This window comes from Lipophrys pholis (genome assembly GCF_963383615.2).
Source record: "Lipophrys pholis genome assembly, chromosome: 3".
In the NCBI taxonomy this organism is placed as follows: Eukaryota; Metazoa; Chordata; class Actinopteri; order Blenniiformes; family Blenniidae; genus Lipophrys; species Lipophrys pholis.
This window is the reverse complement of record NC_137627.1, coordinates 3,976,758-4,030,079: the sequence shown is the minus strand read 5'-3', so window position 1 is coordinate 4,030,079 and position 53,322 is coordinate 3,976,758. Positions and strand designations below refer to the sequence as shown.

The 53,322-nt window shown below is 42.7% G+C and overlaps 2 protein-coding genes across 2 annotated transcripts; both read right to left on the bottom strand.

The window, feature by feature from the left end:
• Positions 1-2,826: 2,826 nt before the first annotated feature.
• On the bottom strand, positions 2,827-31,882 carry chrd (chordin). Its single transcript, XM_080459100.1, has 21 exons — positions 31,430-31,882; positions 24,289-24,392; positions 24,087-24,213; positions 20,401-20,553; positions 18,848-18,950; positions 18,503-18,590; positions 17,369-17,510; positions 16,996-17,127; positions 15,547-15,629; positions 12,765-12,912; positions 11,295-11,401; positions 10,441-10,720; positions 10,133-10,374; positions 9,937-10,050; positions 8,020-8,202; positions 7,398-7,491; positions 7,195-7,251; positions 6,926-7,029; positions 6,475-6,738; positions 4,633-4,726; positions 2,827-3,543 (listed from the first exon to the last, which is right to left on the bottom strand). Exons 1-21 carry the CDS (start codon positions 31,578-31,580, stop codon positions 3,479-3,481), a joined length of 2,835 nt encoding a protein of 944 aa, XP_080315226.1. The 5' UTR covers positions 31,581-31,882; the 3' UTR covers positions 2,827-3,478.
• Positions 31,883-47,722: 15,840 nt separating this feature from the next.
• Positions 47,723-52,510, bottom strand: LOC308107014 (fibronectin type III and SPRY domain-containing protein 2). The gene is made up of 5 exons (XM_080459101.1): positions 51,745-52,510; positions 50,783-50,813; positions 50,608-50,691; positions 50,242-50,472; positions 47,723-49,280 (listed from the first exon to the last, which is right to left on the bottom strand). The coding sequence occupies exons 1-5, from the start codon at positions 52,105-52,107 to the stop codon at positions 48,820-48,822; spliced, it is 1,170 nt and encodes a 389-aa protein (XP_080315227.1). The 5' UTR covers positions 52,108-52,510; the 3' UTR covers positions 47,723-48,819.
• Positions 52,511-53,322: the final 812 nt, after the last annotated feature.

The window sequence follows — 53,322 nt, the reverse complement described above, 5'->3', positions numbered from 1 at the left end:
TATCAATGGACGCTTTTCTCAGTACTTCTTCCTCACTACTCCACGTCGGCCCATGAGATTTTTCAAGATCAATTTTTAGATCTGGTTCAGAGTTCGGGGGAGTGTTCGAAGGCACCCAGACAAAAGGGTCTTTCCTAGAAACTCCCTGAAGAGAACTCTGGTCCGGATCAAACAGGGGAAAATGTGAACGCAACCTCAGAGCTGATTCAGGACCATTTTTCCAGTGAAGCTGCAGTAGGTTTAGATTGCTTGAATTAAACTTGAAATTCAAAAAAGAGAAGGATGTAATGGCACTGTGCAAATCCTTTTTTCTCATCGTCAAACTACTTTGTACAAGTATTTTATAGGTAGATGTTTTGTTTTTGCTTTGTGTTTGTGTCTCTGATGTATTTATTTTCTCTCTTTTTACCACTTAAACCCCAACCAGGCCCTCAGAAAATCTTCCTTTCTGAGTCTGGTTCTGCCAGTTGCTTACTGTTAAAAGGGAGTTTTTTCTTTCCTCTGTCTCTTATGCCTACTTATGTGGAATTGTGTGACGTGCAAGGTGAAGCTTCGCAGTTCCTCTTCTTGGTGCGTCTGTTTGTATATGAGCAAAGCTGAAGGAGATCAGATCCAAAGAGTCTAAAATTAGCTTTGCATTTTAGGTAAGAAGAAAATCTGTATTACAAACACATCAGCAGAAATTAAAAACTTAGCGCGGTCACCTAAAAAGGAGAAAGTTGGTTTTGGCGATAATGTGAAATGATAAACCCTCCTTTGTGTATTCGAGTAAGTGGGAGAAGAAATACGGTGGGAATGTGTGTTTGTGACTTCAGCTTCCCCCTTGGTGCATTAAACAGCCACAATCATAAAGTTGTACTTGGTTCTGACAATGAAAACTGTACAAAGCCAGCAGGACATATGTGGTGAATAAAACAGGTCCCGACCATCACATGTGGCTTTGATTCCAGTGGAGTTGCACCGATAAAAAGGATGAATAACTCCTCAGTCATCACCAAATGACGAGTGTTACAATTTCTTCAGCATTTCTTGGATGTTCAACAGAACAGTTCTGTAGGCTGATGTGCACATAAAGCACCAGGGTTCTACCTTATGGGGTGGGGTAGGGGGTGGGGGGGTTTCTGCAGGAAAAGTGTAGATAAAGTTGAATAATTCATGATGGTGGCTGATCATTGACACATGTGCAGGTGCAGGACTCAGGCTTCCTCACAGCTCGCCATGCTTAACCTTTGACCTTGGCCATCCGGCCCTGACAACAAGGCCTCCCCCCGCAGCGACCCCCGAGGGCCTGATGATGACTTTTCAACATGCTTTTACAATGTGTACACACACACACACACACACACACACACACACACACAGACGAGGTCAACAGGTGTCGTCAGGGGCGATGGCTGCCAGCTGGAGCGAGAACGTCTGATGTAATAATGTGTGCCGGCCAGCAGAGTGCAGTGATACTGTTATGCGTGTGTGTGTGTGTGTGTGTGTGTGTGTGTGTGTGTGTGTGTGTGTGTGTGTGTGTGTGTGTGTGTGTGTGTGTGTGTGTGTGTGTGTGTGTGTTGGAAAGAATCCTGCTTGCCCTTTGGCAATGTGTGTGTGTGTGTTCCTGATTCAGGAGTCGGTTCATGTGTACATCTGTTTAGATGTGTTTATGTTTCAGTCTGTCTGCAGTGTGTGTGTGTGTGTGTGTGTGTGTGTGTGTGTGTGTGTGTGTGTGTGTGTGTGTGTGTGTGTGTGTGTGTGTGTGTGTGCGTGTGGACACAGGGGAAGGTATGTAAGGCACCACATATGGTGCCTGTCTGAGGAGGAAAGAAAAAGTCAAGAAGAGCAATGAAGGAAAAGACAGAAACTAAAGGAAAAAAGGGGGATTAAAGAAAGTAAGGGCAGTGGATGACAGAAAAGAATTTAGAGGAAAGAAGGACGAGTAAGAAAAGGAAATAAATGTAAAGGACAGAAAATAATGAATCGAAAGGAAGTGGAAGGACGAAAAGGTAATTAATGAACAGAAAGTTAGAAAAGAAGGGAGAAAGAGGAAAGGCAAGGACAGAAAATATAGGAAATGAGATAAAAGGAAAAAAGCAAAAAAGGGTGAGAGAAACAAAATAAGAATAAAAGAAAATGACATGAAATGACATAAATTTAGAGGATGGATATGGACATGAAGAGAAAGGAGAAAAGAGCAGGAAAAGAAAGGAAATGATGGACAGTAGGAAAACACAAGGAAAGAACAAAAAAGAAAGGAAAAGTTCACTGGAAAAGTAAAGGAAGGAAAGCAAAGCAAAAGAAAGGAAGGGGAAAAGGAAAAGCAGTAAATGAGAAAAAGCAAAGACAATCAATGAGAGAAAAGATAAGAAGGAAATAAGAGCTGGAAAAGAGATGAGAAGGATATGAGAGCGTGGGAAAAAAGAGGACATGAGAGAAAAGAAAGACAAAGAAAGAACAGGAAAACTAAATAAATGAAAATGGGAGCGGAAAATTGAACAGAAAGGCAAATAAATGATAAAAAATAAGGAACAGACAACAGCAGAAAGAACAAGAGGAAAAAGAAAACAAATAAAGTTCAAGACAGTGTAAAAAACCACAGAAAGACTGCAAATGGAATAAGTGGTATGAATAATAGAGGAAAGGTGACGGGAACCAAAAAGAACGGCATTAAATGAGACGTGGGAGAAAGACTGGGATGAGAAAAGGCCATAAATAGAAGAAGCACAGCGAACAATGGAAAACACAATAAAAAATGGAGAGTTAATAAAAGAAGGAGTCAGGTCAGAGTGGCCGGTCACGTCCCTGATCACAGCTTCATGTGGAAAATAAGAATCACGGGAATCTCCTGCTTTCCCAGCAAGTGTCCTCTTTTATTTACTTCCCACACCGTTTAATAAATACAAAATACAAACCAGCTTCATGTTCACAAACGGCCCATCAAGTCAATACAAAACCAGGAAGAACTGACATGGAGGAGATGCTCACACCTCTGCAGACCGAACAGGACGTGAACTCCCCTTTAGGTTTACTGTGTATCTCTGCACTGCTCGTATAAAAAAAACAAAACAAAATACAAATATTCACACACACACACACACACACCTGCACTCGCACACATTCGCACAGCGATGCGTCCCGCAGTAGCTCTGGCTGCGCTTCCGTGGGAAGCCCTGTCGTAAAGGCACGCCAACCCGCGCTACCTCGCCCACACGTGGCGCAGGGAAATCCGCCCGGATTTCAAAATAAGAGTCCCGTCGAGGAGCGGCTCGAAGTCGCGTGACGGCTCCGTCGGGCCCGCGTGGGCCTCCCGGTCTCTGCTCTTCTGTCCTCGGTACAATCCTGAAGCTGATAACAGGGTGGGTGAAGAAGGATGGAGGAGGAGGAGGAGGGGGAGGAGGAGGAGGAGGAGGAAGACCCCAGTGTGCAGCTCTGGGTTCAGGTCCCTCAGGAAGGAGGAAGAGGAGGGAGGGGCAGGAGGAAGGAGGTCTGCGGTTCAGTGCCTCCAGGTTCGCTTTTTGTCCGGAGCCTTCACCGTCAGCTCGTCGGCCTCTGTCACGTCTGCAGAGAAGAAGGAGAGACGTCGTCATTAAAGAGTCGAAGGTTTTATAGATGCTCATAAGCCCTTTTTTTTCATGTCCAGCTGTAAAGGAGCGTATGAATCATTGCAAGCTGGGAAAGGTTCCACTTAAAGGTGTAGCACATGAATTAAAGGTAATACCATTTCTATGCTTTAATCTGACATGATAATGATTCTGAGGGGTTTTAAGTTAAAATGCAAAACATTCGTTTTTTGGGGGGGAAATCTGCTAACATGACAACGGTGCAGGGGAGGCCCAGAAAATGCAACTTTTTGAAAATATTATGCCTCCGTCTGTGGAAACTTGGTAAAACTGTGCATGCGCATCGTGTCCGTAGTACATAGTTTGTCTGCACATGGACGAGTAGATGGACAATAGGTTTCATCACAAAAATAAACAACAGCACCTACTCGTGGCCCAACTTGAAAACGACATAATTTTCAGCATTTCAGCCATGCAAACATCGTTTTTACAACATTGCTGTGGAAACACGTACATTTTCTAGAAAGGAAAAAAAATGATGTTTTCACTTCAGCAGACACACCGGTTCATAACTTTGGTTTTATCTCTATGAGCTTAATCATAAAATAACAGAAAACTTTGCTGTTTGAATTTAAAAATATAAATAAATTTTTTGTAGGACAATATTACCAGGATTTGAAAGCTTTTTGAGGACTTCCAGCGAGAATTTTTGCCATATTTAGTTGTTTTTTTTCACTATAACTTGTGAAATACCATGTGATTTTGGTCAGTTTAAGTAAAAAAAAAAGAAAGATTTTTGAATACACACATACATCTCTGCTCTCTATACTGCCACCGCGACCCCAAACGGAATAAGCGGGAAAGAAGATGGATGGATGGATGGATGGATGGATGGATGGATGGATGGATGGATGGATGGATGGATGGATGGACGGACAAATAGCATTTATTTGTGTTTACTGACACCAAGAAGGGTCACCCTGCAGCTTTTTGAAACATCAATCTCATGAAGGATATTTACTGATTGCGATCGCACATTTGTGCAGACTGCTGTATGTGTGCAGTGTGTGTGTGTTTGACAGCTTACCGATACATTCAGGACAGCAGGAGCCGTCTGCTCGCGTCATGTTGGAGCACGTCAGTGCGGGACACTGCTTCCTCTGACACTTGGTGACGCCGTGCTGCAGAGACAAAGACGGTAAAATTCAGAAAGAGTGAAACAAAATTATGCAAACTATGACACTTTGAGTTCCAGGTCCTGCATCAAAGAAAACCAGAATAAGACACTTTCTAACATCGAGAGCAGCCTTTCTTTTGGCGCTTTCCCACTTGTGCCTACTCGTCATCATGAGTTTTCTCTGTCGTGCACAAGTAATCATATGATGTGGCGCACACATGCATTGGATATCAGCTCAAATAATAATATTTATCAATAATATTACAAAATGTGGATCGTTATGATCGTGCTTCACTGTCCGGTGTTTCGGTTCCACTGGTGCCCCAGTTATCTGGTGACTTCTGCCACAGCAGCAGCTGATGGTAGAATAAGACTGTGGCAGAGAGGTGATGAAGCCCCTGATGGGAATCAGGTGTGCTGCCTCACCTCTCTGCCCATAAAAGGAGGAGCCGCCGGACACACAGGGTGACAGGCGGGTGCAGACGTGGTGTGTGAGATTTTGCAAACGTTTTGATTTCTGTTAATAAAAGTAAAGGTCTCCGGAACTACTGACTTCATGCCTCTGTGGAGGAACCCGGCGGTGGCGTGCTCTACTGCCACAAAGACAAACAAACAGTGTGATACCTAAGACTTTAATAAAAATGCAGGTATGGATTAATCCGGAACACCAGTGGTGTCCGTGGCTCGACCTCCCAATGGTGGTAGTGGGTCGCTCCCCCCTGAATCCTCTGAATCCTCTGGTCGGCCACCAGACATAAAACACCTGCACGTCCTCGCTGCTCCACGGGGTTTATTTCTGTACGTCTATCTCCGTTTGTGAGCGTCCTTGTTGTGATTTTATTTTTTTTAAATGGCGGGGTGAACGAGCCGCCCTGTGACCCATCTGTATCGAGACGAGCCGGCCAATCAGCGGCCTGCTGTCTGCCGACGGTACATTGTCTACTCGCTGTAGCTCACTTGGAAATAAAAGTACCTGGTAGCGGGCACTAACACGTAGTGGAAAAGCACCAATAGCGAGTAGAGTTAAGTCATAGGGCTGAGTAGGAACTAGTGGAAAAGCACCATTTGTTGCATTTGGGGGTCCGTTTTCTTGAGAACAGTGCTTGGAGTCACTGAAAATATAACTTGTTGAAAAAGACTCCCAAGGTGGAACTTTTCTGAAACGCTGCTTACGGCGTATGGTAAAGTAGTTCCTCTGCACAGGCGTGAGTAGACGGACAATAACAACATTTCTTCTCCAGAGTGTCATGACTGCCCGTCCATGTTCTCCTGAGACTTTGTAGTTTCAAAGTTGAGTGACCTGGAATAGCTTTCCAACTCCGATGTCTGTCCACAGGAACGTCCGCGTGCTCACCGTTGTTAATGTTGATATGATGAAGTTGTGAACATGAAGACCTGAAAAGCTGCTTTTGAGTGACCCTGTTTCTCGTTCGACTGACTGCTGGTTCAAATGTTGGGCTGGTTTGATTTCACATATGAGCGCTGCCTGTCTGCCGGCGTTCTGGCTCTGGGTCAGTCTTATCGAAGCAACTTGCATTGTGTTATCCTGAAAGAATTCAGCTTGAACTCTCTCTGAACCATGAATCATTTCTTCAGTCTTGTAATACAAATATCACATTTCAGGATCTTTTTTTTTTTTTTTTTTAACTTGGCCTCTATTTTTAATGGATTCCTTCAAGTGGACTCATATACAGTACATGTTAGTGGTAGAAACAATAGAAAAAACTTGGGTTGTATTTTATTGGTACTTACGTCACACCAGCAGTTGATGCACCTCATCTCGCCCACCACGGGCACCCAGGGGTGCCAGCTCTCGCTGTTCTGGTAGAAGTTCTTGCCAAATTTGCAGTGCCTGGGGCTGTCGGCCTGCATCATGTCACTATGCTCCAGGCCCGGAGCGCTGCGGTCCTCTTCTGGACACTCCTTACAGCAGTCGGAGGGATTACGTCTCACCGGGTGACTGCAGGTCGACACTGGACACGTCACCTTCTCGCAGTGAACCTCTCCTGTGGATCCCTGTGGGTGAGGTGAAGCGGGTCAGCAGCAAGTCGGCAGCGCCGTGTTTTTCCACATGAAGGGTTAGAAATTTCCCGTGTTTAGGCGTCGAGATTCTCCGGAGTCCAACGTGCGATAAATGATCCATTTAGAGCATTTGGAGAGTGAATCCCACCAGATGTGAGGAGGTTCACTGGCGCGTATTTACCTTGCAAGTGCAGATGGCACATTTAATGTAGCCAAAGGGAGGAACAAAGGGATGCCATGTGGTTCCCGGGGCGTGCATCTTCTGGTCTCCTTCAAAGTAACAACCTGAAAGAGGGGGGGAAGAGGTCACTGAGGACAGGTAGCCACATTATCCATGAAGGATTCTGCTGAATTCCACGTCTGAGCGGAAATTCAATAAAAAGGAGAAGTGGCAGGAGATGACAAAGGCTTTCAAAAGAAAAGAAAGAGAACAGAAGAGCAAGACTCTACCTTCAGGATTCTCCTCCACCTTCTCTGGAGCTTTCATGTCCTTGGGCTCCTTCCTCTCTGCGTAGAAAAAAGGGAAATGCAGTTTTAGCTTCTCGATAGCCGAGAGGCTTTTAGTCCGAGGGGATAATGTGTTCACAGGAGAGGGACTGGAATGAGCAGATCTTGATATTAGACACATGAACAGATGTTAGAAAGTATCTCACCATCACAAACGGGGCAGCACTTATCCTCGGGCTGAATGGTTCGGGAGCAGGTCAACACGGGACAGATGACCGGGTCGCAGATTACTGTTCGCTTCTATAGTGAGACCAGAGTGAGTGAATCCACCGGGGTTCTTTAATGTTACTAACTGATCAGAGAGGCATTGACAGAGGGACTTGTGGACTGACTGACTGACTGACTGACTGACTGACTGACTGACTGCTCCTGGGACTTAGCAGTTTTATTGTTTATCACTTATAAAAACAATACAAATTGGTCGTCTGTCCTTACGAACGTCTGTGAACTCGCCATTACTGATGTTTATAGCGTTTTTTCTGTGCATGTGTGCGTGGTTTCATTATAAAAACAAACAACAGCGCCAACTCGTTTTCAAAATGTTGCCATGAAAACAGGAAACTTCTATGAAATGAAAACACATTTTCACTTGAAACGTTGTGTAAACAGGGGCCTAAAGTCAAAGTTTATCATGGCACTATTTCACCGGTCCGGCCCACCTAACATGAAATCGGGCTGTATGTGGCCCCGGATTTAAAATGTAATTGACATCCCTGATCTAAAGTCTCATGCATGTTTGCTGTCTTTTGTTTTTCTTATTGTCCTCACCTGGCAGCTGCAGGAGAAACATTTGTCATAGTTGGGTGTCCAGCGAGCGCCGTGGGCCTGGTGCTGGTTCTCAAAGAAGCACGTGTTGGGATCTTTCTTCAGTTCCTCGGGGTCCTTGACCAAAAGATCGTCCGGCTCGGCCTCGTCCCTGGTCCCGAGGCCACAGCTGTTGGGGACGTGGACCTACAGGGACATGAGAGGAGATGAGGAAGGCGTGAGCGATGTGTTGGGCCTGCAGGCTGGTGTCAAGTTGACTAGTTAAGTATTCCTAAATGGAGCGTTTCTGCGCTCCCGAGCAGATGGCTGTTTATGTGTTGGACCTGTTTTCTATTAAAACAGCTGGATCCCCCATTCTCTGTTTGTTTTCCTCATTAGTACCTGGCAGCTTAAAAAGCTTGTGAGCAACTACACCTGCGAGGCTCAGTTTGTGTTTGCGAGTCTCCGAAGCCCAGTAAAACTGCCTTTACACCAAAACCCACACCTGCCAGTGAAAGTGTGCGGCTGTGTGGGCAAATGGACCCGAAACTAATCACTGGGATCGAAGACAACGCCGCTGCTGTGCTCTTGCTTCAATGCAATCGGAGACCTGGCCACCAAACAAATTAGAAGTCATATAAAAAGAATACGCCTCAAATTTGTCTCTGCAACATATAAACAGAATTAAATAACACACTTTCTGCAAGTTGTTGCATCTAGTCCAGTGCGATGCACGCATTTTTTTTTCTTCTGAAAAACAAACCACATTAGCTCATAATGGTCTATGATTCATTACAATTAACACCATAACCCAGAATCACCATCATATAATCTCAAAAGCCTGAGAAATAAAAGCAATAGCCAGATTCCCAGAACTTCACTAGATTCTTATACTTTCTCTAACATCTGTAAATCTAGTTTTGACATGGTCAAAGCCTCGGTGCACCCCTGTAATCTCAGGCGGGTTCATAGTGGGTCCCTCACCATATGTTGGGAGCCTTGTAATTTGCTAATTTGTCTGTTATTAGAAGTGCAAAGATTCAGACGTGCGTAGCGATTAAATTGCTCTATTTTAAGAGCTCAAAAACAGACAAATCTGGGAAACACACTTTTATTTCTACTCGTAGTCATTGTTTTTGACCGAACTAATAAAGCTTCTATACATTCTGCTTGCAAATCTGGTTTTGTTATATCAACAATGGAGATGCACCATCGTGTTTTGTTATAATAATGTACATTCTTCATTTTCAGTGAAAGAAAAAAAAGCACAATATTTGTTTGAGATCACTTGACATTGTGAGAGTGCATGACAAAATGTCAATACGAAGTAGCAACACATATCCCTAAACAATGGTTTTCTTTCCAATTATTCGAGTTTTTATTTTATCTATTTACAACAGCTTGTTCAACAGCAAACTGTCTGAGGGGCGTTCAAAGACAGCTCAGAGTGTCGGTTACCTGTGACTTGGATAATTTGGAAGGACAAATATGAGTGTGAGTCACAAAAGAAGACAACAAGGGAAAGAATAAAATAGAAATATCTAGAAAGAAACCGCTCAAAGAGATATTTTATTATTATTTGTAGGACATAACAGCCCTACTCAGGAATGTGAGAAGCTCAAATTAAATATACAGACAGCTTGGGTGCATTTATATCCAAAAAAGGGACAGGTGCTATTTCATTGCAGCAGATTTTCAGTGACTGTTTTTTGACTAGTTAACACATTTCAGAGGTGATTAAAAGCACTCAACTGCCACATAAAACACCACAGCTTTACCGCTGGCCATTATTGTGGATGTTATACAACCCATCACACCAAAGCAGCCAAGCTGTAATCATCTTTTTGACCACAACACAGCTTGAAAATCCAACAATACTTCATACAAAAATTTACTTTCTAAGGCACAACCTGGATGCTGTATTGGATTTTTGTGACATACCCGTCCCCGGATCTCTCCTCGAGGGTTCAGCTTGGTGCTGACCTGGACGTAGGCCGTTCCCTGATCCAGGTGTGTCAGTAAGTCTCCGCTGATGTCCTTCAAGACACCCTGAGCCTGTGGGAGAGGCGAGGAGAACTTAATGGGTTTGTGCTCATGCACGGACTCTCATATTTCCTGTGTGTGGACGCTAAAGTACCTGCGAGCCGTAGAAGCCGGTCAGCAGCCTCTTGTGTGGCGTGCTGCTGTCGTCCAGCTCTACAATCTCCGCCAGCCCGTGGAGGTGTGCGTTCACCGTGACGTCGTCGGTTTTGCTCAGGCCCGAGACGACGATCTCATAATGGAGGTGGCACTGTTTGTCCAGAGACACCCAGGCGTGGCCGGAGGCGCCGGTTCGTACCGGAGGGGACACGAAGTGGCCGGCGAGGGGGGTGGGCAGCTCTGAGGAAGGAAGACAAGCGTCACACAGAGCCTGTTTGGTTGAATTCAGTGCAAATCTTTACATACCGTGTCGGGGCGCCTCCAGGCCGCTGTAGGGCAGAGCCTTGATCTGTCCCCGCAGCTCGCCGTCCAGGCTGTGCATGGTGGCCACGTTGATAAAGAGCTCGTTCTGCAGCAGCATGTGGATATGTCGGGCCTCCAGGCGGCTCCAGCTGCCCACCGCCTGCCCGCTGGTCCTGCTGTACTCTGGAGTCAGGTCGTACAGGACGGAGCGCTTGTTTCGACGCCGCGGCTTCAGCTCGATGGTGACGCCCACGACGTCACTGCTGAGACCGGCCACCTGAATCTGGAGAGGGAGGATTTGCTTTAACCTCAGGATGTATTCGCCTTAAAGGGGGAAGTGTTTTAAGACTAGTTTCAACAGCATATAGACAGAAACATGACATTTCTGTAATTAGGTTCTCTGTGAGAATAATGGAGATAAAAGCTATAAAAACCGAGATTAATCAAATCTACATCACTCAAAAGGAAAAAGTCTCTTAAAGAGATAGACTGGACATGCAAACTTATGCAGCTGAACTCTGCAGGTCCGCCGCTCCACTATGAAATTCAAGGTTCAAGGCTGAAGGTGTTTATAAGCATCAGTCATTGTTCATATGATTTGATGTTCAGGAAGTGACTGTAACGTAATTATTTTTGTTAATGAATACATATCATAAAGCCTCCCAATCTGATTGTAGTAAAGCTCAGGAAACTTGTATTTGGACTTAAACTCCACAAAACAATCTTTCTATGTTCAGTTTAATTAATGAGGTGTGGGAAATGGTGAATATTCCCAGGAAATCATTGATTTTTTTTCTAAAGAGCAATTTAAGTTTGGAGGATTTCTCGATGTTGACTCAGTAAGAGCAGATCCATACCTGGAAGTCCAGAGTCCCATTATCGTGGAGGTTAAAGACGGCGGATCCCACACCTCCCGTCTTCCCCGGAGTCAACGCCTCGCCACTGGACATCACACTCTGGATGGCTGGGCCACACAGAAAAAAGATTCACATCACCGTCATACTCACACGACGTATCTGAAAGGATCGCTTCTCCCCGCGGACGCTCGCGAGAAAAAAACCTGACAGCATGCGAGATTAGGCAATGATTTCATGTCATGTTCGAGTTTTCTGCTCGGCGGGAGGAGGAGGAGGAGGAGGAGGAGAAGGAGGAGGGGAGTCATGTCATCCACTCACTGGGAAAGAGTTGTGGAGGGGATTCAATCGAACTGCTAATCAGGAGGCGCTTGAGGCCTCTGTTAAAGGAAAAAAAAAAGAAGGAGCTAATCCCCGGGGATGAGGTAACCCTCGGTTTAGAAAGCCTGAGCTGAGAAAAGTGCAGGCAGAAATTGCAGAAAATGACACAGAGGAGGAATGAGGCCAGGGCTGCACACAGAGACATGATGGGCTGGAGACATGAGGAGGGACGGAGACGAGGGGAGGGGAGGGAAGAAGGAGAGGAGTGTGTGTTGGGCTTGAATTCTTCACACATAACGTCAAGCTGTTAATCATGGTGCTGGAACACCGGCACGTCGATTCCAGCAGACTGTGACCTTGGCAGGGAAACGAGGCGGGTGTGTAAACATTTTACACAACAAGACACTACTATTTCTTTTTTTTCTTTTTTTTTTCCATATCTTCATGTGTGACAATTCGCTCTGGATTCTAAAGCAGAGAGGCTTTAGACCAGGGGCGTCAAGTATCAGGCCCATGGGCCGAAACTTGTCCGCAAAAGGCTCCAATTTGGCCAAACCACCAAGCAAATGGTAAAAATGTAAAATGAAAAATAAAATACATATATTTAAATAGAATAAATTTCTTAAGAGTAGTTTACCCAACACAGTACTGAGACCTGTAGTTTTGTGAAAATATAGCCATTATTATCATGTACTGTATATTCTGTGCCACAAGAAAGAAAACCTGTAAAATACAAATTTAAAGGTTTTTATGGCACCATTTTACTGGTCCAGCCCACTCAAGATGGGATTGGGCTGTATGTGGCCCCTGAACTAAAATGTGTTTGACACCCCTGCTTTAGACTATTAGGTTGTCTGACATTCCTGAAACCACTTTCGTGTGTGTTTCCTGCTGCGCACACACACACACACACACACACACACACACACACACACACACACACACACACACACACACACACACACACACACACACAGACATGCACACAGTGTTGGTGGGCCAGCGAGTCAAACGGAGGGTCTATAAATGTGCTTTCCCACCAGCGATAAGACTTGAAAGAACAGCGAGCGAGTATTTATAGAAGAGAACGACAAAAACAGTCGCAGATGGAGTGAGGGTGAACCGGCCTCGCCGCGTGCTGCCGTCACTTACTGTCGCAGGACTTTCTGCCGGCGATGGAGCCCGAGATCTTTTTTGGAGGCTGCTCTTCGGTTGCCACGGCGATCTCCAGCTGACCGCGGGACAGCCAGAAGAGCTCGCGGCTGTTCAGGTTGGTCAGCACCTCGGCGAAGTCGGGATTCTGCACAGATCGGAACAGATCCATTGACAAGTGGAAACAAACAGACATTATTATTTTTTTTTTTTTTTTTTTTATTCATCTTTTGCCTGGCGACTTGTGATATGAGCAGGTTTATTCTGTGATTTTTCTCTCATTGAATATCTAATGGCATGCTGGTGAACAAACACCAGAGGGATTTTATACAAAGGCCCCCTTCAACAGCAGGAATGAAATTGTCACATTTAGATCTTGTTGACTTGATGTTGGTACAACAATGACATGTTACTGGAGCAACCCAAACCCCAGCTCATTTAAACCGGGGACAGACTGGTGATTTGTTTCCAGCTAAAAGGGACATTTTTCAATGCCCTGCGCCAAACAGAGACCGACAGAGAGGAAAACAAATCCCGGCAGGACGCTGAAATGTCCTCCAAACAGAACAAATACAGCAGTCGCGGAGACTTCACAGAGTCAGAAATCACAGAGGACGCCGACGCACGAAAACACGTGCTGCTCGAAATGCTCCCCGCCTCCTCTCACGGCCGTGCACTTGAGCTCCGGGCAAGAAATATGGCTTGCATTGCTTTAACACGTTTCATACCGACGAAAAGTTTTTTGTTTCAAGCTGGCCAGCCGGACTCCGGGACGATGTTGAGAAATGTGGGATTAATAGGACAGATGTACGGGAGTGTTGAAGAAATGTTACTTTTATGACCCCGGGGCCGCGGTTCAATATAAATATACATGTACCATAAATCTAGGCAGCGAGGAGCCAAAGCAGAGCAGGAATGGACGAGAGGAGGGGGCTTGGACTGAGGGATGGTGAATTTTAGAATTTAGCAGGATAATGAAGAGGGAGGTAAGGTGCGGAGGGATATACGAGGTCTTCAGTGAACAGAGGAACGACATTGCCGGGGTCGTAAAACACAAAGTTGAGACTCCTCTTCAGTGTCGGAATGCACAGGCGTCACATTTTCTCCTTTCATCCTCCCAAATCTGCCACTTTTTTCAAGGCATAAATAGTTCTACAGTTCTGACAACATCTTGGCAAACGTGCTGCTATTGTGTGTCCTCGGAGAGCGGAGTTGGTTGCAACTTCTGACAGATGTTGAATAAAGACGGGAGTCTGCAGCGACACAGGAGATCTTAGACTCCTGACCCCCTAAAATTAAGATTATAAAAGCTTTAATGCTTTCAATTTCCCCTTTATCCGAGCAAACTGTGACTAAAAATGTGAACATGTGTGAGGACTTTTTTATTAAATCATGTCTGAGTGCTCTCTCTCTCTCTCTCTCTCTCTCTCTCTCTCTCTCTCTCTCTCTCTCTCTCTCTCTCTCTCTCTCTCTCTCTCTCTCTCTCTCTCTCCTGTGACATTGCATCTCCCATATAACACACAGCAGAAGCACAACATTACTTTGGTATGTCAGACACAACACTGTATCACAGTGAGGAAATAGTAAAGTAGGGATTTGTTGATTTGAGGAGGTGACCGTGACTCTTATTTTCTGTCTGTGTCTGCGAGTGGGCCAGACCGGTAAAATAATAACCTTTAGATTGAATGTTTAACTTTTTCTTTGTTGTGGCGCAGAGTATACAAGATGAAAATGTCGGCTCCTTAAAGGTCTTGGTCTTGACTCAGTCTTGGATTCTTAAAGTCTTTGTCTGGTCTTGTGATGCTTTGGTCTAAGTCTTGAATCATTTTCAGCCCCTTAAAGTCTTGGTCTTGTCATGACCTGGTCTCAGATTAGGTGGTCTTGACTACAACGCTACTATTTATTTTATGTTTTTATAACTATAGGTTACACACTAAGATGTTGTTTGACCAATTTTACAAGTTACCACCAATTTCTATTAGTTCTAAATGACATTTATGCTTATACATATATATATCTTTGTTACGTGAAAAAAAATTCGACTTTCCCAAATACCCTGGTACGGGTTAATGCCATGTTGTCTGCATGTTTCTACCACACAGTGGCTTCAAGTGATATCGGGGTGTCTCGCCAGGTGACAGGTTGTGTCACCAAGCTCAAACTGCATTATCCCCTTGTTTTTGTCTCTCTCTCTCTCTCTCTCTCTCTCTCTCTCTCTCTCTCTCTCTCTCTCTCTCTCTCTCTCTCTCTCTCTCATTGGCCCTTCAACACGACTCCTGGCAGAATCAAAAACAGACCTGCCTTTCATCACCCCCCCCCATCCATCTGAGCCCACAGACCACTAACCACTGACATGTGTGAGGAGTGTGTGCATCCTCTCGCCCCCCCCCCCCCCCGTCTCCTCTCGCACCCTCTGTCCTCTGCGTCTCATCCCTCGCCCACATCTGCCTCCCGCGGGACAGCCCTCCGCTCGCACTCTTTCTTTTGCTTTCTGTCGCCTCTCGCCCACCACGTCCACTTTTCTTGTCATGTATGTGGCCAGTTGGCTGTGATCAGAGCGGCGGCGGCGGCAACATGGCGAGGATGTGGTGACGGAACCACATCCGTCTCCCAGAGAAGGAAAAAAGGCGGCGGTGGGACGCACACGTGTGAGTGTGTCGTTACAAGCTGAAAACAACAATGTTCCTCCTCCAGTCACCCGTTAAAGTTCAAGACGACCTTGAATGTCTCTTGACTGCCAGAACCCCCCCCCCCCCTCCAGATGAACTGCACTCTGACTCACGTGAGAAGTGATGTTGGCTCGGATCTCTCGCAGGACGTGGTGTCGGTACATGAGCTGGACTCGGATTGGCACCAGAAGAGGCTCTGAAAGACAGTGAGAGAGTTTGGTTAACATGGACCCTTCACATTCTCCTGTGGGTTTTCTTCATTAGTCTAAACCACCAGTTTTCTTACACCCCTCCCTTAATTACAGAGGCTGTGGTCGCCCACCAGAGTTTAATTTCTCTCACCGGTTTCCTAATGAACCTTAAGTATCCTGACACCTCTCATCACAGGATAAACCTGGCACCAATGCAACAGAGCCATTAATCAATGTAACTGAAAAATACACGGTTTAATGTGTTCATGATGTCGGAATATCTAAAAGAGAGATTAAGGCACACATTTTTGAGAAGGCTTTTAGCAGATTTTAATTGTGTTTAATTATATTTATTAATATACCGGTCCAACTCACTTTTAATACTTACAATTTACAAAATATACAATATATTGTAAAGGCAGTGCAAAATGTGGACATATTTGAAAGCAAATTTAACTTTTTCACTGAGGCCTGGCGCTTCATTCATTCATTTATTCGTTAATTCATATTATTATTAATAATTTCATTTCATTTCATTTATTTGTTCAAATATAGTTCCTAAAATGTCTAATTTTTATATTCTTGCCTTGATATTTTTTTCCTTTTCTTTGTTTTCCCCCCAACTAAAATACAGATTTCCCCGTCTGTACTTTTCCCCCTTAAATGCATTACTTAGGGTTTAGTGAGATGGTTCTCCTCACTCACCTTCAACACAAAGAGGATAAGCTGGTTTTATACAGAACAGTTTTAGTTTCTACCAGTTTTTTTAGGAGTGAAAACATCATCTGGTTATATTGAATTAGAAGAGGATTCATCAGCACAGTTCAGTTGAGACAATTGCAAGAAAATAGCTGCAAGCAATGATTCTGAAATTTGAAATGGCCTTCATGTAAAGAAAACCTTCACAGACTGTATTAATGAGGTGTGGTATTACCAATAAACAACAGACAATTCATCCCTGCAGCCTCTTGGAACCACAAACCTCTAATGACGACACACGATTTGACACAAGCTGAGACACAAGTGGATATTATGTTGGTGATATAAGGCCTGGGTTAAGTCTTTTAAAAGCAATACGTTGTACTTTGTTGTAGTTTGGGCATCTGATTAGGATGCCCCCTGGTCGCACGGGAGACGATGGTGCACTTCACGAACTAATTCCACCACGGGTTTTACTCCTTTTAACAATTTTATGAGTGATCATTAGAGGTCAGGTGGTAAAAATACCATCTCTATAATCCCATGGGTGATCTGAGCCTGATGCAAACCATTCAGGAACATTTCATTAAAGCATCATTCAGTTCAATGTTAAACCACATGAACACAGACTTCCTTTACTTTCAGCCCCTCCCCCGCAGTGTGTTTTCTCACCTTTGCTTTTGATGAGGCCTTGCAGGAGGAGGATGAAGTGGAGGTTGTTCTCTGCGTCGCTCATGGTCAACATGGCGATCCCGCCCATGCCCGACTTCTCCTCCTCCGACGTGAGGATGGAGCTGAACGTCTCTGCACGAACGACACGTTAGTGTCATTAGTCTGCGTTTGCTTACAGGACTTCTGCCACGTAAACAAAGACTGCACGCTTTAGACGCATTAATCTAGACGGAGCCTTTCAAGATTACGCAAGAACGTACACAATTCTGCCTGCTTTTGTAAATATTGAGTTTACTGTGTACTGCGTAAAGACAAAACCACATGTCCAGAGAGGCAAAGAAGAGCCACGCGGATGCTATGAACATGCACACACCAGCAAACAGCGCCCTGTGTTTGATGATCTTCCCCCTGGTTTCTTCTCGCCGGCCCGCCGAAGTGCTCATGCTGACGTGCATCTGCTCGGCCTGCAGCTGCCGCAGGAGAGGCTTGGCCACGTTCTTCCACACCCCGCAGATCTGCACATACGAGGAACACGCACGTAAGTCGCAGCCTACGAAACCTGTTCTTTAAAATGTGGCGAGAACAGGTAAAAAAGAAAAGACTTAAAGACAGACATCTGCTGAAGGCATCACACGACACGACTCCGGGGTAAAAACAAAAAAAAACTCCTCCCTGAGACTAATAATTCAAGAGTTCAGGTCAACCCCTGGTATAATTAGCAATACTCTCAATTCCCGATGCTCGGTGATGTAACGTGGAAAGATTTCTTCTTTTCTAAAGGTTTTTGAAACAACAGATGCCAGATCGTTTCCTCCAAGGTACCCCGACATTTATATAATAATAATAAAAATAATAATAAAAATAATAATAATAATAATAATAATAATAATAATAATAATAATAATGATAATAATAATAATAATAGGGCAATTTCAGGACCCTGCATTTAAGGGGCTCCTGTGTCTCTGCGCAGGAGTTCAGCTCTGATGTGGAATGTGGAAGTGTGTGTGCGTGTGTGTGTGTGTGTGTGTGTGTGTGTGTGTGTGTGTGTGTGTGTGTGTGTGTGTGTGTGTGTGTGTGTGTGTGTGTGTGTGTGTGTGTGTGTGTGTGTGTGTGTGTTGTCAGGAAATGATGTGTAGCAATAGAGTGGGACCTCGGGGAGTATCTGGATGCACACATAACATATCAGCTTGCTGATTTATCTGGATAAAATTGAACGTTTTATTAAACTCCGCGTGGTGCGCCTCCGACCTGCCGGCGAGTCAGCAGCTGATTTTTTTTGGGACGCTCGAAAAGGAAGTGTTGCGCCCCGTGTGTGTTTATCGTTTATTATTGCAGGGTGACTTATGGGAGAGGGAGTCGGGAGTGTGAGCGCAGAGTCAAAGGGTGAGAGCATTCATCATCTCGCTGCTTTAATTCCTCTCTCGGGAAACGCGCAGGCATGCATTCACACGCAGCACCGACGGAAGCGTGAGGAGGTGGTTTTCCTCTCCGTGTAGCCTCTCACCATGTCCGATTGCCCCTTTGGGACTTTTTGCTCGAAAACTGCGTTTCCCTCCGAGTCCAGGAAGACGATCTTGTTGGGCCGGCTCATTCTGGAGAAGACGTAAACACAGCGTTTGAGGAGGTCATCCACTGTATTTCTTCTTGCAGTTATGATTCATTTCAATCCACTTTTCTCCTCTATTATACCAAAAGCCGCAAGTAAATTACAGTCCAACAATGGAAAAATCTCTAAACAAGTCTAAGTGTGTTTGGGATAAACAGGAGAGCGGCGTAAGCAGGGGTGCCGGAGGAAATGCAGCAAACAAAGGAAGAGACGGCTTTTGCTGTGTGGCAATGAGCGTCTCACCTCTTGAACGTGATGGAGAAGGCCAGGCTGGTTCTGGTCAGAGCAAAACGGGCCCTGGCGACGCCGCTGGAGTCCGTCACTCCGGTCAACACAGCAACAAAGTCTGTGGGACGAAAAGAGACAGGAAAAGAAGCAGCATTGTGAGTCCTGGAAGCTTTTGTGACTAGAAATGAATCACTATAAACAAAAATCTCAAGAAAAATTGGAGAGAAAAAACGGGCAAAAATCTGACATGTCTCTGAAATTTAGGCAATCCTGTCCCGTCCTGCGTCCTACTGGCCTGTAATTTCGTTAAACATGTAATTTGAGATAATGTTGAGTATTGAGATCGCGGCGCATGAGCTGTGATACATAAACACTCAAATATGAAGTATTTGACGTTAATGCCTTCGCCCTAAGGGATTTGTACTTGTAAATAACAGGGTTCTCTCTGTTCTTTCACACAATTTTAACCAGACACAACTGTGCATTGTTCTTCTGAGTTGTTGACTCTGGTGTTTTTTAGTTTTTTTCATTTATTTCAGGTAAATACAATTGTTTCACAACACAATCTAGTGCAGAAAGGCTCCATCGGATTGGACTAATATGTTAATATTCAGAGCGTGAAAGCCCACAGTGGGAAAATATCTAAACTATTGCAGGTCAGTCAATCTTTTCCAAATTTGACCTTTATTGTCGCGATGACAATAATCTGTTTAACCTGCTAATATCAAGCTGGTGGTGCAGAGCAACACAATCAAGAATAACGAGCTTTTATCCCACATAAATAACCACACTAAATACAGCTACCGGTAACACATAAGATGTTTCTAATACTTTAAGTTTCAAAATGTAGAATCTAATCTCACTAGCATGATAGCACATTGGCTTTTTATTGCCTGTAGATCCTCACACACCCCAAAAACCACAGCTTCAGAAGAAACAATAAGAAATGAGGAAATTAACAAATACAGTGATTAAAGGGTTAAGTCTGCATAAAGCAGTAATAAATCTGGTTACAACACAGGAAATTGTGTTTTTAACCACCCGGCCAAATGTGAACGATCAAAAGAAATGGGCAAGTATGTAAAATTAGGTCTTAACGGCTCTTTCAAGCCCCGTTTCCATGACAATGTATTCAAGTGAAAATGGAAATTGTCCAACTTTGTGTCCATGGAAACGGGGAAAAATCAGCACATGCACAAGTACATGGACAGTAACAACGATGGGGGGCCTCCACGCATGAGTGTGCGGTTTCTTATAAACACAACCAACAGCACCCACTAGTGGCTCAACATGAAAACTACATCGTTTTCAGCTGTTTCCATGTAAACGGACATTGTTTTCTAAACACCGCCATGTAAACGAAACGAAAACACAAAAACAATGAGATTTTAAACAGTGCCGTTTAAACGAGGCCTCAAACTGAGTCACAATCAAAGATTTAACAAAGAATTCCTGTTTGGCTCAGTAATTGGCCTGAAGGGTGTCATCAACCTGAGAAATTAAGATTAAAAAAAGTCTTGTAACAGAGAAGCTGTACTTGGAGCGGTTTGTTGGTGCTCATCACCTACCAGTGCGGCTCTCCGTGGGGCCCAGGTCCTCAGAACTCAGGTACGATCTGTCATTGTATGACTTGTGGAGGTCGCCCTCCTTCTCTTTACTCTTCTCGTGGAAATAGTCGAAGGTTTCCAGCATGGCGTCGGTCTGCTTTTTCTCAACTGCATCTGCAACAGAAAAGACGTCGTTCAACAAGATGAAATACCTGCCGAGCGCCTGCAGGTTATTATCTGGAAGGAAACCCACGAGCAGTGCTGCTGTTATGGTTTCTAATAAAGACTTTTAGTATCTGTTGCTGAAATCGTGTCAGGACCCAGCAAGATAAACCGCACGAACCCGAACTTTTCAAAACACACACTGCCTCAATGTTTTCCTGGGTCTGGTGCACAGATGGAGCCAAAGCTCAAGCGTTGATCTTCTGAGTGAGGGCGAGGAGAGTTTGTACAGACGTGAAGGATCAGACGAGGTCTGTGACAAATTGATCTGAAAAGGTCGGATTTGTACGATTTCTTAGTTTCAAATACTTGATTTAGCGATGATGAACAGAACGTAAGGAGAAAAACAGTCATGATGTCATCTGAAAAACATCCCTGTATTGTAGTGTGCAGCTGTCCGTGGAGGATACACAAACCAAACACACAAATATACAACCGGATGTCTCCTGTGAGTTCAAGGAAGAAACAGACCCCTGAGAACGTCACTGACCCGTTAATGAAAGTTTAAGCAAGATCATGACCTCTACCTTCAATAAAGAAAAGAAACGTTTTAGCTTCAAGTGGGAGAAAATACAAGTTTTAACTGATTTCCTCTGTTGGTGAGTCCAGAAAGTTACTCTTGTGAAGTTGTTTTCATTGATTGGTGACTAAACAGATGTTGACGCTTACGTACTTCACTGTACTACTTGAATGCTTAAAGACAAAAAGGTTATATAAATCCAGACAGTCTGTTCAAGGAGGTGGGATCTCTTAACTGGATGATCAGCGACTAACAAATACACAGGGGGATTGTTCTTGTTGGAAAAGTTTAAACAGTTTAAATGACAAGGCAGAATGCCCAAAACAGACAGTTTTTCAGATCCAATCTTATGTACTGTTTACACTGGAAACAGAAAACTTCCGTTGCATTTTTTTCGGGGTCGGGTCACACGAAAACGATTCTCAGAGTCAAAAGGTTACTCTTTGAAAACGCTCTGGAACCGACTCTGTCTTCGTGGAAACGGTGGAAAACACAACTTTTCTGAAACGCTGTTGTTATTGTCTGTCAACTCGCACATGAGTAGAACATCTGTTGCACATGGGCAGTAGCAGCATTTCAGAAATACTGCATTTTCTCCCGTTTCCAGTGTTTTCGAAAAGTTCCACCTTGGGTGCCGCTTTTTCAGAAAGCTGTGTTTTCAGTGCCTCTGAGCAAACAGACACCCAAAAAAAAAGTTTTATGTTTTCACTTAAAAACGTTGTGCACTAACCTATTATTTAAATCTGTATTAAAATGAGGTTGGCTATGGAGTCTGTTCTGCAGTTGAAATAAAGAACAATTGGATTAACTTGCAGTACAATGGAAGAGCCAAAGTTTCACTTTTTCTTTTTTTTCTTTCTGCAGAGAGGGGCTCTTAACACGACTTGGACCATCAGCACACAATGTCAGATGCTTGTGAGAGATTTCTCTGATTGCACAAAAGTAAACACTATCCAGTAAGAATTGCAAATAATGTACTGTGTTGTGAAAAGTCTTGCCATTACGCATCAATTCTAACTTTAAAGAGGAAAAAGGAAAAAGGAGGAAACAAAAAGTCTCGGTTACTTCTTTCCACCCCCCCCCCCCCCCCCCCCACCCCCCTCTTTTTCTCGGCCAGGGGTAAACTAACCGAGTCATCCCGCGGCAGCTGAGAAGCTGGAGGAGAATTGAGAGCGACACTGGCGTGCGATCCTAACAATGACCCGCTGTTCCACATAAACTGCAGCATGTCCTGATGTCATGAGCAGGCCTCAAACACACACACACACACATACACATACACACACGCACACACACATACATACACACACACACACACACACACACACACACACACACACACACAGACGCAGGAAGCTACGCAGTGACACATGCAGCGGCGCTCACTCAGCCAAATACAGCCCCTCTGACATGAAAACCACACAGCGCCTCTTAGTCACCCCAACATTATTTCTACAAGGCCGTTTCCTGAGGAGCTCTGCTGGACTGTCTGCTTTCCTTCTTTGTGCCTCACACGCACGCACGCACGCACGCACGCACGCACGCACGCACGCACGCACGCACGCACGCACGCACGCACGCACGCACGCACGCACGCACGCACGCACGCACGCACGCACACACACACGCACGTACATACAGAAATCTCAATTCGCATGGTCCCCGCCTCGCTCCTCTGCTCCACTGGGCACGCTGGAAGGCTTCTGGGTAGTGTCACTCTCACTTCTCCCCACTTGGCAAAGCCGTATCCTCAGGTGCTCCAGTCATTACACACATATAAACACACAAACACACACACCGTTTTCCATCACTTACACAAACATACGAGCTGCAGCTGCGCCAACGCTAAGACAAACACACTCAACCTTTCTCTTAAAACTTGACCACAACACACACGCAAGCATGCACGCACGTACGCACACGCACACACACACACACACGTACACACGTACACACGTACACACGTACACACACAGCATGGTGTTGTCCCTACAGTGCTTTACTTTTACTTTCCATTCCATTACCAGACACACAGTATTTAAAAAAAACAGCCAATGTGCTGAATAACAGTGCAGCAAGAAGACCCGCCCTGTGTGTGTGTGTGTGTGTGTGTGTGTGTGTGTGTGTGTGTGTGTGTGTGTGTGTGTGTGTGTGTGTGTGTGTGTGTGTGTGTGTGTGTGTGTGTGTGTGTGTGTGTGTGTGTGTGTGTGTGTGTGTGTGTGTGTGTGTGTGTGTGTGAGAGAGAGAGTGTGATTGAGCTAGAGCTCCCCAATAAGGAGGAATTGTGCAAGCAACAGTGCATGGACGAGCTAAGTGACGATTTGAGAATGGGGCTAAATGGATCGGAGGCACACAGAGAAAATGTCCATTTGATGCGGATGAATGGAAAATCAATCGACCAGTTCACTGAATCCAACAGCTGCTTTGAAGGCGAACTAGTTGACCCACGGGCAAACAAGAAAGGAAAGACGTGGGAGCAAAGGAGGAAGGAGACAATAGAGGAACGGAGAGGAATAAGAAAGGAGGCATGTTTACGTTACGTTATGTTGCTTTGAAAATGATTTCTGTTTCCACTGAAATGGAAGAAATGCTAAAGACGATGTAGTTAGTATGCCAGGCCACAAGTTGGCGCAGTTGTTTTCTTTTTTTCTTTTTTTTTTTAATGAAAACACACAAATACATGCAGAGAACAATAAGCTATGATTATTAATACATGTCTGGACAGACCACCAAGTTGGATTATGAACTCTGGAGGATGCCATTGTTGTTATCATCCATCTATGTGCACATGTGCAGAAGAGTTTGCAACGTTTCTGAAAGGTTGCGCTTTACCCCGATTTCCTCGCGTTGGAAGGTTTTTTTTTGTTTTCACTTGAAAACATTTGTTGTTGTAAAACCGGGCCTCGAACAGAGGATAAACCAAAAGCTCAAGCTGGGAGAACCAGACGATGAGTGAGACGCTCACCTTTAGGGCAAGTCTTGCAGCAGTTCCCCGGCAGCAGGACGGGATCCTCACAGTCCGGGTCGGGACAGTCCTGCTTGATGTTCCTGCAGTTCACCTTCCCGAGCACCTTCCCGCGACGGCCCCTTTGCTGCCAGTGAAACGCAAACTCAAGACTTGCTCATACCGGAGCTGACGTGCACACGAATGAACGGCCGAGACTTACCGACTCACAGAAGCACTGGACGCAGTGCATGACGCCGAAGGGCTCCCCGAGGTCTGGGTGCCATGTGTCGTCCAGGGAGTAGAAGCGACCTCCGAACGAGCATCCTGCAGAGAGCAAACACAGCTGATTGCACATGGCCGCCCTTCAGGGTCGCACACGGGGGGGGGGGGCATTTATGATTACAGTTCTGCCCTCGCCAAAACCAAGAAACTCAGCTAAAATTGCATAATTATACGTGAGGCCCATTTCGATTTATACCACAATTAATCACGGGGAGCCAAGAAAATCCTCTTGAGACATTTGGAGATATGAAGCCTGACTGTGGTTTTTTTGGTATTCAAGAGGAAGAGAAAGGGAAAAAAAAAAAAGTGTGAGTGACTGCGGTGAGGGATGACAAACGACATGAACCGCATCACATTTAACAACAAGTAAATCCAGCTTGCACGGTCCAGACAAATCTGGGGTGGCGGAGACTGTGCCCCGGGAACGCTGGGATGGTGCATGAAGAGAAACTCAGTTTTCCACTAAGAGATTCCAGAAATGTGCATAATGAAGGCCAAGCCTCATAAAAGAGTGATTATCTTAAGTAATTCTGCAGACGTTTTCAAAAAAATAATAAAAAACGCTGCATGATGGCAAGCAAAAGGAAGGGATACTCTAAATAAAAGGACAGTCTTGTTTTGGCTCGGCACGTTGGAACCTGAAAGCTGCATAACTTCAAAAGAACTCAAATTATTGTCGTCTCCTGCTGAAATATCTCCTTATAAACAAACAAAACATTCTCTTTTTGGTGATTAATACACTTATCAACTAAAGTTATTGCTTTACCTGCGATAAACTTCTTTAGGCTAAACGTTTCAGACAGTTCACAACTGCTCTAGAGATATGAGTAGCGGAAACTAGGGATGCACAAATACCGATACCAGTATGGGGTCGTACTCATAAACAATCCCGACACATGTGCAGCAATGCAGAAGCTTCGGGCATCCTTTGCATACGGAGTGTGAATTAGACATTTAATATCGGTGCTTGGTATCGGCAACGAGCGAAAGATATCAGTGCATCAGTGCGACAAGCGGAAAAATGCTTGTAGACAAATGCAGCTCCCTAAAACCCTGCAGCTGTGTCCCCGCCACACTCCTGATGCATTTCACCTGTTTGAAGGAAACATTATCTTTTGAAATCTGCAGCCGAAGCTTGTTGTGAACTTTCAGTTCAATGGCTCAGCGAAGGAAAGACAATAGGACTCAGTTTACTACTGCAAATATTTGCCAGAAACTGCATTTATTGTGTCTCTTGCTGCACGGTTTGGTGTGAACTCAGACTCTTTAGTAATCGCTTGCTTACTCACTCATGCACATGCAAATCTGCTCCGACTATCTGTGGAAAAGCTGCAAACACCCTTTAAAACAAAGAAATTGTAACCTCTTTGTATGTTTTCCACTATCGACTACAGCTTAGTGAAATAATAATAAATTAAGTAACATATGCACCCAGAGTGCTCGGCTTTTATACTGAAATGTTGCTTCAGTGTGTGACTTCATGTCTCTCTGAGTTTGCCTTTGCCTCTAGTTGTCTGGGATCAGCTCCAGCACCCCTGAACTGGATAAAGTGGTAAAGAAGACGGACGGCTCTCACACGTATTTCAACTACAACAGCAACAAAACGTCCAACTCTATTAAGTCCGGTTCATCAGAAGACATGTACAACCATTCAATATTTACCCAAAGTGGCTGCAAACACCCTAAAACACTCACTTGAATTAGTGTTTCACTTTAAATCCGGCACACTGGAGTCAAGCCACAACTGTAAAAACACACATCCCTGTTTTAATATATAGGCACCGGGCTATGTGCTGATGTTAACAGGAGGTAAAAATAGCTTTTAGTGTTGTTATTATTACTATACTACAATCATAATTGGGTGTTTGTCACACTGAGAGTTCCTGCAGCGGCATTATAGTTATTTTTGGCCGGGAGCGGCAGCAGCAGTGTGTGTGTGTGTGTGTGTGTGTGTGTGTGTGTGTGTGTGTGTGTGTGTGTGTGTGTGTGTGTGTGTGTGTGTGTGTGTGTGTGCCAGCTTACCTCAAGCTGCCTTTGCCAACCTGGTTTGGATTATTCTTTCATTAAAGTGACTACACCACGTTAAAACAGCCCAGTCGGGTTTAACAGGAGCCAGAAAAGCTGCCCCCCCCCACCCCCACCCTACCCCACCCCCACCCTACCCCACCCCCCCACCTCCGAGGCCGCCCGCCACTCGTGTCTCCACTCAAATAAATCATCTCGCAGGAGCCAATGCTTGTAATGGAAAGTCGATTGATTACAGTTTCCAGCGCAGAATTACACGTTAGCAGCGAAGGCGGTGGTTAGACGTGGAGTTCCCACTGTTTTGAACTCCGCAGCAGTTACCTTGTAAAAACCGCTTTTCACACATGAATCAAATGGCATCCAGCGCGGTTATGACTCACATGTTTGCTGCTGGTTTACACATGAAACGACCTGGAGCTCAGGAGAATTTTAAGGAACTGTGTGCCATTACAGAGGGGGAAGTTCACTCTACATTCTTATGTCTTCATAGCTCTTTTTTTTTTTTTTTCTTTAAAGCTTTGCCATCCACCAAAACACCAAGGTGTGCCGTGTGCAGAGGTTGAACTGAGGCCACAGCCTTGGGGACCTTGCGTGGTGGACCCAGAGCTCACAAAACAAGTAAAAATGTTCAATACGTCAATAAAATAGTTGATTTTCTGCAATGCGTAACATCTGCATCGGGGGTGTCAAACACGCAGATAACCCAATTTTACCTCCAGTGGGCCAGACAGATAAAATAGCATCAAAATTACCTTTAAATTCAAACTTTGAAAGTTTTTCTTTGTTGTGTGAACAAATGCAAACACTTACTATAGAAAATGACTTTAATCTCAACATAAATTCACTTTTGATTTATGCAAAAAACGTGGAAATGTCCCAGAAAACTTTTGCATTACGCACTTTTTTACAAACTCACCCTGACAGCACGGCTCTGAGACTGGTTTTAATAGCAGCGAGGGAACAATCTTTCATGCAAGCATCACCGATATCCTCTACAAAATTTGTTTAAAAATGGCTTTTTTTTAATTCCATTTTTACTATTTGTTTGGTGGATCGACGGGCTGCATTGCAGGGCCAATTTTGGCTCACGGGTCTTATGTTTGACACTCCTGATCTAGAGAGTAAAAATAAGACCTTTTTAAGCAAAGATGACATTAAACTACAGGTCTTTGGTTGTATTCGCCTCTAGATTCTGAAATACGAGCAATAATCATATAGCTATAACTATAGCTTTAAGTGAGTTTTACACTTCAAAGGTGATTTTTGTAACATTAATGGCCTCAAATAGCTTCTTGAAATCACAATAGTGAATCAACATTTACATCCTGTTCAGATTTCATGTTTTCAAAACGTTGTGTCACTCATAATAGTCAAATTTCATATTTAGAATGTACACACAGCTGATGTGAAATGAAGGGCTCAATGATTAACAGGAAATAAATGAGTTGAGATTGAGCCTAATAATTTGTCGATATGCTGCAGACCACGGATCTACGGAAGCGGTTGCTTGAGCTCACTCGTTTGCCTTTTGAAAGAGTTAAACTACACGAGCCAGGATGTTTTAATAAATCTTCATAATATATAATCTGAAGACATTCCGGCGGATGTCACAAGTGTGAAATATGGTCAAAATATCTTCTCCCATCGCCAGTCTTCTTTCTCCCATTCTTTATTCTTTATTCTATTTTCCTTTCACATTTAACCCATTCATTGCCGGTAACCGTCACTCCCCCCCCCTCCCCCCCCCCCCCCCCCCCCCCCCCCGGTGCAGTTGTGCATATGCATGAAGGCGAGAGCATGCCAATGATGGGAACAGAATCCAGAGTTACCCGGCATGTTAACTGATGCTGTTTCGCAATATTACCAAGAGAATCAGGAGAAATATGCGACTAATGAAGAAAACAGCTTTATGCAAGCGCGGCGCCATTAAAAAGAAGAAGAAGTTGCCATTAAGACGCCGCCTCACTTTGCGGGTGTGAATGAATCTTTTCTGATTTCCACATGTTGCTGAATTTACCCCTCAGAACTGGTGCCATAAAACTTACCATAAACTTTAAAGTGTTTGTTGTTGTTGTGGTGGTGCAGAGAATACGTTGTGTAAAAAATGTCAATATTACCAAGATTTGGGTGTCAGTGTTGCATTGTTTCATCTGCTCTTTGTCTTGTATTATTGCAAAACAGTCTTACTTGTTGTTCACGTCAGGGCCAAACATGGCTGAGCACTCATGGGAGAAGAGGAAATATCGATGAAAACCAGCAGGAAGTAGAACCTAAACGCCGAAATAACTTTTGAATTTCATTCATAACACCGGTTTTCTGGTTAATAGTCCATCCGATGTAATTCTTCAACATGAAAATCAATCTATAAATGTGTCATTACAAATCTTGATAGTGTGTTATCAATCTGCACTACTCACAACTTGTCAATGACGCTGAAGCCAAAACGATCAAACACATCCATGTACACAAGTACACACATTTGGAAACATAGTGGGTATATATATTACATTTATCAATTAAGTCCATAGACTCAAAAAATTATTTATCCACAAACTAAATACAAACGCATATCACACTATAATGACAACTCACTAAATATTGATGAAATTCAAAATACTACACAAATACACAAATAAATGGAGGCAGACAGGGTGAATCTGACCATTAATATTAATAACTATGGAGACACAGAAGGCAAATTTCTTGTCGACTCCCTGAACAATATTATCGTTTCGGTTAAACTGGCTTTACCTGTTCTGTAGTATTAATCAATTGTAGTATTTTTATTCAAGATATAAATAATTCAGTTGCGCAACATGACAAAGCACACATGATGTAATGATTTATAGAGGATATGGTGTTTGAAAGAAATGCACAGTTTTACCATAAGGTCATCCCGCTGGGTACTACAAATAGGAACACTGTGCACAAAATAGATCACGCAACACTTTTGGTTATTGTCCATCTACTCGTGCATGCGCAGGAGAACTATTTACCAGTTTCCGTCGTCCACAAGGAGACGAGTCCCGAGCGTTTCCCGAAATGCCATTTAGAAAAAACTACTTCCAAAACATTGCGTCTTCAGAGGCACCGGGTTGAGTGGACGCCCAAAACGCAACGGAAGTTTTGCGTTTTCACTTGAAATCATGGCCGTGTAGACGAGACCTAAATACGCTATGATGGGTCTTGGAAGTGAAAGAAAGGATTTTCCCCTCGTTAAAGAGGGTTGAAGAAGAAAAATGTGGCTCACCAGAAGATCATTTGTAAAAATCACAAATAGGAGATTAAAAGTGCAGTTTATAAAGTTCCAGTAATTCCACTTCTGTCCATTAGTTGGCAGCAGTGAGTTACTGCAGTTTGATTTTTTGGGGGGGATTGAAATTTCTCAGAGCTCCAGCTTCTTATATGTTTACGACTGAATTTTATACTTCAGTAAACTTGTGAATACACTTGACTACACTCGAAATACTTTTTTCTTTTCTTTCTGTTTCCTTTAGTTTGTATGTGATAACAATAATAAAAAAGAATAATAAAAAAAAACATACTCTACTTTTAGCTGTAATTTTGAAACTAGCTGTTCATAATTTGTCCACTGGGGGTGGTAGAGGATTCTGAATTGAACTACAGATGGTGACGATGCTTGTCGGTGATAGATAAGAAGCGCTAACTAACTTAGCATCTTCAGCATCAAAACTAGAAAATGTGATAGTACTTCTTTTTACAAAAACTGAAAGTTTTTCCGTATGTATCACTTCTTATATTGTCATTTTACTGGTCCAGGCAATCTGAGATTAAATTGGTCTGCATGTGACCCCTGAGCTAAATTGACAGCACTTAAAAAATGTTAAGCCAACTGGCTCATTACGGAATCTAATCTGGTCCAAGGAATAACTTTAGGATGAATTAGATTTAAAATAAAAAAACACAAAGAAATCATCAACTATTTTAAGTAAAAGGATCAACAGGAATATTGACAAAGTAGCTGTGGCAACAAAGTGACGCGTTGAAGAATATTTGTAAAAACATCCCTGCTGAATTCTGCAAATATGGCTTAGTGTTGAAATTGTGCAAATTTATAAGAACTTTACTTGTCTGGAAATTGTTCATCTTGTTGAGGTTTTGTGAAAGTCAATAAAACTTATTTGTAAACTCTTTTTAAATGTATTTGTACCTCATTGTACACACAAAGAATAAACATGGTCAAATTAGGCATTTTCTGCCCAGAAAAGTCCAACAACAACAACAACAACAACAACAAAAAGCTGAGTCTTTTAGTGAACCGAGTCAAAAGAAACGACTCTCCTAAAAGAACCAGACTTCCCATCACTTCAGCAGAGTATAGAATCTTTCTTGCTCTTTTAAGCACACAGGTGCCCACAAATAAACCAATTTTAAAGTGACTCAAGCAGAAATCTTTTTGCTGCAAAACAAAACCAAAACAAATCTCCACCTTGTTACATTGACGAGTGCATGGAATTCTAAAATATTTTCCTGAGACTGATGATTAAAATAATAGTATGTGTTTAAAAAAAAAGAAAAAAGATCATCAAACCATATTTAGGAACTTGAACCTTTTTTTCCACTTTTCTGAAAAAACTGTAAATTGAAAGGAATAGTGGAATAATAATGGGTAGAAAACACCTTCTGAGCATAACTGCTGGGGTTGTTTGCCTGAACCAAGCATCTCGACAAGGAAAACTGTGCTTGATGATCTGAACTGCAAACAGAAAACTATACTGTAAATAACTTTTAACATAAACAAAAAAAAGTTATATTAAGTGCTCATTAAGACACTGATTAGCAGGGCAGTGGTTACAAATAATGCATAGGTAATCTTTAAAGAGGAAAACGTCATTTTGGAGTATCTTTCAAACTGCAAATGTTGAAATAAATCATTTTCCTAAGTTCACCCACATTTTTATCGCGTGCACTCTAAATGGTTAAAGTTGGAGAGGAGCACACGGGAGAGAGAGAGAGAGAGAGAGAGAGAGAGAGAGAGAGAGAGAGAGAGAGAGAGAGAGAGAGAGAGAGAGAGAGAGAGAGGTGGGAGTTACCTGACAGGCCCTTGGAGGGTTGCGGCTCCCTCTCGGACTGGATGGGCAGAGCGGGGCTCTTGAGGCGCTGCGCCGCGCCGGAGCGCAGCAGCAGCCACGACGCGCAGCTCAGCGCGCACAGCGCGGAGCGCAGCGCGCACGGTCCCAGCATCACTCCAAAACTTCTACCAAAAGTAGTTCCCCTCACCAAAAAAAAAGAAAAGAAAAAGAAAGAAGATTAAATGTCCAGTATCGAGTCCTTTGTCGTGTCTCTTGTGATTTAGTTGCATAAAGTCGAAGTAAAAAAAAATAATAATCAAAGTCCTTTTCTGGTCTTTCTGTTTAAATGTCGGAAAGAAGAGTGTGGAAGAGGTTTCTGGACGGCAGGACACAGACAGCGGTGCCTGTGTGTCTCCTCCTCACGAGCAGCAGCCTCAGAGTCCCGTCCCTCTGCGTTTTATAGTCCGCTTCCCTGACAGCTCCACGCAGAGAGAGAGAGAGAGAGAGAGAGAGAGAGAGAGAGAGAGAGAGAGAGAGAGAGAGAGAGAGAGAGAGAGAGATGGCAGAGGGGGTGGGTGATGGAGGGACAAATCAACGCCCCTATCAATTCACCAGCCCTTAAGATATGGAAACGAGGCTGCCTCTGCGTCGTGTTGGACCCAAACTTTCATTACGCAGCAATAAAAAGAGAATTTCCATGAAGTGAAACCATTAATATCTTGGTTTAAAAAAACAACAAAAAAACACTGAACGACTCCTAATGAGGTCGAGCTCCGCAAATGGTATTTTTAAACTGAGAGTTCACACTCAGATTTTCCTCTTTCATCAACTGCATTTTGTATTTCCAACGAAACTTATGAAAGTTTTGTCATAAAGAAGCTTTATGAGATTTTTTTGACTTAGTTTTCATGGTGTGGTTTGCAGCGTGGTAAAACCAAATGCTAAAAGTGATTAAATGAAAATAAGTAAAATCAATCTTCTCTTTTGGGCTTTTCTTTTTTAAATTAACATGATCTTCTTTTTTGAATTAATTAAACCAGGTTTAAGGGGATTTTGTTTTTACTGCTGTTGGTTTCATATTGTGGTCAGTTATTATTAAACTAATTGACTCAAGTTCTTCAATTCTGATCCAAATCAACACATTTTTACCTGAAAATGTGACCGATGATGATTGATCACCTTCTTTTAACTCATGTTAAGGATTGTAGAGTGTTTAGTTGTTTAATGTGATTAATTTAACTTGGAAACAAAATGGATCAAATGTCCAGATTTGTTTCCGATTAGGTCATCACATTAAACTATCCAGTTGAAAACTTGGAGTCGCTGGTTTCTTGCTGTGGTTTCGATTGTGATTACTTTACATACTTGAAATGTGTAACCTTTGTTTTTATTTACTGACTTGAATAATTTAACATTTCACTTATTTAAGTTCAGTCAGCTGAAGTCAGTGCCACAGACTTGTGTATTCGGTGAACAACACTCAAGTACAATTCCAAACAAAAGTAAATTGTCAGCTGTGTTCAGGAATCTTATACGTTTTGTTGTTTTTAGTCGTTTTACTGAAGGAAATTTCGGCTACTTTTGACTTTTTTTTTAACACGTTTTTAACACAATTCTTATTTTTACTTACAATTTTGGAGTTGAATGACCTAATTATCATCACTGACCTGATTATTTTCAACTTTATTCAAATAAGTAAAGTTGGATTTTTTAAATGTTCATTAATTGGCACAGAAGGAAAACTGAATGGACTTTTTTTTCAGGTATTCCTGATTATTTATTGGTGCCTACAGTGCGGTTGAACGTGTTGTGTAACAATGGATTCCTCATAGACTTACAAGGTTTCTGGTCAAGTCTTCACCGCCTGCAGAATCCTGCAGGATTGAACTACTCGACGCTGGATTTTACCCGTCTGAAGGGGAAATCTCTGGTTTAGGAGAAAGTGTGAATCTCCACATCACGTACAGTCAGGAATGTGAGAGTGTCTGCCGCCGTGGCCACTCGTATTCTTTCCAACTGCGATCGCAGCTCTGACCTGAGTGACTTAACAGAAACAAATGAAAATATTTGGAATACTTCAAGGTGAATTTATGCTGCAGACCTCCGTCCTCTGTCTTTTGTTTCAAGGCCTCGGACTGTTTCCTTTGGCTGATTTCAAGGTCTACCTGGACAAGTCCTACTTAACATCCCATTTCTTGTAGCTTTGTTCAGTCTGTTCTCCCCCCGCCGGGTCCCACCGCGCTCACACGTGCCCAGAAGCTATTTCACTTCCAATCCTTTGAAAAAGAATAAGTCAATGCGGAACGTCGCAAAGTCAACAAAAAAGTCAAATTTATTAGGACGTATTTCGATCTGGGAAACGTTGCCATCAAACAAAAAAGCGTCAGCGCTTGAGTAGGAGTCCAGTTCCTCACAGTGGTCCCACGGGGGAGCCAGAACAAACCGCTCTCTGGCTCCAGTTTACGTTTTTGCTCCAGAGGTGATTTATATCAGAGGGTTCAGGGGAGGTCAGGCCTGTTATATGCCTGACATGTTTGGAGTATGAGAGTGATTGATTGGTGATTCTTCAGAATAATAAGCTGCGATGATTAGTCTGCTGCATGGTTGCCAATGTTGCTGCTAACTTCCTGCAGAGACGACCTCGCTAAGTGGTTCCCAACCTCTTTTCCCTGGACCCCCTGATTTTAGGACGAGGAGAGGCCGCGGACCCCTTTCATGTTGCCTAATTTACCAAAAACACTGCGGTCAAGCCAAATGATAGCCGACACACCCACTGCCACCAACATACGAGAGCAAGAACTTTCATTCTCCATTAAATTCAATTTCATTTCTATCGTGCCGAATACATCATTTGAGGGGGAAGACAGACACCAGAAAATACCTGTGGTGGACACAATAGATGCCCTTGTCATGTTACTGAAGCTTTCTCCTCAAACAAACCAGTTTTCCTTCCAGACGGTTGAAAAAAACGTGGCAAGATCAGTTTTCATTGAATTCTTCCTCAGAAACTCAGTGAAACAATCCTCCTCCTCCTCTGACCAAAGGATTGTAGCTCATGAGGCAGTATTTCTGTAGAAACACAAACTTTCATTTAATTTTTTTTATTAATAATGAACCAGCTGAGACACAATCACTTAACTTTTGATCTGAACTCATTGCACTTGTTTACTGCATAAGAAATAAGCAACAAATAGGTAATGGTATTATTTTACATGTTGACAAATAAGACGTTAGTAGGACTTCTATCAAAGCACAATGAAACAGCCAATTTCAGGATTTCACAAGATTTTGTTCTCACAACGACGAGGACATGAACATTGCAAGGATCAAACAATCGATCGAAGACTTTAGGGGATTAAGGCAGACCGATCACCTCTGTATTCGGTATGAGGACATACCGAGGGGTTTGGAGTCTCTGCTTGCACAACATGTTGCCCGGAGACATTGAAAACGCTGAAAACGTTTTGAGAAAAGATTGTCTGTGTTCTCGCGACTGTTCATCTTAACAGCGATTTGTTCTCTGCGCGTGGCTTCATTACAGAAAACAACTAACCTGTGCCCTGGTGTCAATGGCTTACCACCACTACATCATATTCAGTGTTTCTGCTGTTTTCAACGGTCATCGTTTCCCAAATGTTGTTGTGGAAACAAGAAACGAAAATGCCAAAACAATATACATTCACTTGGAATCTCAGATAATCTCCTCTGGATTTAAAAGAGAGAAAGGAGCAGCAGATTCTGGACTAAATAACCTCTTCATCTTTTGTCACTGGTGATCGATTCCTGTAGAGATGTCCTGATACGTTGGAGAACATTAAGGACCTGCAGCAGGTGGTGAGTTTGGCATCATATTTTCCACTAATCCACTTTAGAGACATTCACACTGACTGGTTACAAAAATCCAGTTGCATTTATCTTCAATGTATAGTGCATTTATACAGAATACTTGAGCTTTAGCCTTTAAGATTTCAATGTGTCCCTGTTCACCCATTCTGATCGACCACTTTTTCAAAAATGATGCAGATTCATGACATTACTGAACTCTTAAAACTGCATGAATGGGATGAACTGTGCATTGAAGCCAAGGATATTAAAGTGGTGCAGAATGTTGTAATTCTAGTGTCATGACTCTAAAAGTTGGACTCCATGACGACCATTTCCAAGAATAAAACACTAAACACCCTGAGGAAAGATTAACACTATAAATATAAATATAGCATGTCTTAAACCAGCTTCATAAACTGCTGATGTTGGATCAATCTGGCCTTCCTCAGCCTGCTTATATTACATTTTAATATAAAACTGTAAAGACATCTATACTGAAACGATAATTTGTAAATAGTTTAGCAACAAACTAAGTCGATATTTCAATGTGGATGTTTATAAGAGACTCACATTGTCAAAAACTGACTTTTAATGGAATAACACAATAATCTGTGACTGAGAAGGGTTACTTCATGATAATTAACCTCCTGGACCTGGTATCCACATAAGTGGGCATCATTGTGGGTTGTCTACATCACAATCTAAAATTAGTTTGGGTCTCATGAGGTTGATTGATGCATATTTTGTGTAATTCAATTTCTTTTGACAAAGCATTAATTCAAATGCCGATGACATTCTCCTTGATTTCATTTAATCACATATGTCCAGTGTTCTGAGATGTTGGGTTTGAAATGTTTGATGATCCACATAAGAGCAACACAAAACGCACCAGCATTCCTCAATATACAAACTTGAAGCTGTTGTCTGGAGTGTGCTTGATTGCATTCAGCTCCACAGCCACTGAAGTGTCGCGTAAAAAGGTGTCAGTATGTGATGGGTTTCGAGTCTGAATTACAATCCCAGGTGAGAGTGTGAGGTGTGTCCCTGTGTTTCCTTCAATGCGTGTGCTGAAGGCACTTCCATTCAGGTGCGAGCGTTCACAGGGGTGTAATGGGGGAGTCACTCCAACAATGGGGCTCGATGATGGGACTGATGGCTGCTCTTTACGGGGTGATAAGCGGAGGGCGCGTATTTACCCAGACCGGATACTGATTTGTTTATTGGAATACACAACTTGCAAAGCTTCATAAGCAGATTCATGTGTATTGTTGGGAATCCGGTGCGTAAAAGGCGAGAGTTTCTCTGGTGTGATAAGCAGTTTATCTCCGAAGGTATATTGTGCGATGAATGCACTCAATTCGCAAAAACAAAACAAAAAACAAATCCACAAGGCTTCAATCATTCATTCAAGTTTGAAATAAAAGCTTTTGAGAAGCCAGGAGAGCAACTGCACCTCAGCATGTAATTATCGATTGTGTAAACCCACGCCGACGGATTGAAGCGCAGCGTTTTAATTCGGCGTCTTCTTCAGCTTAATGAAATAAATCAGCACATTTCCAAATAGAGTTCGTTTATTTGAGCTGAAAAAAAAGAGAGGAAATGACCTGGAATTCAGACAGACTATTAATGAGCGATTTATCAGGAGACTCATTTAGGAAAATAAACACTCACACAGCTGATATATTTATCACAATGATCAGATCATCTGGAACGAGTTTAACTGCGGAGGAATCTCTATTTTTTTTTATTATTATTATTACTTTGAGTGTCTTTTGGCTTGAAATGTTTGCACTTGGCTCAACTAGTAATTGGGGGGTGAGCTGTGATCGTTATCCCGTAATGATTTCAGACGAAAGTCTTTCATTAAAATGTTGAATCGATGCGCGTTCCTGTAAATCTGCTGGTGTTTGCGAGTGTGACGCGGGGCCGCATCTCCAGTGCGCCGTCACACGTTAGAAGAAGCCCAATAAAATCGATTAGTTGTGGACGTGGATGCTGGCAGTTGCGCAAATGTACCGATTTAGATTAGAGCTTGATTAAAAGCAGACCAAACATCCCCCATAGACGCTTGATTTATTTATTTATTTCTCTTATTTTCATACCCCTGAATGCGCAACAGGCCAGAGGTCCCTCCACGGGGAGGCTGATCTGAAACTCAGCTGTCATGAGGAGGAGGGGGATATATTCATGGGTTTGTCAGTTGCAAGGCCGAAACGTGACTTTAAATGCACGTTATCCTAAAGGAGGAGTCCTTGCGTTCCGATATCAGCTGTAAATCATGCGTAATGTCACCAGGGCGCAGCCGGATGGATACAAACTGGGATACTTGGCTCTCCATCAGCGCCCCGCTGCGTGTGTTTGCTCTCTGCTTTTACTGTCAGACGCCGCTGCTGGAGGGTCATAAATGTGTGTCGTATAACTGTATCACTCTCTCCTCCTCCTCCTCCTCTGACTACAGGGGACCGCATCCTGTTTGCTGCCCCACGGACCGGGAGGTGTGAATATTCTGCTGCTTGCAGATATACAGTTGGCACAATGTACTCGCCAGTAAATAAAACTATACCAAATGCCTGAGATAGCCTACTAACATCAACCAGGAGCGGAAAAAGAAGGGTTAAATTTGTGAAGGCACAAAACTAAAGGCAGCCTTGACTTGACTTCTCTCTTAAATAATAAAGTTAAGTCTTTCTCTTTGTAAAGAGAGCGCATATGACTTCTTCATTTTCCACTGTCAACATTGATATCAGTTTGGACATGTCCCCTTGGATGCCTTGTTCGTTTTAAACATCTGGTTCTTCTGCTCAGTTATTGAACAATCCAACATAATCCGAAGCAGCTTCAATTGTGAAAAAAAAAACACAGAACAAACTCAGAACAAATCAATTTATCATGTCAACTATCACATTGAGTAACATTTAGTTTTGTTTTTATAGTAATAAAAATACAACATGCAAGAATAAATCAAGTCCGGTCCAACGCTTCCCGTTGTAGGTTCAGCTTTGAGTTGTAATTCCTTTCCACAGGTGGCAACTTTGCACAAAGTCTGACATCACTTAATTTGAATTTAATCCAATATATCGGCAAATAAAAGATAACAACATGGCAGGGTGTTGAATTTAAAAACACAGATAAACATTTTCTCTTGTTTCCATGTTGCTCCACATAGTTTTCTCTAATGGACACAGCAGTTTGTAGCATCATTGCACGATGGTGAACGGAGTTCAAATATATAGCATTTTTCTCCACTGCTTCATCAGTTTTGCTCAAGGACCCCTCGACATGTGGACAGACTAATTCCAGATTAATCTCGTAACTTTTCAAATTGACAGACATCAAACTCTACCAACTGAGCTCGAGCCACCTCATGTATGTTAACTGGAAGAAAACAATTGACCTAACTGGACAAAAACACTTTTTAAGCCAACTGACTTTATTGGATCCTTGAAAAGAGCCTCATCGGGGACTATCCTTTATATGTCAACAGTCAGTTCTCTTGAGATTACCTCGAGCGGGTAATTAAATCAAGATCTGTTTCTGTGTCGATAGACAAATCTTATAATAGCTAGTTTCCACCTTTATCCTGAACTCACCGTTCGGCTCGCTCTGAGTCAGCAGAAGCCAGAGGAAAGCAGATTTTAGCACTTTTTTTTTTCTTTTTTTTTTTTTTTTCGCCTAAGCATGAAGAGAAAGCCAAGACCTTCTCTTTTAATTGAATTTCAGGATAATTAGCGGTGTGATTTGACTGCTGTTCATACGGTGGTTTGGAAACATTCGAAGCAGGGCATTAAATACTGTTTTACTACCGCAGTTATTTTTAGTATAATAATAGCTTAAAACTGGATGTGGAGCTGCACCACTGGAGCAAACTGATTCAGACGGAGCAGCTTTTCGAAACAAGCACATTAAAAGTCATTTCACATAGAGATACACATATTAAAGGTTCATTTAACAACCCAGGTTTCCACTGAGTATTGATTTTCTCTCTCTCTCTTTTTATAAAGCCAAACGCAGATACTTTGCTGATGACCTGTGATGGTTGTGATCTGTTACCAGACGATATTGTGAACTAAAGATGCATTTCAAAGTGTGACTATCATGAAAACGTAATTACTTTCATGATTACACCATGGCTATAAGTCACCAGTCCACCACAGTGCAAACACACAGATAGACAGACAACTCCACAAAAAGTTGTATTTTCCCTGCTCGTGCTGCGACGGAGGGTTTTCAATATGTTGCTCTCTCGAAGCTGTAATCAAAAAGTTCAATTTTCAGTGACTCCAAACTCTGATGTCGTGTCAAACAAACAGTCGAATTGCAAGGAAAGTTTTCAGTTTTCAGTTGGAAAAGTTGTTGTGTAAACTGGTTCTCAGTCCGCTGACAAACTTTATAAAAATGACGATTCCCATTTCCAACGGAATCATGCGCCAAAATTCCTCAGAACTGTGTCACTGAAAGAGGTTCTGAGCTTGTTTGGACAGCCGAGGGGAAGGAGAGGTTTTATTCGTTTGTCAGACATATAATGAATGCACAGCAAAATTACTTATCTGTATTTAGCCCATCCATAAGGAGCAGTGGGGTCAAGACCATTGCTCAGTGACCCACAGTGGGATTCAAACCTGCAAACCTCTGGTTGCATTTTAAACCTCTATGCCACATTTGCATCAATCTAGTCCCAACTGAACTATACAGTATTACTTATCTGAGTCTATCTTCGCCAGCTTGACTTCATCCATCCATTTTTTATAGCGTTTTATCTGATTTAAGACCTCGTTTACACAACAAGTGAAAATGCATAATTATTGCATTTTCGTTTCAGAAAAGCACTTACATGGCCACAGTTTGGAAATAATGTCTGTTTACATAGAAACGGCAGAAATGCTGCAAACAATGTATTTAGCATGCCAGACCATAAGGTGGTGCTGTTGGCTGTTTTTGTAATGAAACCACAAGCACATGTATACAGAGAACAATGCACATTAAACACGTCCAATGGGGAGTGCATGGACATTTATATGGACAGACAGCCAAGTTGGATTGCTATTCTGGGTGACGCTCAACTATAAAACCATCTAGTCACGCCACTCTGGAGGCCGCCATTCTTGTTATTGTCCATCTACATGTGCATGTGCAGAGGAACATTTCATTATGGCCGTGGTGCACATGTGCAGCAGTAGAGTTTCAGAAAAAATTCCACTTTAAGAGCCGTTTTCAAAAAGTTGCGTTTTGAGTAGCATCAATGTCGTGGGCACGCTACCAAAATGTTTTTCAATTTCTCCCTGGAAAACCTTGTGTGAACGAGGCCTAAGAATACTGGTGTTGATTCCTAGACAAACACAACATAAGTTAATGTATGTTATTGGATTGTGAGAGGAAACGGGAGTACTGGGAGTAAAATGTTTTCCCAGGAACAATAAGCAAACTACACACAGGAGTGTATGCCCCTGCCCCCCCCCAATCCCCTGAAATTAGATTTGACATTGTTTTCACAAGAATTTCTACCTGTGGGCTGTTGTTTGTGACAATGTAAGCCTGCAAGCAAATGATAATTAAAGAAACAAAAGCCAAAAAACCTATTTGAAAACAAAATTACAGGCTGTAACACTAAAGGATCAAACTTTCTCAGAGTGTATAGAAGAGTGGCCCCAATAAAGCTCACAGGACAAATTCACTTTGAATTTTATGGTATGTGAGCCTCCCTTCCTGTATTCATTTGCTGGAAATGCACCTTAAAGACCTAATTATTTGTGACGCATGTTTACACAAACAAACGGTTACACGAACTGCGGGTTTCCCGTTGGATTCCTGCATCATGAGCACGTGGAGGGGGTGGGGGGTGGGGGGGGGGGGGTTATTCTATCATGGGCAGACATCTAGAGAGGTTAACTCACAGTCACAGTCACAATCACACAGCAACTGCAGTCTTCTTTCTAAAGACGTCTTTTTTTTTGGCACTCCTCGTTATAGCAATGATTGGAGTAATGAATGATTCTCTGGTTGTCTTTCAGCAGCCACATGTAAATGAGGAGGGTTTATGTTGACGGTGCAACGTGAATGAGTTACAGACACACGGGAACCTGAAGCAGGAAAACACAGACCGGCCCACCACCTTTGATATCTGAATTGCTGTCTGCAATATAGGTTGTGTGAAATCAACCACCATAGGCAATTAACTGGCCGGAGCTACGTCCACGTGTAGTGCCAACATGGACATTGTTTATTTTGACACTACAGAAAGAATAGCTGTGGATTTACAGTGAAATGCCCCCAGCGTTTAGCCAGCACCAATAAATACCCCCTCCCTTTTCTGTGTGGTAAGAAAATGTGATTGTTAACACGTTCTTTCACACTGAATGACCAAAATGAGACGCGAAAGAGACAAACTGTACTAAAGTTAACATGCAACAGACCGTCAAAGACACAAAATGACAACAAGGCAATGCATAATGACAAGACTCCCACCTACCAAAACAACCACAAAGACATGCAAAATGCCAACAGGAAGATGCCCAATTATCAAAATAGGACAAACAACAGGCAGAATGAAGAGATAGAGGAGCAATGTTAACCAGAAAACAAACAAATAAACTGTGAGAACTAATTGAAACAAGTAGGAACCAACAAGACAACCAACCCTACTGGCAGAATATATGTAAAATTGCTAAAATAAGAAAAAGAATGCACAAATCCAACCTGAAGAAATCCAAAATATTGCAAATTTGACAATAACTATATACAAAACAACCAGAAAATGACAAAAGAGACACCTAAGGTGATCAACATCACTTGTCTACAGACAAACTCCTTCCTTTATTTGTTTGGCAAGAACACTGGACAACACGTGATTGATAACATGTTCTGTTGTGACCAAAATGACAAAAGACACAAACTGTACCAAAGTCAACACACAACAGAACGTCAAGGACACAAAATGGCTACAAGGGGATGCATAATGACGAGAGTCTAACTTACCAAAACGACCACAGAGACACAAGATGTCAACAGGGAGATACACAACTATTAGACCGAAGATAAATACGAGCCATGTGAGCCAGAAAACAAACAAATAAAGTGTGACCGCTAAGTGAAACAAGCAGGAATCAACACAACAACAAAAAAGCTATTGAAAAAACTATGTTGGGGTTTTTTTTGAGAGAGATGCAAAATTTCTCTAATTTGACAAACAATATGAACAAAACCACCAGAAAATAACGAAACAAAAAAAGACAGAAATTGTCAGGCATCTCAACAGGAAGTACTCCACCATCGATTTGTGTGGCAAAAGAAATATGACGACATGTGATTGCTAAGGTGTTCCATCGGTAAATGACCAAAATGTACATCTGACTTTTACTAGAAGTGGACGAGGGAAATAGTCAGTCGGCCATTGTCGTCTAAGTGCAGCCTCAGAGTGGAGGTGGGAATAAACTAAAGATGAGACGGATGGGCTAACGGATGAACTCACGATGAAGAAGTCGCCATGGACGATCATGTTTGCAGATGACACGGTGATCTATATCGGAGAACAGTGAGGTTATAGAAGGTGGAGGTAAGAAACGAGAAAAAAACTTAAGGGTACCTTGAATTAAAGTTAATTAAGTTCGTGCAACAATGACAATGATGTGCAAAGACGACAAGTTACCGTAAAGTTGTGGAGCCTTCGAGTCACGTGTTTACAGACCAGAAAAAGAAGGTAATTCACTTGATTTAAATCATCACACAAGAGGCATAAACCAAACAGAAATGATAACAAACACAACAGAAACTCTGAAGTACCTTGAAGAGGGAGAGAGACTGCGATCATTGTTTTCGGGGTCACCGCAGCAGATCACGTGATCGGCATGTTTGATTTGGCACAAGTTGACACAACTCTTACTCTTCTTTCTTTCTTCTTTCTTCTCTGAAAGACCTTCTCTTAAGGACCCACAGCAGTGATGGTTTGACCAGGAAAGTTCTGGTGACAAACTTGTTTTTGTAACTTCTAAGGGCTGCGCAAATAGGAATGACAAAATGGAACAAGAACAACTATAGCGTAACCTCTGTACTGCCACAAAGAGAGGACAAAATAGGATGAAAAGGGCTAAACTGTGACTTCTAATCTACCAGAAAGATCTTTAAAACGACAAAACCTGGACAAAATCAACAGATATTTGACTTCCAAATTCCTACAAAGAGATATAATCAGATGAGAATGGCTGGGAAGTGACAACCACAAAAATGTGAAGCTACAAAACAGTTCAAAACAGTGCAGATAGTAGATGGTAGAAAAAAACAAAACAAACAACAACAAAAAAACTGTGTGACCTTCAAATAATGGTGAATGGATGTTTTGAAATGAAAATAGCTCGAATATGATCTCAAATCTTCAACACAAAGATAAAATGGGGGGAAAAAAAACACAATATGGGATGACTTTAAATGTCACAAATAAACATGGAACAGCAAACTGAAATAGTAAAAACCAGAAAATGATCTCTAAACTGCCATAAAGAAGTTAAAGTGACAAAACAAGAGAGAACAAGGTGAGATGTTTATTCAAATGAGTAAAAAAAAAAAGACTAAAATGTCACACACAGAAAGGTGACAAAAAGATTTCACAAGCCCGATGGACAAAGCAGCACAATGAAAACAGTAAAACAACTTTAATTAGAAGCACAACAGACCTAAAATGAAAGTAATAGGCTCAAAATGCTTCTCATGGAACCCCTGAAAATGCATAAAAACTGCAACAAACGAGACATGAAAACACTTGAAAGTGATCCAGAACGACAACAAAAGAGATCACAGATGCGAGAAAATCCAACATCTCCCAAATGTGACACAAAAGAAACCCGGAACTGCCAAACTCCAGCCTCCGAACGACCACAAAAAGGGAGAGAAACGACCGACCGAAAGCCACATCTGCATTATTTATGATTGTTTTGTGAGCGTGTCAGTGAGGGTGTGTGGTCCTCGGCGGGGCGCAGAGGACACTTCCACGTCTCTGCCCGGGACACCCAATGTCATTTATGACATTAATTATCATGTATTCTAAAATGCAAATCTACACAGCAACCCATTCCTCTGTCTGTGAGGTAAATGGAAAGCTCTGTTATTCACCTCAATCTGAAGTGTCGCAGGTTTTCAAAGTCCGCCGTGGTAAAAGCATTAATGCAAAATTTATGTAATTTTACTGGTTTTATTTTGCTCGTGTATATATTTGCAAAAGTGGTATCTTCATCGCAGTGTCACCCAGACTGTGATCATCAATTGCTGTGTCCTTTATAAAGAGAATAAGAAAATAGAGAATAAAGTAACTGTTTACAGATAATCAGATTGAATAATTCACGATTAAGTGAAATTAACCATTTATAGAGCAGAAGCTTTTTCTTTTTTCTTTTTTTCCTAAGCAGTGAATTACAATTACTACTCGGTCCACGATTGATACCCGGCCCATGTGATAATTAAAATGAGAAAACAGGATTGCGGACGCTTTATAATGAGCAGCAATTCAAACCCGTTAACTACGAGTTGTTGAAATATGAATGAATTTTAGTCCGTTTCACACTTTCTAACAGATTCTTATAACACATGTGTGGTGTTCTGTTTTTTGCTTTTTTCAGACTGACTCGTGAAAGTCACAAATTTAAAAAAAAGACTTGAAACATCTGAGTGTTTAAATCCTCCAATGGCCAATGGCCCTCTAAGGAAACCTTACAAAGAGAGTTCATGTATGAAATACAGCAACAGATCTACTTTACTATGATTTTAGATGGATGGATGGATGGATGGATGGATGGATGGATGGATGGATGGATGGATGGATGGATGGATGGATGGATGGATGGATGGATGGATGGATGGATGGATGGATGAATGAATGAATGGATGGATGGATGGATGGATGGATGGATGGATGGAATGAGGCCAATACATTAGTAAAATCTTTACATTTAAAAAAGCAGAAACTTGAATTAGGTATAATAAACTTGTAGCTACTTAAGTCCAACAATGTCGTACGTTCTTCATCATGACTCCTGCTCAGCGGAGGAAGCAAAGAAGAAAGTACACGCTGCCAGAAGTGCACACATGGTATGACGGGTTCACCATCCTTCCTGGCAGAATCGCCCACGCCCCCCTCCACACACCCCCACACCCCCATCACCCCCTTCTCCTGTCGACCCTTTGAAATCCGCATCACCCCGCTCCCATTTCTGTTTACAAGAGTCAAATTGCTTCCACACACTTCATGCTGTGAAAACAGATAGATCTGCAGAGAGAGAAAGAAGGGGTGGGGGGGGAGAAAGAGGGGGTTTGAGCCAGGAGCGGTCACGGCACGCGCATTTTTTATTCACGCGGTAAATACCTCCCCCGTTTAACATCAACACACAGTCATCTTGATGACTGGTCTAACAGGCGACAGTCTAACCAGCTTCTCTTTGACTCATCGGTTATTACCCAGTCTGAGCCACCGCTGCACTGATTTCATGCATGCACAACGTGAACAACACACAATGGAAAATTGGCCCCGACTCGTCCTCAGAAAAGTACCCCGAGCGAGCTCCCTCTGATTGACGCTTGCTGTAATTAATTCAAAGTACTTCTCTTTGCCTTGTTCTTCTTCTTTCTACAACAAGAGTCCCACTCTGGGTGGTCCGGCCAAATATTTTCCAAACAGGCAAACAAGGTCACTAAAAAACGGCAAAGGAGAAGATGGGTCGGGAGGGTGGATGTGGGGAAGGGCGGGGTTCCCCAAATGGATCTACATCACTTAATCATAAACCAAGCGCTCACAGGCAGAATGAAGGGGCAGTGTCAGACCTGCCAAGGATAAATAGTCCCCGGCACCAGTGGTTCTTCGAACAGGGTCTCGGGAGCACCGGGGATCGAGGAGAAAATGAGGAAAAGTTTAGACTCTCATTATTTCCTTTGCCAGAATCACATAAAATGAAGCTGCGTCCAACACCAGAATCCAGGAGTCTGTTTAGTGAAAAGCCAGCGAGGAAGAGACATGGACGAGAGCTGAGTAACCAGAGGCAATAAAACAGAACTTTTAAGTCGCCTCTCACCAATAAAATGACACATACATGGCAGGAGAAGTGTTACTTCCATCATTGAATTCACCATCTGATTTTTCTGTGTTATTACAGGTGGGAACAGAAAGGCTGAGGGGCTTGACATGTGGTCGGCCCCCAAAAACCCAACATCTTTCCTTTTCTTGTTTTTTTTTAATTTGGTAATCAACTACACTGTTCAAGTTAAAATAATCAACTGAATCATATTTTGTAAATTCCATTTAAAAAAAAATCACAATGTGAACATAAATTCAACATAAATTATTATATTTTTGCATTTTTCTTATTAAATTTTTTTTATTATTATCCCCCACATCATCACAATTCACAGGCAAATCACCAACTTGCAGCAAATGCTAGAACAGTATGAATAAATTCTATAATCTCCTTTGGTCTGGGGGTCAAATGTTTGACACGCCTACTTTAATAACTTTAGAGACAAACTTGGCTGCAACTAACTACGGTACAATATGGCTTCCAGTTGTGGAGAGTTTATTTCAGTTGACTCTGCAACCCCTTCCAGCAAATCAAGAATTCTTGACATATTCACCATACATCATGAGTCACAGCACGAAATGCATCCTGTAAAGTTGCTTTAACTATTTGATTTGCGGACATTTGACAACAGTTTGCACTCATTGGCAAACTAGCAAAATAAAGTCCATATTGTGAAATATTAACGTTGCCTGTGTTGAATTAGATCAAGAAAATTGTCTCTGTTCATGCATGTAACTTTAGTGGGATTCAGACCACATTTTAGGACCGATTAATGCCAAAGTCCAGCATTTAAAAGGACATTACATATTTGATTTTGCAGACGTGTTTTTGTAGGCGTCATCATGAATGTTAATATTGGACTGGATCGCTCTACGAAAATTCAGTGTGATTTACCCGTTGGATCTTGTATTAACTGCAGAAAGAAAGCCTTATGATGAAACAAACAAAGTCATTTTAGGAGACACGTTTTATAGGTTTGGCAACCGAACACCATATTATTTTCAGCTGTATTGAAATTCTCCTCCAATGTGTTTCTTTGCAGTGTTACCTAAAAATAAAGTATAAACAAATAAAACTTGAGGCTTGAGAGTTTGAAAGTTTGATTATTTTCTTCATAAACGTCAAGTTACACTAATCTACGTCGAACATGATTGTATAATATTGACAATAACCACCCAGTGCCAGCAATCAGATTGTGTAAGACACAAACATCCCTAAAAATTATATTATGGATATTTATTGATTCATTCTATGTTACGGAATCAGCAGTGACAGTTTGTAGAGGTTAAGTTGAACAGACTATTCTGCCCCTACTGGGCAATCACGAAATTGCATGTGCAATTTTGAAGTCCTATTATTTCCGATGTAGTTGACAGGTTCACGTCTAATATGGGTCGAAATATTAAAGTAGCTTCATCAGGAATCCAACGAACGAAACACAATCGAATGCTTTATTCACGTCATGTTAAATATGCAGTAGAGTAACATTTCTTTGCCTTATTCAATGGAAAAAAAATGAAAACCAAGCTCAGTAAGTACATGATTAACCACAAAAAGTGCATGCTCAGATATTTATACAGGTACCACAATGGATGCAATAAAAAGGAACCATTGAGCTTTCCAGTGTAGCGGGTCTAAGGCTCAGTGTTAAAACACCGTGCTCATGTGTGAAAGGTGCTACTTTCAAACAATCCTCACATGGTGTGGCTGGAGCCAGATGATCCATTAGAACTCCGTGCCATGAAAGCTCTCGGGAATCCTTCTGCCAGCTCATTCCTTTTCTGCCCAATTCGTCACCTGCTGTCTTTAATTCATGCATGCTGTTTTCTCTTTCTCCCTCTCTGTTCTCCCACTCCCCGCCGCCCCTTTTGAAGTCTTCTGGAGTCCTGCGGTGTCCAAAGGGGTCAGAAAAGGGCAGCTCCTACTGTCCTATCGAAAACAGGCCGTGGGATAAACTCATGCTACCACCTGTCCACGCTGCTCTGCGTCAACACCGCGGGTGTCGCTGTACTCGCGCCTCATCATCTCACCCCCAGCTCCATGTACATTGTTCCCTCCTGGACACACACACACCGAAACGCATGAGTGACTAAGCAAAGGTAGAGCCCGTAAGCCACATGCACACTTACAGACCGGACCCCTACAGTCTGACAACCACCACCCCGAGACAAATCTAGGAGCCCTGCTGGTGAAAACCCACCCTTTTCTTTAAACTTCACACGGCAGAGGACTCCTTCTGGCCTGAGCCCAGTCCGGCAGGGGGTTTTTCAGCCAAGTGAAAGGCCTGGGTCCTGGGGAGAGAGTAAATTGCCTGTCCGGGGTCATGCAGTGAAAGGAAAGAGGCAACCGGGAGTCCTTCAAGATTAAAAAAAAAAATTTGCCTTTCAAATGGCAGTCAAACATCAAGCCACACAGGAGAAGTGTGGCTGCTTTTTCCAGGTTTTCCATTGAATAGAAAATTGTGGAGCTCTTCTCATTCAGACTGAGCTTCGTGTCCTCGTTGACCACTGGGAAAAGCCGCTGGACTCCCAACGTCTACAATGTAGTTGACGATCCAAAATTGGATACAGAGTCCGAGTTTGCCAGCGAAAGGTCTTCAAACTTCTCTATCACTTTCATCACCGACCGGAAGGAAACCTCCCTGCGCCACTGACTTTCACCGCCAGAGCGAGGCCCCCTGTAGGCCGAGTCCCTGCTGAAAAACACATGGGGGGGAGGAGGGAGGCCGCAGCGAAGACGAAGCTTGCCCTGGCCCAAACCCAGAGCTGGGATCACTCCGGCAGCGTGGAAGCGGGTGGGCAGTGTGGCGAGATGCTCCTGGGTCACAGAGTTGTAAAAGCTCAGGGTCCCCCCTCCGATGTTGAGAAACACCCCGACCGTTTTGACCTGCGGAGGGACAGTGCGAAGGCACTCGCACCTTCCATCATAAACCACACAGTCAGACAAGTTGTGCCTCTGAAGCCACCAGCCACCGGAACCATCCAGTGAGCTCACACCTACAAGTGAAGGAAAAGCAAAGTTTCTCATTTGTTATTTGCATTGCAAAGATGAGCACAGATGAAACCCCACCGTAGCATTTGTCCTTACTTTAGGAGGTACTCTTTGTAAGATTATTACAGTAATCAAATTGTTTTTGACTGATATAAATGTAAACAAAACCCACCACTTGCAACTCAGAGCTTACTGTATCCCAAAGGACATGATGTTGTCACACAAGCAAAAACTTTTGAAACATTATCTTGTGTAAAACAATGTAATGGTATTGGTGGCATTACTAACCATTACAAAATGAATACCAGAAGGTAGAAATCTCGGTAGTTATTTTCTTTTTTCGGTGGACGGCAGGAGTAAGTGAAAGTAAAGTCAAGCCTGGACTTTAAAGTCTTCAAAATGAGCTTAGTAGTGTTTTCAAAAAGGTTGCCTTTTCCTCTTACTTATTACTGTCCGTTGCAAGCCAAATGAATAATTGCTTTAAAATAGATGTGTATTGAGGGGCCTAATTGCCGTCAGTGGATTCAGGAGATGACTTGCAATCTGGCGTTAGAAAAACTGATTGTGAAGGTTGTTGTGTTGTGATTGTTGTTCAGTGTAATGACGAAAATGACCAAAGTACCAAAATAAACGACATAGTATAACCTTTAAACACATGTGAGGAGTCTTTTTATCTTGTGCTAAAGTTTGGTCCAGACTCATTTCTCCCAACAGGCACATTTTTGTCAGCATCGTCAGTTTAGCTTCTGCCCCTATAACCGATTTTCAACAGTCTGTAAACAGTCCAACCTCTTGGTGGCACAATGAACTATGAAGTTCTCTGATGACGTCCGTTTACAAGCATGTGTGTATATTCAGTGTGAGTGTGCACTTAAACAAGCGGAGTCTTGCTGACTAATGATGAAGGTTTCTGGAAGCAATAAACAAATGGGCAAGAAACCAATCAAAACAAGGAACTTATTTTACCAATCCTGTAGATGGAGCTGTTACAGACATCCACTTCCCAGTAGTATTGCCCCTGCACAAGCACGACATCGACACAAATGCTTGGCAAGGCATTAAGGTCAGGGCACATTGTCAGGTTGTTTTTGGGTGATAGAGCACATAGAGTCTCTCCAAGGTAAATGACAGTAAGGGAAGAGTTGGAAAGATGGAGGGATGGATGACTGCTTGAAGGGTCCAAAGCAAAGCGGAGACCTAAAACAGACCACATTGAGAACAGAAAAGAGAGGAGGGTTTTGGAAGGTATGCCAGGATCATTCATACATCTCAGTACATCCCTGTAATGCCTTTTTTGGAGGGCTTAAACCCCCCCTTTATAAGATCGCTGACCATAAACAGACTGCTCCATCTCCTCGTCTTGCAGGTCTATCACGCCATCCAATGGTGGGACTGAGGAACTTGCAGCACAGGAGCCTGACTCAGACAGGAATACAGAGATTTCTGTCCTAACCATGGACATCATGTGGTTTGGAATATTTCTCAAAACTTGGAAGGCCATACTCACATTGGTGCGGTGTCTTTTCACATGTGACTCCCTGCATCCAGTTTAGCATTGGGTGTTTGGAAAGAGTAAAATAGAGAAGGAAAGATATCATGACAGAATTTCTAAGTGCAGTTGGCAGAAGAAAGTAATTGAAGGACAATTAACTGTATTTCCTCTTTGTCCACTTTGTTCATGAGCATCCTGTGATAATACATTGAGTTTAATCCTCAGGGTCTCATTCTTCAGTATACAGTATGGCATGTTGTAAATAAGGTAGTTACCAAGAAATAACAACACCACCTCTTCTAATTGTTGGTGTCAAGACTTGGTGAGTTTGTACGATAATTGCCGCTATTCAGAATGGAGCTGTCAGACCTCAAATTCAAAAAATGATTGCAGATAATAATAATATAAGTAAAATGATTAATGAGATGGAACAGTGGTGATACCTGGCTCACCTCTTTGCAATATGACTGTTTGAATGGAAGGTTAAGGGGATCTGTTGTGAGGAGTTTGCATATATTCCCTGTGCCAAAATAGATTTAAAATATAGCAAAAATTTACTTTCTATAGACTGCGAGAGTCCGTCAGAGTATGATATATTTATATTTATTGCCTGTGCGGTATTTATTTTATTTATTTATGAATGACTTTATGGATGTCTTTATGCATAACGTAATCGTGAATGTATGTATAATTTTAGAGACGTTTGTATGTATCTTTGTTGTACTCCATGTATATCCATTTATCCATGTATATCTGGATGGATGGATTTCAGGATCAGTAGATGGTTCGGTATGTGGTGTACGTATGTCACTCAAAAATATTCCCAACCTGTCGCCTGAAAACCTTTAAGAGGGCTTGAAAAATCACTTCTTAGGCACTGTTTTTAGTTATTGTTTCAAAAAAGAATGGTGATGGCAACAAAGAACCCTGTGACTAAGTCATAGTGGTATAATTAAATTTATATCTGGATGTCTCACCTGCACGTATTGATCTCCTGGTGGTAATCTCCCCTCCATAGCTGCCCGCCTGCAGATGTGCTCGGACCTCAGTGTGGGATGTTTTGGAAGACAAGAGGTGGCGGACGACTGCTTCTGGCACGGCAGCTCCACAGACTGCCGACAGCAGGGGCAGTGCACGGCGCAGGGAAGCCGTGGAAAACCATGGCGGAAAGGCCAGCACGATCTGGCCTCCTCTCCGGCTGACACGCAGCGAGCACACATCGGATGAGAGCACGGCAAGATCAGGGCAATGTTATAACCTCGGTTGCAAGCAGGACAGTGGAGGAACTGCCGCAAGCAGTCTTTCTCCTCCTCTTCTTCCCTTCGAGCAATTCCCCACATCCTTGAAATGTATTTAGAAGGGCCTTTACACAGTCTGGATATACATTACATAACACATTTGGCTTTAAAGTTAAGAAGACGTTTAAGAATCAATATTTCTCTTGCTAACCCCAAAACCTGAGTCTCAGCAATTAGTCTCCACAGAAGCAGCATCAACCGTCCATTCTGACAGGAAGGCGACATATTATTGAAGGTGTCCTTTGGCCAGAAAATCGTAAAGACGCTCCACCGGGTAGAGAGGGACCCCGCTATGGCGAAAACTGAACCCAGCCTTAGACCACAGGGAATAAAGCTGTTCAAGAGATATCAAGAAATCCTGTTGTGCCATCCTTTCTGCCTTCGTGCTGACTGTGGTGGGTGCGTTGAGCAGAGGGGCTTTGCAGATAAAAGACAGCCGGAGAGTGGTGGATGTGAAGAGGGGGGCTTGTGAAAGGTACTTGTGACTGAGGTTGCCATGGTTATGGCTCCTCCTGCACAGACGCACAGCCAAGAGACAATGCTTGGAAAAGGACCCTTGCACACGCTTATAAATGTATGTAAATGCTGACAAAGAGCTTGTTAATGCCAGGCACACGAGCCACGCCACTTTGAAAAAACTCCTTTAGCACTGGGGAACAAAAAGTAGTGCAAACACACTCCCAAACAACACACCTGTACTCTGACTATTCTGCTTCTTCCTTCATCTGTGGAGATATTACCACAAAAAATCTTTGTACCCTCAAAAGTAATGGGGAATTGAGTAAGTTGGTCGATGGGCTGCTCTCATGTGGTACAGATACGTAAACAAAAGAAGTAGTACAAACACAATTTCAGAAAATGTAGGTTTTATCACTCAGTCCATTTGGAAAGTACTCTCCATGGAATGACCGAAAGCCAAACCAGAAGGCAAAATGACGGTATATTTATCCTGACAGCACCATTTATCATGTAACTGATATCAGGTCAGTGACAAATAACCACATAAAATATTCATGTCTTGACCAAACAGAGTAATTTAACATTCAGTCTGCTGGAAAAAGAAACTGCACCACACTTTAAATGACTGGTTAATCTTTTATTTTTTCAGCAATCTCTCTGGAAAGCTCTTCCAGTAACTGTTGATCGGAGCTTAGGAGGAAACTTGGACCTATGAACAGCTCTCTGAACTCATTCCACACCTTCTCTGTTGAATTTAAGTCCAAGACTGGAACCGGGCTTTAAGTAGATTTGCAGACA

What these genes read in the sequence shown, in the direction of transcription:
- LOC308107014 (XM_080459101.1), bottom strand. Translation starts at nt 52,107, where the DNA reads ATGTGGGGAATTGCTCGAAGGGAAGAAGAGGAGGAGAAAGACTGCTTG. An exon ending in TGAAAAGACACCGCACCAAT is followed by an intron (nt 50,692 to 50,782) that starts GTGAGTATGGCC and finishes TGTCTGAGTCAG; the next exon opens with GCTCCTGTGCTGCAAGTTCC. An exon ending in GATGGAGCAGTCTGTTTATG is followed by an intron (nt 50,473 to 50,607) that starts GTCAGCGATCTT and finishes GGTCTGTTTTAG; the next exon opens with GTCTCCGCTTTGCTTTGGAC.
- chrd (XM_080459100.1), bottom strand. Translation starts at nt 31,580, where the DNA reads ATGCTGGGACCGTGCGCGCTGCGCTCCGCGCTGTGCGCGCTGAGCTGC. An exon ending in ACCCTCCAAGGGCCTGTCAG is followed by an intron (nt 24,393 to 31,429) that starts GTAACTCCCACC and finishes TGCTCTCTGCAG; the next exon opens with GATGCTCGTTCGGAGGTCGC. An exon ending in TTCTCCATCACGTTCAAGAG is followed by an intron (nt 18,591 to 18,847) that starts GTGAGACGCTCA and finishes CGTCTTCTCCAG; the next exon opens with AATGAGCCGGCCCAACAAGA.